This window comes from Notechis scutatus, chromosome 1 (assembly GCF_049901735.1).
Source record: "Notechis scutatus isolate UNSWTSFEM ecotype Mainland chromosome 1, rNotScu1.2, whole genome shotgun sequence".
In the NCBI taxonomy this organism is placed as follows: Eukaryota; Metazoa; Chordata; class Lepidosauria; order Squamata; family Elapidae; genus Notechis; species Notechis scutatus.
The window spans coordinates 1,517,751-1,578,698 of NC_142009.1; the positions used below are offsets into that span (position 1 = coordinate 1,517,751).

At 47.8% G+C, this 60,948-nt stretch overlaps 2 protein-coding genes across 2 annotated transcripts in view; one reads left to right on the plus strand and one right to left on the minus strand.

Annotated features, from left to right (window-relative positions):
- The window catches only part of SLC46A1 (solute carrier family 46 member 1), an 8,941-nt gene extending 8,421 nt beyond the window's left edge, over nucleotides 1–520 (minus strand). The window contains exon 1 of the mRNA XM_087955423.1: nucleotides 388–520. Within this exon, the coding sequence (XP_087811549.1) occupies nucleotides 388–390 (3 nt within the window). The 5' untranslated portion in view covers nucleotides 391–520. The remainder of the gene's footprint in view (nucleotides 1–387) is intronic.
- Nucleotides 521–31,029: 30,509 nt separating this feature from the next.
- On the plus strand, nucleotides 31,030–54,443 carry SLC13A2 (solute carrier family 13 member 2). The gene is given in 13 exon segments (XM_087955434.1): nucleotides 31,030–31,268; nucleotides 42,399–42,527; nucleotides 43,603–43,739; nucleotides 46,205–46,413; nucleotides 47,607–47,776; nucleotides 47,778–47,809; nucleotides 49,407–49,529; nucleotides 49,951–50,172; nucleotides 51,430–51,527; nucleotides 52,306–52,427; nucleotides 52,761–52,922; nucleotides 53,360–53,497; nucleotides 53,867–54,443. Coding segments are annotated over 13 exon segments (1,767 nt in total). The 5' UTR covers nucleotides 31,030–31,175; the 3' UTR covers nucleotides 53,999–54,443.
- Nucleotides 54,444–60,948: the final 6,505 nt, after the last annotated feature.

Sequence of the window (60,948 nt, forward strand, 5' to 3'; positions counted from 1 at the left end):
TTCGGGTTAAGGAGCTGAAAGGGAAAGTGTTCGTGTAGACGAGCAAAGCTGCCAAGCGAGTGTCTGCCCGTTGGATCCGGATCCTGTGGTTTCCCGCCTCCTGGACCCCAGGCTGCAGGACTAAAAGGCTGTTTGGCAGCAGAAGACATGCTGACAGCGTTGGAAGGGACCTCGGAGGTCTTCTAGTCCAGCCCCCTGCTCAAGCAGGAGACCCTAGGCCATCTCAGACAAGTGCCCAAGGCCAGACACCCACCCTTACCACCACTTGAGACTGTCAAGAAGAGATTGGACTCCCACCTGTCAGAAGTGGGTCTCCTGCTTGGGCAGGGGGTTGGGCTAGATGACCTCCAAGGTCCCTTCCAACTCTGATGATCTGTGATCTGTTACCATTCCAGACAGGTGGCTGTCCAGTCTCTTCTTGAAAACCTCCCGTGATGGAGCCCCCGCAGCGTCTGGAGGCCGGCTGTTCTTCCATTCATCCACTGCCAGGAAGGGTTTCCTCCCTTCCAGGTTGAATCTGTCCTTGATTGGCTTCCATGCAGCGTTTCTAGTCCTGCCTTCAGGTGCTTTGGAGAATACAGTAGATGGAAAATATACCCCCCCACTCTTTGTGGCCTCCTTATCCCTTAGGTAAGAGAGTTGGGAGGGAGGGGTATCTCCCTCTGCGCCCCCCACAAGAGAGAGGGAGCGCAGGTTGGGTGCATTCCCACAAGGCGTCTGGTTGGCCACAGCTGCTGCTGGCACTCACTGCCCCAAGCAGACGCTAGAGTGCGTGCAAGGTGCGTGCAAGGTGTGTGCTCAGCCGCCCCCTTCTGCTCCCAGGCTCCACCAAGGAAGCACCGGGGTTTCTGGAGACAGCTGGAAGTCCAAGTCTCTCTTGGCCCCAAAGTCCTGGCCGCCTGCCATGGCCTGCCAAGGGGTGGACTGGCACAATGGCTCATTCCCCGCCCGAAATGGCTCCGCCTGGGGTCCTGCCTGGGGATGCATCTCTGAGGGGACGGGACGGCTTCCCTGCAGACATTGTGCAGCTCAAATGCTGGAGGTTTTCAAGAAAAGGTATTGATTTAAAGCCAGAAATATTTTGGTTAGGTATTTTGCCGGAAAAAAAATACAATAAAGGGAATGTATATTTAATTTTACATGTTTTGACAGCAGCGAGAATTGTATTTGCACAACGTTGGAAAAACGAGGGAACTCCAGGTGAAAATATAATGAAAAAAATATTAGAGTATGAGGAAATGGATAGGTCCACATTAAAGATAAAGGATAAAGAAGTCACAGAATATTTTTTAACCTGGGATTTGTTTTATCAATGGTTAGATTATAAAAGTAGAAGTTAGAAGTGGGAAGGATATTATTATGTATAAGTAAAAAATATAGTGATGATTTATATGTAAAATGACCCAGACAATACACTGTTTATTGTATACTTGTGCATGTTAAAGAACAATGTATAAATGTATTTTTTTTTTGAAAAAGAAAAGACTGTGAAACCAGTCTGGGGGTTGAAGCCCACAAGTCATAAAGTGGCCGAGGTTGGAGCCCCCTGAAGCCCTGGGCTACAAGGTCCTTTCCTGACAACCTGGAGGCCGCCAGACCTGGATTGGAGGTTGAAGCTGAACCAGGGCAAAGTGGAGTGACTGCTGACCCACTGCGAGCATTGCCTCTTGAGAAAGCAGCCGTCATGGGTTCAATGCCCTCCTGGATGCGATCCTCTCGCTCACGGGGAAACCGAAGGGCTCGAGTGCCAATTGTGGCCTTAACTGGGGCAGAGGGACGATGGCAGGCTTAGTCATGCCCTCGCCTTTACCCTAGACTAGACTCCTGTAAAATGTTCTACATGGAGCTGCCCTTGAAGACTACCACAATTATTGCAGAAACCAGCTCCCTGAACTTAAAACACCCCAATCCTACATGGGCGGCCTACAGGCCCACAATTCATAGTCCTGGTTTTGACTTCTAATAATCTACATTAAATAATTCCTCATTTCCGTGATGTGAGGAAATCCCCAGAAACTTGACTTGCTGGCCGGATCCGCCAGCTCTCGAGCCAGTTGGCTGTGGTTTCTGCCCAAGGAGCCCTGGCTGGCACCGGGCCTCAGTTGAGGCTGGACTCGGCCTCTCCCCCTCCCCTCACGTGGGCAATGAACCCAGCCGGTGCTGTTTACAACAGTAATTGTGGCTCGTAAAAACAAATTGTCTCTGGTTGCCGTTATCAGTTCTGAAGAAAAAGTGGAAGGCTGAGCGAAGGCTGGTTTCCTTGAGATGGTTGGCCCGGTGCCCGTCCTCAGACTCTGATGCCAGGTGCTGATGCCACAGGAAATGGGATGCAGCTTCCTGGTGGTGTGAAATCACAGCACAATCAGGAATCAGAAGGGACCTTGGAGGTCTTCTAGTCCAGCCCCCTGCTCAAAAGCAGGAGACTCTGCACCATTTCAGGTAAATGACTGTCTAGTCCAGGGGTGTCCAACCTTGGCAACTTTAAGCCTGGAGGACTTCAACTCCCAGAATTCCCCAGCCAGCTTTGCTGGCTGGGGAATTCTGGGAGTTGAAGTCCTCCAGGCTTAAAGTTGCCAAGGTTGGATACCCCTGGTCTAGTCTCTTCTAAAAACCTCCAGAATGGATTATATTGAGAAATAAAAGATTATTGACTTTGGAGGGACATTGTTTGTAACTGGGCTGGCATGCCTTCTTGTGGTTTGGGAAAAATAAAATACATGGTTACTTTCAGAGGCACTATATTAGGAGTGCATTATTGTTAGCGTGGGAGAAAATTAGAGAGCAGCACTATTTGAGGATACCAGTCTGGCTCTCGACAATGGAAGCACTGGTTCACCCAAATGTTCTTAACATAGAAAATATTGTTAGATACAAAGATATATAAAACGAGAAGGGGGAACTCAAAAATAAACAAGAATTGAGTGATCGGGGGATTGATTTGACACAGTATGCACAGCTGCAGCAGGGGTGGGATTCTATCGGTTCGCACCAGTTCTATAGAACCGGTTGTTAACATCACCGGTAGTTCTTAGAACCGGTAAAACTGGTTCTGGCTCGCCCCGCCCCTCTGCGCCGCTCCTACAGACCAAAAACTGGTTTTTTTTTACTGTGCGTGCGCAGCAATCCTTGCCTCATTCTCTCCCGCCCGCCCCGCCTCGCCTCTACTTATAGCGCATGTGCGCTACCTACAAAATTTTTCCCGCCTGGCACCATCGCTCACAACAGCAGCAGCAGCAGCACCAGCCAGCCAGCCGGCTAGCTAGCCAGCCAGCCATCGCTGCCTGCCTTCTGCCGCCCTGCTGGGGCAAGTCGCAACCCCCGCTGCCACTGCCGCTAACCGCCCTCGCCCGGCCGGCCTGCCTACCCCGGCCTCCGAAGACGCAGATCGATAAGAATGACCCTGTCACCTACCTGCTGCTGCCAGCCCCGGTCGAGTGCTGACTCCCGGGACGCCCACCGCCCTCGCCAACGCTCCCTGCCTCACCCACCGCCATCTTCCCTCAGCCTTCCTTGTTGCTGCCTTGCCTTCCCACCACCGATTGGTGAGTGAGGAGGCAAAGTAGCAAGCCCCGCCACCGCCGGTCCCCTACCTGCTCCTGCCGCCACCGCCGCCACCAGCCCCAGTCGAGTGCCGACTCCTGGGCTGGCTGTTCTCGCCACAGCAAGCTTGAGGACTGAGGAGGATCCCAGCGTAGCTGGCCAGCCAAGTTGCTGCCTCATTTTTGGAAGAACTGAATCATACATTGAAGGGAATCTTCCTGACTGCTCGTCACTGCAGCAGTACAATAATTTTAGGAAAAAATATGATGGACTGGACGTTTCCCAGAAAAAAAATAAGTTACAAGTATTGCAGAAGATTTGAAATTTCGAGCAAAGAAAAAAGTGTCCACGGAGCTAAGGAGTGGAAGAATTACCAAATTGAACCATCAGGAAGGAGTAAAGAAATCCAACAAGCTTCCCTCAGAAAGAAATTGAAGGAACATTTCTAAGGCTCACAACATCTGTACAGAGAAGTTGAAGCAATGTGAGCAGGATCTGATAAGCAAAGGACTGGAGAAGATGACTGAGAAATATCTGGGTAGTACATGTAGAGTGTTTACTACAGTGTATAGTCTGGCACAAACATGCAGACCATTTTCATATATAGAAGATCTGATTGAATTACAAATAACAAATGGATTAGATTTGGGAACAGGGTTGCATTCATGTAAAACTGCAATTGCAATAGTAGACTTCATTGCAAAAGACATCAGAAAACATTTATTTAGTAAAATTATTGAGAAAACTTGCGAAATCTGTTTGATAATTAATGAAGCCTCAACAATATCTTTCAAACCAGGTCTTAAACTGTACTTAAAAGTTGAGGGTCCAGCTTTCTCATCAACAATTTTCCTTGAACTAGTAGAATTAGATAAACAAGATGCAGAGATGATATGTTGTTCGGTTATAGAAAGTTTGAATAAAGTTGAGTTTAATAGAAACTATCTGGAGAAACATTTAATTGGATTTTGGTCTGATGGAGCCAGAGTTATGCTTGGGAGAAAATCTACGGTAAGCACTAGGATAGCCAAAGAGTTTCCAAAGATTATAATATGGCACTGTTTAAACCACCGTCTGCAACTTGTTTTAGATGATTCTATTAGGGAAATAAAGCAAATCAATCATTTTCAAATTTTTATTGATAAAATATATTCTATTTTCCATCAATTGAATAAGAACCTAATTTGAACTTAACAAAATATCCGAACAACTTGAGATTGAAATTATAAAAATTGGTAGTTTTGGGACCAAGATGAGCTGCCTGTAGTTTAAGATCAACCCTAGCTGTGTGGTGGGCTTATCCAGTGCTATATCAGTTTTTCTGTTCAAATCAAAAATACTCCGGTATGGCTGCCCGTCTTGAAAACTCATATTTTGTCATTGATTTGGCCTTGATGATTGATGTGCTAACTGAAATATCTCTCCTTTCTAATGCATTGCAAGCAAGAAACATAGACATTATAAAGGCTGAAAAACTTGTGATAAGATCAATTAGATAATTTGAAATGCTTATAGTGGAAAAGGGTGCATATGGAAATAAGGTTGATGAATTAATTACTTCAGAAACCTTTAAAAATATAAAGTTTATACAAAATCATCTATTTGTGGGACTTCCTCATGAAAAACTTATACAAAGCATTGTAACTAATTTGAAGAAAAGATTGATGGATTGCGAACATTTAAAAACAGGCTGCCAATTTAAACACATTGATCAATTAAAATTTTTAAATTATTTGGAGCCAGATTATTGGAACATTGAAGAAGTGGGGGTTCCATGGAGAGCAGCTGAAGGACAATTGGTTGCATTTGGTGAAATTTTCAATTATGAAATCAATATTAATGATTATCGTGATTTCATAGAAAATGTACTAAAAGATTCTAAAAATTAAAACTATTGCAGTCAGTTCAGCAGAGGCGGAAAGGGGCATCTCGCAGAGGAACATAATATGTTCAGAAGGCAGAAGTCGCCTTGCAGTTTCCAATATTACAAACCTCCTGACCATCAGTCTAATTGGCTTACCTGTGCAAGAATGGGACCCTGTTCCTATAGTAAAGACGTGGTTACGGGCACATCATCACACAGCTGATGATGCTTGTGTTAAACACAAGAAAACTGTAACTCGGGACGCTAATAGAAAAGCAATTTGGGAGTACTTTAAGTTTTTTTTTTTTTTGTAAAGTTTTATTATGTAATAGTTTTTGATTAATATTTTAAAATGTTGTAACAATATAGTTTTGTGTTCCTTTTTATTATTTAAACATTAAAGACATGACATAATAAACTACCTTTTGGTAGTTTTGGTATATCTTTTTTAATACTTAGTCATTAGGGCAAAGAAGTGATGTTGAGTTGGCCTCGCCCAGCCCTCTGCAGCCTTCCCCGTAGCTCCCCAAGCCTCGCCCTGCACTCCTCATAGCTCCTCGTAGCTGCCCGGGACTCGCCCAGCCCTCCTCGTAGCTCCTTATAGCTGCCCAAGCCGCCCCTTGCCCTCCTTGTAGCTCTTCGCAGTTGACCGAGCCTCGCCCAGCCCTCCTCATAGCTCCTCGTAGCTGCCCAAGCCTCGCCTTGCCCTCTCCAGGGTTCCCCAGGCCTTGGAAACTGGTAAAAAACACTTGCTAAGCAACTGGCCACTAAGCGAGGACCTGGCCATTAAGCGAGGACCACTTAAATTTGTGTTGCTATCCACATGGCTATGCCCACCCCAGTCACATGACCACATAGCCACGCCCACCCCAACCACATGATCCCCCTAGCCACGCCCAGTCAGCAAGCCACTCCCACCTGTCACATGACCACCAAGCCACACTCACAAATTAGGCCACGGCCACAGAACTGGTTGTTAAGAAATTTGAATCCCACCCCTGAACTGCAGATACATTCTAGATATGAGAAAGATGCAAAACTATATGGGTTTTTTTTATAAAAGTTTTTTATTTTTATCACAACAACAAAAACAAACATAAAATCTTCTTTCTGTTCCACAGTGTGTCAGTTGAGTATATACCTGTATTTCTTTGTGCACAAAATAATATCATACATATTTAACTTGTATATATTTATAATTGTTCTTATCAATATTTTATATTACATATGTTACTTATTCTATTATCCTTAACTTTTAAGTCCTTAACTTTCAATAATATATTTCAAGTTCATTTTCTTACTCTATCTAACTCATCTATTTATCAGTAACAATTTGTTATACTATACTTATATAATTCAGTTCTTTACTCTTCTACCCAACCATTCATAAAATAGATTCCAAATTTTATAATAGTCTTTTTCTTCTTGTTCTCTAATCGCCATTGTTAATCTACTCATTTCTGCACGTTCCATTATTTTCTTAATTATTTCCTCTTCTGTCGGGATTTTTTCATTTCTCCAATTTTGTGCAAATACAATCCTAGCTGCTGTTAAAATATTAACAATCAAATACTTTATTTCTTTATTATAACCCTGAGGCAAAATTCCCAATAAAAATGTCTCTGGTTTTAAGTCTATAGGTTGTTTTATCATCTTCTCCAGCCACATGTGTATTTTAGCTGAATACTTTTTAGTCTCTGTGCATGTCCACCACGTGTGGTAACATGATCCTGGTAACTTCTGGCATTTTCAACACTTCGCTGACTTATCTTCAAACATCTTAGCAATTCTCATTGGGGATAGATGCCACCTGTAAAACATCTTATACAAATTCTCTTTATAGGCCATTGACATAGTTAATTTATAATTTCTAGACCCTAATATCTGCCATTTATCAAGATCTATTCCATATCCAAAATTTTTCCCCCACACAATCATTGTTTCTTTTACTTGTTCATCCTCTAACTTTACTCCTAATAGATAACCATATCAAAACTATATGGTTTTTATACAGAATTACTGAATTAGATAAAATATTAACAGCGGTGGAAGAAAAATTGATTAAAAACGTATAGTTATTTACTATACATCAGATTGGAAGAAGAACAAGTAAAGGAAACTGATAGCATGGAGAAAACATTTTGGTTACACAATTGAATTAGATAAATGGCAAAAATTGTGGGACAGGAATTACAAATTAACAATATCAACTGCATATAAAGAAAATTTATATAAGATGTTTTATAGATGGCACCTTGCGCCAGCGTGTTTGGCAAGGATGTTTAAAGATAAATCGGCTAAATGTTGGAAGTGCCACCAGATATATTATCATATATACCAATATGATAGACCAATACTCGAATAATACTAGAATAATAATAATAATAATAATACTAGAATAATACTAGACCAATACTCGAATACAGTTCATCAGTCTGGAACCCTCATTACGTATCTGATATTAGCACAATTGAGAAAGTCCAGAAATATTTCACAAGAAGAGTTCTCCACTCTTCTACTCGTTGTAGAATACCTTATGCCACCAGACTTGAAATTTCTAGAACTAGAAAACCTTGAACTACGCCGTCTTCGGTCGGACTTAAGCATGGTATATAAAATCATACATTGCAATGTCCTACCTGTCAATGAATACTTCAGCTTCAACCATAACAACACAAGAGCACACAATAGATACAAACTCAAAGTAAACCGCACCAAACTTGATTGCAGGAAATACGACTTCAGCAATAGAGTGGTCAATGTCTGGAATACTCTACCCGACTCTATAGTCTCTTCCCCAAACCCCAAAAACTTTAACCTTAGACTGTCTACTATTGACCTCACCCCTTTCCTAAGAGGTCTGTAGGGGGCGTGCATAAGCGCACCATCGTGCCTACCGTCCCTGTCCTATTGTTTCTCTTATTCTTTTATTTTTCTTATATGTACCCATTTCATGTATTCACAACTATGTATACACTTATACTTATTATCTTGTAAACAATTGGCAAATAAAATAAAATAAAATAAAATAAAAATAAATAAATGTGGTGGACCTGTTCAAAAGCAAAAAAAAAAGTGGACCAAAATACAAACAGGTTTGGTTTAGGAATGAGAGCTGCCCCCTTAAGGGAATGCTTCATGGGAAATGTAGTTCATGTCACGTGGTCACATCCGCACTCCTGATTGGCCATTGGGTTAATCTCTGGTTGGGCAGGGGGAGAGTTTCGTCAGTCTTATCTGGACCCCAGCGTGGGGGGAGTTTCCTTTTGCTCTCAAGCCGTGGTGGGATAAAGACCACGTCTCCTTTCACACCATTAAAGGCAAATATTGGACGTTGGATGAATCTCTGCATAAACTGGGAGTTGTGGTACGAGGATACCTAATGAACAATACAGGGACTTGTGTGGAAGCCTTTGTGGTTCTGGAAGCATTCAGGAGCCTGGGGCAGGAAAGTGAAAAGACGAGTCCGATTTCCTCTTAAATCCATGAAAAGGAGCTTGATTCTGGCTTCCTCTTACCCAAGAATAAAGCTGAGTGGAATCCTTCTCTCTCTCTCTTCAACCCCTGAATCCTTTCTTTCTTTCTCTCTCTCTCTGAGCAAGAAAGTTATAAAGCCCATTTGAATTACCGGGAGGGGCCAGAAAACCCCCCATTTGCAAGAGGCAAGCAAGAAAGATAGTGGCATATCCTCTCCGTCTCTCTCTGCATCTGTTTGTGTGCTGGTTCTGTGACTGTGTTTGCAAACAAGAGGCTGATTCGAGTAAGGAAGCTGTATTATCTCCTGGCTCTTGAGTTACTAAAACGAAGAGTCGGTTCCTCTTTATTCATCTGGAAGAAGGAATCCGGCCCATGGAGGAAGCAGGCAACAAAAGGGGGCCCACCCTCGCCTTGAGTTTTATGGCAGAGATCTCCATGGAAACGAGTCGTAAAGGCCTTTAGCCACGGTTGCATGTAAAAACCAGCCCCCCCTAAAGAGGAATCCACATCTGTGAGGCTGCAGCAACTCAGTGCTCAGAAGGAAGGAAACCAAACCCAGCCTGTTGTTTTAACTTTGTTTGCAGACTCTGGAGAGGCATTCCCCTTTGCTGGAATTCACAGGCAATCTCAAGTCTAAGGATGCCAGCCTATATTCCTCCACAAGGGGAAATCGCCTGACCACAGTTTGCTCTAAACTTTAGTTTAAATCGCAGCATCCTTTGGTGACTACTCTTCAAAGCATAATTGCCTGCGATCAAGCTACCTGTTGCAGCACCCTCTGGGGGCTGATTAGCAAACTACAAGCCTGTATATCTTTTCTAGCGCTTGCAACGCACCCTAGTGGCCCAACAAGTGTATTTCATCAGCATCTTCTACAGCAGGGGTGTCCAACCTTGGCAACTTTAAGACTTGTGGACTTCAACTCCCAGAATTCCTGGCTGAGGAATTCTGGGAGTTGAAGTCCACAAGTCTTAAAGTTGCCAAGGTTGGACACCCCTGTTCTACAGCTTGCAACGCACCCTAGTGGCTAAAAGGTGAATTTCACTGAAAACTGCTAAATTTTCCAAAAATTCACCTTTTGCCAATTTAAAGCGTGGCATCTTCTTCAGCCATGGTAGATGCCTCTGCAGATGTCTCCAACATGCCAGAAGTGTCGAACCCTCCACCCAACCTTGACACAACGACAGAACTCTGTGTCCAAAGCCCAGAATCAGATGTCCGAAATCCGGAAGGGACAAGGGCACCTCAGAAATCCTGTGCCTTGAGGCAGCAAAGAAAGCCTACTGAGGCCATGCAGTCGCACCTGAAGGATGAGGGGGCCACGTGCTCTCAACGCCATGAAGATTTAGGGGGGCGGTTGCTGCCCCTCTACGACACGTCTGAAGAGAAGCTCCCCCTCGAGCGCATTCACTCGCTGGAGGATGAGATGGAGGGGCCTTTTGGACAATGCAAAAGGAGGAAAAGCTGCCTCGTCTCCATCCAGTCGACGCTGGGAGAATCGAGCCTCCAAGAACACACTCAATGCCTACTGGCGTCAAACAAAGAGTGCGAGGAGTGCTGTCCTAGTGGCAGAGATGCTCTCCGCACTGTGGTCCAGGAGGAGGACACAGCAAGGGAGAAGGCCACGCCCGAAGAGACCCATCGTTCAAATTTGGTACACCAAAATGAACATGGTCGGCCTGCCCAGCAGCGAGAAGCACAACTGTTGTATGGGAACACAACCTCCTCAGGAAGTACTTCGAAGAAGACTATGAGCCGCCTCTGACATACGACCCTGACCGTGTTGACGAGGATCCAAGGGGAGACCCCGATTGTGCCCATAACGATGCCAAACACCTCACCGTACCAACGCACCCTGCCGACAATCCCTAGGCAGCCGCAGTAGATGATCCAACATCCAGGACAGAGTGGGCACTAGAAAGGGGAAAGCTGGACTTGGCAGATAGTGGCATGTATACATTTTCTGACAAGCCAGGCAAAGAATATCAACTACGGAAGCATATCTTCACAAGCAAACTTCAGGCCGCAAGGCTGCAGCCAGCCAAAGTGCTCGTCCATTTGATAGCATGGCTGGGACCACAGTCTGCAGAAGTAGTAACGGACACCTACTCAAGCCGATTAGGAGACCCAGGCACCACTTTTGAGTTAGCCTGGGAGACACTCGACAAGGAGTACGGTAGACTCGTTCTTGGATCCTGTCCACAAGTTCCCTGACATCCGTCTCAGCGAACCTCGCCAGCTAAGGGGATTCTCTTCCATCCTTCACCTGCTGCGGGCAGCACAAGAGGATCCCAACTTGCTGGGACTTTCTTGTCTTAACACGTTCACAATGCAAAGCACAATTGTTCAAAAACTACCACCGCCACTAACTGAACAATGGATCGACTTATCCGAGGCCTTCAGGACCAAAGACCGAAGCAAAGAACCCCACTTTGCCTTTCTCGAAGAATTTGTGGCCCACCAAGTGAAGTTGTACAACAAACCTCAAAACCTCACCGTAAGAGAAAACTGGATGCCAAGTGACCAAAAAGGCCAACCGCAACTCTACGCCGTCCAAGGGTCTGGGGCAAACTGCAAAGGAAGAAACCCTCACGTCCATATGCATAAAAGGGAGGTGGCTTCCTTGCCCACGAAGAATAAAGTTAAGCAACTGTCAAAGAAAACTCAGCGCAAACTTCTGAAAGCAAAGAAAGATCCAGTTTGTCCATTCCACAAGTCCTCGCACAGGCTGAACAGGTGCAGAGAGTTCGGAAAGGAAGGCCTTGATTGGGGGGGTACAACGCCTGCTACAAGTGTTGCGAGTCTATGGAGCACATGGCCAAAGACTGCATAGCTGAGGTGCGATGCTGCCTATGCAAAAGCCACAAGCACCCAGGCGCCCTGCATCCAGACTCTGAGCCGCCGCAGCACACAGGCCCCAGCCCTCCCTCGACCAAGGAGCCACAACGGGCTACCAAAGCGCACCTGGGGGTGGCAGCGCGTGTCGACGGCAGGGCAGAATGTGGCCACTCCCCTCCCCATCGCTCGTGGAATCAGATCTATTTAGCCAACATCTACCCCGATGGACGCCCAGAGGAAGCTGCGAAGATGTGTGTCATGGTGCCTAATCAGAGCGATCGCTCGCTGGCCAGGTCCACATTCTTCGACCTCTTTGATGTCCAAAAGGAAGAAGTGAACTTCACGATATCAACGTGCACCGGATCACGAAGCCCAGTGGGGAGGAAAGCTACTGGACTCTGTATAGAGTCATTAGATGGGACCTCCCGGTTCTCACCGCCGCCCCTATTAGAATGGGATGGGATACCAGACGACCGCAGCAGGATTGCCATACCAGAGGTAGCAAGCAACATGCCTCACCTGAAGCACCTGGCTCATCCCTTTCCCGCTCTAGATCTGGAAGCAGAGATTCTCCTCTGGCTGGGAATAGGTGCCCCTGACGCTTCAGCTGGCGTTGAAGTAGTCAGAGGCCCAAGAGGCTCCCCACTTGCCCTCCGAACAGACCTGGGACGGGCAATCGTAGGCATAGTCTGTGGCGATCCGCTGCAGACCCTGACCCAGGTGGATGCCTTCGTGATATCCATTCAAGAATGGCAGAGCGTCCCACCTGACACCAGGCCAAGGACGCGCCTCGCTTTCGACAACGCCTTCAACAATCCGCCCCGTCTTAGGAGCGACAGTGTTCCAGACCAGCAAAGAAGACAACGACTTGGCCCTGTCGGTAGAGGATTCCTGGGGCTCATGAACTGAACCTCAAAGAAGGGAACCTGGTCTTGTTAAAGGAGAAGGATGCGCGTTGGAACTCGTGGCCCGTGGGACTCGTGCACCAGGTCTGACCCAGCTCTGGTGGACTAGTCCACCAAGTCAAGGTCCAGATCCTGAGGCCACAAGACTCTTGCCATGACTCTTGCAGACTTTCACTAAGAAATGCTACCCCAGATCGGTCACCGACCTGGTGTTGCTGCAGAGAAAGGCTGAACTTGAAGATTGAACCTCTAGTTTTGCACACTTTGCGTCTACCTCATTGTTGCGTTGTTTGATGTTATGTTACTGTTTATTTTAGTTAATAGTTAGTTGATAGTGGAGTTTATAATTCCAGGCGGGGAGTGTAGTGTGCTGGTTAGACAGTACATAGTTGGTTTAGGAATGAGAGCTGCCCCCTTAAGGGAATGCTTCATGGGAAATGTAGTTCATGTCACATGGTCACATCCGCACTCCTGATTGGCCATTGGGTTAATCTCTGGTTGGGCAGGGGGAGAGTTTCGGCATTCTTGTCTGGACCCCAGCATGGGGGGAGTTTCCTTTTGCTCTCAAGCCATGGTGGGATAAAGACCGTCTCCTTTCACATTATTATATTATATATTATATCATATTAAAGGCAAATATTGGACGTTGGATGAATCTCTGCATAAACTGGGAGTTGTGATATGAAGATACCTAATGAACAATACAGGGACTTGTGTGGAAGCCTTTGTGGTGTTTACAAAGCTGTTCTGGAAGCATTCAGGAGCCTGGGGCAGGAAAAACGTATTGATTTAAAAGCAGAAATATTTATTTACTGGGGATCCTACTCTAAGAATATAGTAAGGAAAATGCATATTTAGCTATTCATATATTGACTGCAGCCAGAACTGTAAATTTGCACAAAATTGGAAGAGTGAAGAAATACCTACAGATGAGAATGTGATTAGGAAAATACTAGAAGGTGCAGAAATGAATAGATTAACATTGGTAATTAAAGAGAAAGAGCAAACCTAATATTATATGGTATGGGACCTATTCTATATGGTTAAATAATAAAAATTGAAGTTAGAAATAGGGAAACAAAATAAAGATGATGTGATAAAAGAGATAAGCTAATCTGATGACTAATACATTGAATACTACTATTTTAGTATTGGATAATCAATTAGTATAATGAATAGATGGACATTATTATGTTAAATATTGCAGAATCAATATGTAATGGAGAATGCTGTAATTTTGATTATTGATTAACAAAGATGTTTGTACCCAGACAACACACCGTTTAACTGAAGATGGAATGATTGTATTTTTTTTTAAATGTCAAAAAAAATATGGAAAAAAAAAAACCTCCGGTGATGGAGCACCCACAACTTCTGGTGGCCAGTGGTTCCACTGGTTAATTGTTCTGTCAGAAGTTTATCCCCAATTTCAAGTTGTTTCTCTCCTTGATTAATTTCCATCCATTGTCCTGCCCTCTGGTGCTCTGGAGAATAGCTTGAGCCCCAAATCTTCTTTGGGGCAGCCCCTCAACTACTGGAAGGCTGCTCTCCCGTCTCCCCTCGTCCTTCTTTCCTCTAGACTGGCCAAACCCAAATCCTGCAGCTGTTCTTCAGCCTCCAGGCCTTTACTCCTGTTAGTTGCTCTTCTCCGCACTTTTTCCAAAGTCTCAACATCCTTTTTTTGTAATGCAGGGACCAAAACCAGATGCAGAATATTCCAGCTGTGGCCTTACTGAGCCTTTTAAAAGTGGCACTAACAACTTCGTGTGATTTTGATTCTGTGCCCCTGTTTATACAGCCCAGGATCGTATTCGCTTCTTTGGCTGCTGCCGCACACAGCTGCCTCGGGTTTAGGCGATTGTCCACTGGGACTGCAAGGCCCGGAGCCAGGTATCTACCTATTCTATTCTTACACCTGGTCGTAAGTGGAGGACTCCCTCTGGACTAGGAAGCGGAAGCCGCACCCGGGAAGCAAACGGCGTTTAGAGATGCCGAGAGCAGCCAAACCTTCCTGTCGCCACCCCAATTAAAGTGACTCGTTACGGGGGGGGGCTGTCTCCCAGCACCCCCAGAGGGTTTGGGAAGGCTGGGTGAAGGACAGCCTTCCTTGGGACCCCCCAGCAGAGGTGGGGTTCAGCCGGTTCCGACCAGTTCTGGAGAACCGTTAGCGGAATTTTTGAGTAGTTGGGAGAACCGGCCAATCCCACCTCTGACTGCCCCCCCCAATCTCTTCTCCGCCTCCCATCGAGTCCCAGCTGATCGGCTGGGTCTCCTTTGGCTGCCCTGCCCAGGAGAACGGAGCTGGAAAGCAGGCTAGTGGGGTGGGGAGGGAAGAGGGATTTTGCAATATACCCTTCCCCTGCCACACCCACCAAGCCACCCCCACAGAACTGGTACTACATTTTTTGGAATCCCACCACTGCCCCCAGGCCAGCCTGGACTCAGCCCTGCCCCCCTCGAGGAGGATGCCAGATGCTTCTGGAGGGCCCAGCAGAGCCCGAAGCGGCTCCTTCCCGGCTTCTCCTGCCAGCTGGACTTCTGACCGCCCCCGCCCGACAAAGTCCATCCATGCTCCTTCCTCTTTAGCTGCCAGCGATAAGGGGCTCCGAGCCAGGCCTGCCTTTCCCAAGAGGCCATTCCGGGCCGAAAGCTCTCCGCCCTGAGGGCACCATTGGACTCTCACTCCCCCATGACAGAAGGCGCTCCTGGCCGTGGCCCATGGGCAGGAGAATCCCTGGGACAACACACAAGGAACATCCAGTTCTCCCAACCCTGCCCTGCCCTGCCCTGCCCTGCCCACAAGGGGAGGCCACCTGGCTACCCTCGCTGGGGGTGGGGGACGGAGGGAGGCCCACAGGATACCTGGGGTCCACCTGGGGTTATGGGGCCCTCGGTGGAAGAGGATCAGCAGGCAAGGGGGAGGGGAGGGGAGGGGGCACCTTTGGGCCGAACCTCCTGGAGAAGAAATTATCTGGGGGCAGAAGGAAAGCAGATGATCCAGCTGAGTAGAAGCCATCTTCCTTGGGGCTCTCTGAGCTGGGTGGCTTTCTTGCAGACGTTTCATTACCACACTGGGTAACATCATCAGTGCTAGAAGGGAGGAGGAGGAGGAGGAGGACTGTGGGGTCCTTGGTGCTCTCTGAGCTGGGTGGTTTCCTCGTAAACTAGGTCACATCATCCATGATGCAGCTCCGGAAAGGAGGGATTGGCACCCTGGGAAATCCGCAGCTGGCCTTCTTTGGAAGGTGCCCCCTCCCCCTGCTTCCCCCCCCCCCAGCTCCTTCCTCTCTGCTCCTGGCCTGCCTCTCCCCCCTTTGCCCCCTCCCCTGAGCATGGCCAGTTGCCAATTCATTTTATTGTGTCTTTTAGTGCCCAATTTCCCTTTCTATATCTTTGCGTTTTCTTGGTGCTGTTGCTTAAGTGACAGGCTGGCTCCTTGACAAGGTATTACCAAGGTGTGGTGGGAAACATGCCAACACCATAAATCATGCTAGTCTATGGGCCATAAAAGGCGGAGCTTTAATAGCTTCTCAGGAGAATGAATTAAAAAGTGCAATCAGGGTTGGCTAATAAGACGATTGCTAAATGGATTCACTTGGGCTTGGATGACCCCAAAAAGGCCCAGAGATGGAGGGGGGGTCCCACCTGGAGGGCCATCGGGCTGTGGGGGTGGCAATTCTCTGATCACAGCTGGAAGGGTCGGCTGATACTTCGGAGCAGGAGTGGACAACCTTAAGACCGGTGGACTTCAGCTCTATCATTGTCCATTTCACTCATCTTTAAATAAATTTGCATTTCATATTTCAGTTCATTAATTCAATATCAATATCATTTCATCCACACGTAGGTTTTCAATTCGTTATCCCCTATTATTTCCATTTTCAGCTTACCACCAATTTGTTTTTACATTATTATTATCCTTAATTTTCTCTAAGCCGATATATAATAAACAATCTAAAAAGAGTAAGAGTAAAATAAAGTCAATATATTTAGGATCCACGTGGTATTTTTCATTCCCCTACTTTAATCATAATAAAATACTCTCATTGTACACTTCTTTTTTTTAAAACAAACTTTATTGATTACAAAACCATAATATCAAACAAACACAACACACAGAAGAAGAAGAAAAAAGAAATAGAAAAAAAGAAAATGATTAAAAACTAACAATTCTACTATTGACAGTCTATGGTTCCTTGTTTGTTATCAATATTGGTGATACATTTACAAATATATCTTATTGCGAATATATAATTACTACCTCTTTTACATTTTACGTTGTTTACTGATATATTTTCTATTTTTGTTCTATCCAGTCATACCAGCATTCCCAGCTTCTATAATATTCTGATGTTTCTTTGTCCTTAAGTGCTAAGGTTAACTTGTCCATCTCTGCACAGGCGGTTATCTTCTGTATAACCATCTCCTCTGTTGGGATATCTGCTTGTTTCCAACACTGTGCAAAGGTTATTCTGGCTGCAGTAAGAATATGCAGTATTATATATTTGACATTTTTAGGAATTTGTCTATTAAATATCCCCAATAGGAAGAATTCTGGTTTTAATTCAATTTGCTCCACCGTTATTTCCTCTAACCATTTTTTTATTCTGTGCCAGTATCTTTGGGCTTCAGTGCAGGACCACCACGTGTGAAAGAACGTTCCCTGTTTCTTTTTACATTTCCAGCAATTCGGATTCATGTTAGGAGACATTTTCACTATTCTCGAGGGTGAAAGATGCCATATATAAAACATTTTATAGGCATTTTCTTTATACGCTGCTGATCTTGTAATTTTATTATTCCTTGTCCAAACCTTTTCCCATTCTAATAATGTAATGCTACGTCCTATGTTTCTGCTCCAAGCCATCATGTTGCCTTTGACTACTTCCTCTTCTAATTCTATCTCTAATAAATAATTATAAAATTTAGTTATTTTTTTATCTGGACCTAATAAAATTTTATCTAATTGTTGTGCCTTAGTATAAATTCCAAAAATTTTCTTGTCCTGGCTATATCTGTTTTGAATTTGCAAGTAAGCCCACCGGTCTACTTGTAGCCCCTGTTCTTGGAGATCTTGCCATGATTTTAAAGTTCCTTGCGCATCAAGAAGGTCTTTGTATTTTATCATTTTATTAAGATCTAGATTATTTGGATGTATCATCACCTCCATCATTGAGATCCAGATTGGTATTTTTAAATAATGTTTTTTTTAATTTTGTTCCAATTAGCCAATAAGGAATCTCTAATTATATGTCTGTAGAAATACTTCTGCTTAATTTTCCCAATGTCCCATAAAAATGCATGCCATCCCCTCTGTAAATCATGGCCTTCTAAAAATAAGATCCTTTTATTTACCCACTCTTTCAACCAGAATAAGGAGGCTGCACTATAGTATAATTCCCAATTTGGAAGTGCCATATGTCCCCTGCTCTTCAAATCTTGCATTGCCTTTAGGTTTATCCTCGGTTTTTTCCCTTGCCAGATAAATTTGGTAATTATCTTGTTAAGTTCCACAAAGTAATTTTTATGTATTTTTATTGTTTGGAATGAGTAAATAAATTTGGTCAGAATATTCATTTTTATAGTGGCAATCCTCCCTAATAAGGAAATTTGCAATTTAACCCATATCTCTAAATCTTTTTTATCTTGCTGTAATAATTTATTATAATTATTTTCCATTAGAGTTTTGCATTGAGCCATCAACCAAATTCCTAAGTGTTTAACTTTTTTTACTATTTGTAATCCCATTATCCTTTCCAATTTTAGTTTTTGTTTTTCTGTTAAATTTTTAGTTATTAATTTCATTTTTCCCCTATTAATTTTAAGTCCTACAACTTCCCCAAATTGATCTAACTCTTTCAGTAATTCTTTACCTGTTTCAATTGGTTCCTCTATGAAAAATACCATATCATCCGCAAATGACTGGAGTTTATATTCTTTTTTTTTAATTTTTAGTCCTTTTATTCCTAGATTCTGTCTAATTCGTGTAAGCAATGTTTCCAAAGATAATATGAAGAGCAGGGGGGATAATGCCTGACTCCTTTCTCTATTTTTATTGAGCACGTGTACTCCCCATTAATTATAATATTCGCCTTTTGTGAATCATAAATTGTAGTCACGATGTTTTTAAATTTAGTGCCTAGATTCATATTGTAAATTTGTTGAATTAGGAATTGCCAATTTAGATTGTCAAAGGCCTTCTGTGCATCCAAGAATACAAGGGCTATTTTTTTTCTGGATGGGCTTCGTAGTATTCCAAAACATTTAATACTATCCTTAAATTATTCCTAATTTGTCTATTAGGAAGAAATCCGTTTGGATCTTTATGTATTTATTCATTCAATATTTTTTTCAATCTATTTGCTATAATTGTAGTAAATATTTTATAATCAATATTTAATAGGGAAATTGGTCTATAATTTTGTATATGTCGTAAATCGGAATCTTCTTTCGGAATCAACGATATCAACGTCTCCTTCCAGGTCCTGGGGTTTTATTGTTCTTTTGGTTTTCTATTGCTGCTTTTAACTCGGGCCACGTAATATCTCTCCTTTATCTCCTCCTCGATTATTTTATCTTTAGTAGTACCCAAATAGTTTCTTATCATATCCTCGTTTACCTCCTTCTTTTTATAAAGATCTTCAAAAAAATTACATGCAATTTCTTTTTTCTGTTCTATTCCTTGTTGGGCATCCCCGTTTTCATCTATTAGTTGGTAGATCAATCTTTTTTGTTTTTCTTTTTTAAGTTTATAGGCCAACCACCTTCCTGGTTTATTGGTCTGTTCAAAGAATATCTGTCTAGCTGTATTCAGCTTTGAAACCATTCTTTCTTGTTCGATTAAATTTAATTTATGTTTAGTTGTTATCATCTGATTTTTCAATTTACAATTTTTGGGGGGTGTTTTGCAGATGAATTTCTAATTCTTTGATTCTTTGTTCTAATTTATTTTGTTGGGCATATTTTTCTTTATTTCTTTTAGCAGTGTATGATATCGTTATGCCTCTTATTACTGCCTTCATTGTATCCCAAATATTCTGTTTTGTAGTTGCCTCATTATTATTTTCTTTTAAAAAATAGTCTAATTCCTCATCAAGTTTATTCATAAATTCTTTCTCTTTAATCAAATGTGTATTTAAGGTCCACCTTTTCCTTGGTTTCTTCCTGCCTTTCCACACTATCTGAATCAGGTTGTGATCTGCCCATTCGTTTGGTAAAATTTAAATCTCTTTTAATTCATTTACTAATTCACCATTCATCCACACCATATCGATTCGTGTCCATGATTGGTGAGGGTTGGAGTAAAATCTAAATTGCTTTTTCTCAGGGTTTAATTTCCTCCACATGTCTATCAAATTTAGTTCAATCATCATTTCTTCACATGTTTTTGGTAGTTCTCTTTTTTTCTTCTCCCCCCCCCCCCACTACTATGATCTTTCTGGTGGTCCACAATAGCATTGAAATCCCGCAAGATACAAATATTCCTTTTATCTAATTCCACTAATTTCCCATGTAATTGTTTAAAAAAATTCCTTTTGGTTATCGTTAGGGGCATTAGATTACCACTAGTAGAATTGGAATTGATTTGATCCAAATTTGTAACACCAGAATTCTTCCATTGGGGTCTATCCAAATTAGCTCTGCTTTCATGTCGTCCTTCGCATATACTGCTACCCCTTTCTTTTTCCTAAAATCTGCTGGCGACGTATACAAATTCCCTAGCTTGGAGCATTCTAAATATTTTTCTTCTTCCTTCCTTATATGAGTTTCCTGTAAACATATTATATCTGCATTTTGTTTAATTAATTTGGTCAATATTCTTTTCCTTTTTATCCTAGAGTTTAGGCCATTTATGTTAATTGATAGTATTTTCTTTTCTTCATCCATCACCTAATTGACTCTTGCTTTTTGTCTTGTAGTTACTCCTGTCTCTCTTTGTGGCTGATTGTGCATCTTTGGTTCTTCTCTCTCTTGATGTTGTTTAATTTTCGAATTCCTACAATTCCCATCTCTATTTTTTTGGTAGTCTTGGTCATCTTGCGAATTCATTTCTAACTCGTCTCTACTACTTGATTCTTCATGGCCTATCAATCGTTCTTAGAATTCTTGGGCTTTTTCCATGGAGTCTACTTTAATTTTTCTTTCTTCCCAAGTGATTAGCATTCCCTCTGGGATTAGCCATCTAAATATGATATCTTCTTGGTTTAATTGGTTCACCAAGAATTTATAATCTCGCCTCTGCTCTCTCACTCTTCTTGGGATTTGTTTAAGCACCAAAACTTCTTTCCCTTTGTATGTAATTGTTTCTTCTCTAGAAATTTTGTATATAATATCTCGAACTTTCCTTCTGGCAAATCTCACATGGACCTCTTTTGGATGTTTATGTCGTCTTGCGTAATTTGTGCTCACTCTGTATACTTCGTCTAACTCTTTCAGAATATCGTCCTTATCTTTTCCCAATAGGTCTGCTAATATTCCTGCCATCACTTGTTCCAAATCCTCTTCTTTAGATTCCGTTATATTTTGGAATCTTAGATACGCTGCGGCCTTATCCATTTCCAAATATACTAAGGAGTCATCCATTTCTTTACTCACATTTCTTAATTGCTCACCAACCATTTCCAGCTTCTTTTCCGTTTGTTCCGTTCTTTTCTCAACCTCCTTTATTGTTGATTCATTCCTTTCTAGTGCTTGCTGTATTGTTTCAATTTTTTGATCCAACTTTAGGATGTCTAGTTTCATTTCTGCCTTTAAGTTTCCCATCTCTTCTTTTAGTTCATTTGTGTCAGCTCTTGATTCGATATGATTTTTTACCACTATTTTCTGAAGCTTCAGCATAGACTCTTGTAAAGTAAGAAGGGTCGATTGAATGTTGGCATTCGTGATGATAGGTTGTTTTTCTCCAGGTAGAGTTTCTTCAATTGTCTTTTGTGCCATCACTGAGGTTGATGGAATTGAAGTTGATTGTATTGAAGAGGTCTTCTTTCCAGTTTTAAGCGTTGTATTAGTGACGGAGGTCATTTCTTGTAAAATTTGCTTTTGTTTTTGTATTATATTAAATATGTTGTCCCAAATTAACATTCACTATTAAGAAGTATCAATTATAAATGGCCACTATGCTAATTAATATGATACATTACAGGATTAACCTCTCTTATCAATATATATATATTTTCCAGAATACTTTTACAGCTAATTTCTAAATCAAATATCTGGATTTGTAAATCTTAATAATATATCAAATTCCTCTATTTAAATTTATATTGACCTGTATATCTATAAATGCTATAGAATCCCAAATCTCAAAATAGTGTTATGAAATAATATTTCAAATACTTACAAATCTAAATAAAGATATATCAACCTTACTGTACAATAATTAATTAGTTAATCTATAATAACCACAATTAATCACAATTAATTATTTAATTCAATCTAATTAACGCCTATAATCAAATATCTATACCTAAATAATTAATTATCACCTCCCTTTTTTTGTGTGTGTTATAACCAAATATAAACTACAATATTACTAATGTATCAATTAAATATATATAAATTACATTTACCACATTCAAAAATCAGTTAAGTTGGTGTCAAGAAATAATTGTTGCAATCCACAAATTTAAAAGCTTAAAGTGTCTTAATATAATTGTTCAGTTCTTCGAGATTCCTTCACCGAGCGCACCGGAAGCACAGAGTTGCTGAATAATGTCTCTGATTTCACTGTCTTACCACACTTTCTGCTGTAGTCGTTTCTCCTTTCGTTTGAAAGTTTAACAACTCAATTTTTAGATTCAAATAGTCTCTTTCTTTAATAAATCTTCTCCACTTACTACAGCTCCAGTCCAATAATCCAAAAAGGAGACCAGTAAATTATTCAGTTTCGTTCGTGGAATATTTAAAGTTGTAATTTAATTCCTTACTTCAAGTCTCCCCCCATCTCAAGTTCATCCTTCCAATTTTCCCCAAAGTCCACAGTTCAAATCCTTCAAAGTTCCCTTAAATTATTATTCTTTCTTTCTTCTTTTTTTTCCCTCTCCCCCAATTATTATCAGTCTCTAAGATCCCTCCGATTCTCTTATCTTCTCTGTCCGATCGCTCGCGTCCTTACCCTCTTCCATCTCACGAGCCCTTTCGCTTTTGCCGCCACTCGTATCTGCTTTGGCCGCTGTTTTCGGGCTTCGCTCCGACTAAGATACTCCAATATTCAACACTCAATCAGGATCGCAAATTTTTTCACTCGCACTCTTCGTTCACCACAGTCTGTCACTCACTCGCTTCCTCTTGTATGCAACGATCAAGGCTTTAGGACCGCCATTGCTGACAGTCTCTTGTTGTCGGTCTCCACAGGGTTTCTCTACATCGAATCGCCTTTTCCACACCACGACTTGAGTCTCCCCACACTGGCACACTTCTCTACAAGATGCATGCACCCCTAAGGGTCACTCCAACAGCAAGAGGAGATAGCATGAAACCCAGAGTGAGCTTCAGCACCTCCGTTCGCCCATATCTCGTCACCGGAAGTCTCTCATCTTTTCTCATTGTACACTTCTAATATCCATTAAATAATCAACTGTATATTTTAAAATGTATATATTTTAAAGTATCCCCCCAGTAAATTGCTAAAATAACTTCTTAATATGTCTCATTTTATCTTCACTTTACTTATAATCATTAATAATCATATTTTTTCTTCCTTTCTCCTTTGCCAAAGTTTATCTATATATTTAAATTTTTCCATTCCCCTGTTTTTGATCCTCCAAAGAAAGAGTTTATAACAACAGCCCAGATAAATATGAAGAACAAGGACCATTGCCAAAGGATATAAAAGGATTTAAAAGAGAGACATTGACACCAGAGACAACAAATAAAAGAGATTCGCGGGTACTTACATGTATGGCTTTGTTCGGGTATTTTCCCACATCATTATAGTTGTGCTTTTAAAGTTTATTTATTTATTTTATTTATTTATTTGATTTGCCAATTGTTTACAAGATAATAAGTATAAGCGTATACATAGTTGTGAATACATGAAATGGGTACATATAAGAAAAATAAAAGAATAAGAGAAACAATAGGACAGGGATAATAAGTTGTAGCAACGTTTCGGCAGAATCTCATCTGCCATCATCAGGCTTCTGTATTGTGTTCGTCTGGTGAAGCCTGATGATGGCAGATGAGATTCTGCCAGGCAACGTTTCGATGAAGTCTCATTCATCATCTTCAGGCTTGTGTCTTCCGCTCTGTGCTTCTCAGAGTAATGTGAGCTTGCAGCTGCTTCTTCCTTTTAACTGCTAGTGGGGGTGTGACTTGATTGGGTGGGGGCTTGGCTGTGCTCTGATTGGGTGGGGGTGTGTTCTCATTGGTTGGGGGGTTGGCTGTGTTCTGATTGGTTGGGGGGTTGGCTGTGTTCTGATTGGCTGGAGGTGTGTTCTGTTCAGGTGGGGGCTTGGTTGTGCTGGCTGAGGAATTCTGGGAGCTGAAGTCCCCAAGTCTTAAAGGGGCCAAGATGGGAGAGCCCTGCTCCAAAGCACCTAAAGGCAGGACAAGAAGCAGCTTTTAATTTTGAACAGTCACTAAATGGATAGCCGTAAATCGAGGACTAACTGTATTTGGATAAGATTCAGGCTTTCAATGACTTTCAGGTGTGATTCCCATCTTTTGAGTCCTTCGTCTCGGAAGAGCCTTGTGTTAAGTATGGTCGGTGGGTCCCATAGAGAGGCGAGGCTCGAGTAGTGAACAACAGCTCTTTATTTAGCAACAGATTCTGAGACAAGAGAAACCCCAGCCGCGGCTGCTCTTTTTATAGAGTTAGCCGCAGCTAGGCAGCCAATGACAGGTTTTTGAGCTTGCCGCGCTTGGTTTTACCCAATCGCGGCAAACTCTATACGAACCAATCCAAAGTGTTTACGGCGACCAATCACGGCCCGGCTTAACCGGACCAATAGGAATGCAGGTCTTCGAACCTGCTAGTATGGAACATCTTGAGGCCAGGAGAAAACCCTGAGCCCCCCCCCAGAGACTCCTTCCAGGCTGACCCAGGGGATCCCCTGTCGGGTATGGCTGCAGAGCCATCCCCCACTGCTCCCTTTTAGCGACCCCTCCCTGCCGCCCGTGTGCAAAGCCTCCACCACATTTCCCTGCACTTCTCATCTAGGCACCTTGTCAAAAAAAAAAAATAGCAGAAAATGTCATCCGGCCCAACCAGTTTTTAGCAAGGCATTGAATGCGGGTTTCTAGCAATTAGCTTGCTCCTTTCTCGGTGCTGGCTAACCGACTCCTGGAAGGCCTTTCCGGGCGTTTTCCCAGGTGAGGCCCAGCTCACCACTCACACAACGCAGAAAGACTTCCTAGTTTCAAAATGTCCTGTGAGCAAAGCACCCGGAAGTCAAGTGGGTAAACGATATGAAAAGAAGGACCAGGGGAGACAGGATGGCAGCCTTCCAGTATTTGAGGGGCTGCCCCAGAGAGGAGGAGGAGGGGGCCAAGCTGTTTCCTAAAGCACTCGAAGGCCAGGCAAGGCCTAATAATGGGTGGAAACTGATCCAGGAGAGATTCAGCCTGGAAATAAGGAGGAATTTACTGACAGGGAAAACAATCAACCAACGGAACAGAAGTTGCCTTCGGAAGTTGTGCAAATCAGCAGCCAAGGCAGCCCCCACAACAGAGCAAAATCTAGACTTGGACAAAGCCATGCAGCCCGCGGCCCTTTGAGCCACCGGAAGCTTCCTGGCTGAATCCTGCCATCCTGCTCCTTGATCCAAATAATGGCTTCGCTATCTGCGTAGGCCCTTTGGGGGGAATCTATGGCATCCCTCCTTTGAGGCATCTCCAAAGAAGGTGACCCTCGGCCGCAGTGCTGACCAAGAGCATCTCCAGTCCTTCTCCAGCCCCTCTCCTCCACCCTCAGGGAGCCGAGCTGGAGCTGGCTGTGCCCGGGTGGGGGTGGGGTGGGGGGTGTCCTATGACTCTCCCCTCCTGGCTGGGGAAGAAAACTTGTTCTTGCATGGGCAGCCTCTCAGCTGGCACCCAGGCTAGGGTAGAACATAGAACTCAGAATCCTAGGGCTGGAAGGGACCTTGGAGGTCTTCTAGTCCAACCCCCTGCTCAAACAGGAGACCCTAGACCAGGGATCCCCAAACTTGGCAACTTTAAGACTTGTGGACTTCTGGAGGCTTCGATCCGTGCTCGCCGCTGGAGCGCCCGGAGCCGGCCGGTTTCGGGGCTAAGCCACCCCGTAGATGTGGTGAAGAAGGGGGAGACTGCCTACAGGGTCGAGGAGAGCCGCATCTCTCCTCCCCAGCTGGCCATTACTCCCTTTCCCGAAGGCGGTTGCAGTGGTGGTCAGAAATGGCCACCACAAAGAAGAACTCGACTGGAAAAGAATGTGCAGGAGGAAGATAAGAAGAGAAAGTTTTGGTTGATCGGATCAAACAGCAAAAACAACAAATAAGGGACCCTGGAATTTAAACTATTAAAAAATAATAATAACACTGTTCCCAAAGAAGTTTTCTAAGCAGCGAAGGAGAGAGAAAAGGGAAAGGATTTTTTTCCCCTCCTCTTCCTATACTGACAGCTAAGAGACTTAAGCAAGGAATTGGGAAAAAAATCCACTTTGACATCAATAGGCATTTAATGCTGAAAATAAAAAGTCAAAGGGATAATAAAGATTTCTGGATAATTAAAAGCTTTTGAAAACAGGAAAGGAGAGAAAAAGAATAAAAGGGCAGGATCTGGAAGGGAGGAGACTGCCTGGAATTAAAAAGAACTTACAGTAAAATCTCAACAAGACTTTCAAAAGATACATCTTAATTGAAACATCGCTACAAAATAGTAAAACCCTAGGAAGAGAAAGTGAAAAAAGAAATAAGAAGATATAACTCGGGACTATCTGGATTGCTTGATGATTTCTGGATTCTTGGTTATTGTTTTGAATGACTAAAATCAATCGGGTGGTTGTTTAAAGCTGTTTAAAGTGGCCCCACTTTTAGAAGAATTGAAAATGGAACTTAAAAAGTACAAAGAAGATGCACAAGAAGGGAGAGGTTCTTTTGGCTTCGTATTTCAGTTCTTGGAAATGGAGATTTGGAATTATGAGAAACAATAAGAAATGCCTGCAGAACAAGAAGATTGCGACAAAGAAGAAGCCATCTTTAATGAACAAGTAATCTTAGATTGGGGAAAAAAAGGAAAGGGGGGAAAGAGAATGGAAAGTTTAAGATTGGGAAAAACAACTCCAAAAAATAAATAAAAAAATAGAGTGAAAAATAAGTATAAAATCGGAAAGCAACAGAAGAGGGAAATGCAGAAGAGAGAATTAGAAGTAGAGAGACAAGGGGGTAAAAAGGGGAGGGAGAAGATGAGAGGGAAGAAAGAAAGGAAAAGAAGTTATAAAGCAGGGATCCCCAACCTTTTCGACGCCGCGGCCCGGTTCCAGCGTCAGCTGGGCGCCGCCCGGTTCCGGCGTCAGCTGGGCGCCGCCATCTTTTTGACGAAAAATCACTTCCGGTGACGTCACGAAGTGATTTTTCGTCAAAAAGAGGGCGCTAGCGCTCTGGTGAGCTTTTTCGGGTAGAAATGGCTTTCTACCCGGAAAAGCTCACCGAAGCGCTGGCGCCGCCATCTTTTTGACGAAAAATTGCTTTTTTTACCAAAAAAGATGGCGGCGCCCAGCAACCAGCGGCCCGGTAAGGCTTGTTCCGCGGCCCGGTACCGGTCCGCGGACCGGTGGTTGGGGACCCCTGTTATAAAGGACAGAAGCAAAATATAGAGAAACAGGGCCTATTTAGAGATAATGAGTGAAAACTTAATGGAAAAAGGGATTCTGCAAAGGTACATAAGATAGTATGGTTATATTAGAAACAGAAATAGTTTTAGAAAATAGGAAACAATGTATGATTAAAATGTCTGATAAAATAGCTATCGTAATTCAGTGGAATGCTTGTCAATAAATAAATGTAACAAAAGGTATATTTAATGATTTATAAAACATATGTGAAGAGAAATAAGGGAAAAAATAATTATGGAGATTATATGTGTTTTTAAGGAAGTATGATATTTAATTCAAAAGAAGTGTTAAAGATGTTAATATTTTAATAATTATTAATGATAGAACTGAACTGGAATGGAATGAGGGTTTATAATTACATATATTTACAATCTTTCTTTTTCTTTTTTAAAGAATATAGTGTGTATTATAAGAATGTGCCAAGCAGAATTCGATTGGAAGTTATGTATTATGTGTTATATTGAATGTCATAACCTTAAGGTATATATTGAAGTTTAAATAAGAGTTGAATGGATGTAATTAAAAGATATAAAGGTGTCATACTCCAATTAGTAACTACAGGAGAAAATTTGTTTAACGAGAAAAAATAATATGAAATTGAAACAGAACAGACAAAAGTATAAATATAATGATTTGAACTGAGATGAGATAATCAAAATAAAATTGAGAAAATTAAAAGAGGGGAAAAACTATATAGAAAGTGTAAAATAGTATAAGATATGGAATAGAACGCAAAAAGGAGCATGAAATTGAGTTTTGTGTCTGTATAAAAAAATTCAACCCGGGACCATGCTATTTTCAAAAAAGATGTTTTACTTGTATTTTGTGTGTGTGAAAACCCAAATAAAACGTTATTAAGACTTGTAGACTTCTACTCCCAGCTATGCTGCCAAGTTTGGAGACCCCTGCCCTAGACCATTCAAGTGGCTGTTCAGTCTCTTCTTAAAAGCCTCCCGTGATGAAACACCCACAACTTCTGGTGGCAGGCTGTTCCACTGGTTAATTGTCCCCCCTGTTAGGAAGTTCCTCCTTAATTCCAGGTTGAATCTCTCCTTGGTCAGTTTCCATCCATTATTCCTTGTCTGGCCTTTGGGAGCTTTGGAGGAGAGGTGGAACCCCCCCTCCTCTCTGGGGCAGCCCCTCAAATATTGGAAGGCTGCCATCCCATCCCCCGGGTCCTTCTCTTTGTTAGACTAGGCGGGGCAGAGATGGGGCACAGGGGGCGGCTCCCCTGGAAGCAAAGCCTTTTCCTGCCAATTCTGGCCGTTTCAGGGTTTGCCGCGATGTGTCCTTCCCAGCCGGTGAAGAGCCTTTTCCCACCTGGCTGCTCCAGGACCTGAATATTCCTGCCAAGAAGAAGACAGAAGGGCGACTTCACCGCGTTTTATGGTTCAATATTGGAAGGGCGGATTTCTTGTTTATGCCTTTATGGCCTTCAGTAATGGGTGAGCTTTGCACATTCCCCTAACGAGCAGCAGCAGCAGCCAAGACCCGGGATCCCTGACCAAGATGCAAGGATCCCCTGGGTGGGATCTGGTCTCGTCTCCCCCTCCCCTCCCCCCACAAAGCCACAAAGCCAGGATTAGAGTTGGGTCTTCTGCACCAGGGCCTGGCCCACCTCTTCCAGGAACAAGGCTGCTATTAAAGGCCCAGGAACTTCCCACAGGGGGGTTGGCAGGTTGTGCATGTGTGTCTGTGTGTGTGTGTGTGAGGAAGGGAGGGTTGCAGGTGATCCTTACTCTGACTTCCAAGAACAAGGAGGAGCAAGGAACGCAGAGTTTCAACATTCCTGACAAGGACAGTTTGCTCTTCCTTTCTCAGCTGTTCTCCTGGGCAATGAATTATACCACCCTGCCCTTCTGCTGGCACAGCCGGCGGCATCACCTCCCTCTTTCTCTGCCCTCTTAGCTGTCCCACAACTCACTGGCCTGCGGAGTGTTGCCCATTGGTGTAAACAGGGACAAGCAGAAGTTTCCTTTTAACAGAATAACGGAGTTGGAAGGGACCTTGGAGGTCCTCTAGTCCAGGAGTCTCCAACCTTTTGGACCTCAGGGACCACCAAACTCATCATTTTAAATCCCACGGACCAGAGACCCTGGGAAAATCCCCCCAAAAAAGTCTGCAGGAAAATTCTCCACCCTGTTTTCCTACCGATTGATCGCTCTATTTGGGATCGCAGGATTCCAGCTCCTTTCTCAGGGGGTGGGGGAGGGAGAGAGACTTTTGGCTTCATGCAAGGAAAGCAGCAGAAGCCGCAGAAGTCTTTCTTTCTCTCCCCCAAACTCCGCCAATAATGAGCCTTTGCCAGCGCAGCCTCTTGGAGCAGGAGGCCTTGCAGGGTCCCAAAGACTCATTTCTGGCGGAGTTTGGGGGAGAGAGAGAAGGACTTTGGCCGCTTTCCTTGCGTGCAGCCAAAAGCAGAAGAAGAAAGAAGCAGAAAGGAGCAGCCCAATGGCCAGGCCAGGCGCGTGGGGCAAGTTCCCCCCCTCCGCCCTTTCCCCCCTTCCCTCACTACCTCGTGTTGTCCGCAACGCAAGTGTTGCAAGCCTTGTGTTCCCGCACAGCCTGGATCAATTGCTTTGGGGGGGACATTTCTCTGCGGACCAGCAAAATTTTCTCTTGGACCACCAATGGTCTCTGGCCCACTGGTTGGTGACCACTGTTCTAGTCCAAGCCCTTAAACCATTTCAGACCTAGGGCTGTCCAGCCTCTTCTTAAAAGCCTCCAGTGACGGAACCCCCACAATTTCCAGAGGCAAGCAGTTCCATTGGTCAGTCGTTCTCACAGTCAGGAAATTTCTCCTTGGTTCATCCCTTCTTTCTTGTCCTGCCTTCGGAGAATAGGTGGGAAACCCCCCCCCCCTTCTCTGTGGGAACAGAATGGGGTGACTCACTGGCCACAGCCAATTCGCCATGGCTAACTCACCCTAACGATTTTCTTTCATGGTCCAAAACAATTTTAAAAATTATTTTAATTGTTGTCATTCACATTTTATTTTGCCCCTCCTTTTGCATCTTTTCTGTCACTATTCTGTTTTTCATTTCTTTGAGATTCAGCAACTTTTGTCCCGTGGCCACTTGGCCCGCGTGGGGCTGCCCTTGGGGAGCTGGCCGCGGCCAATTCTTTCATCTTCAGCCGATCCCACACACAAATAAACCCCCCATCGACGACGGCGACGACGCCTTGACGCTTTTCCGCGGGAGAAACCACCTCCGTCAGGACGGGACTTCGCGAGGCGCGAAGGGCTCACTTCCCCAGATTGCATCTCCACGGCTGCAGCCGAGAGCAGCGGTGCGTCAAGACAAGAGAGCCGGCTCGCGTGTCGGGACCCACGTCTAAAGAAGAGACCCTGTCCCGGGTTCACCCGAGTTCGCTGGAAGAGGCTGCAAGGGGGGTGGGTGGGTGGGGGATGCAACCTGGTGAGCCAGAGAGGTTGGCTCCTGAGTCATTTGAATGCCAGGGAGGAGGGGAGGAAGCAGCGAGCGAGCGGGGAGGTACCCGGGATTAACACCGCAGCTGCCAGACACCGGAGCGACTTCCTTCTGGGCCGAGAGGTTTCAAAAGACGCGTCCCGTCTCCTTTAACCCCTCCCCGCCTTGGGCTCCTGCCTCACCTAGTTATGGAAAGAGGAGCAACTGCAGAGCCGAGCCAAGGGGCCAAGGTCAGCCCCGCGCGCACCAGCGCCTTTATATAACCCGGGGAAGCGCCTGGCTTTCCTCTGGCACCCGGGCTGGCTGGCTGGCTGGGCAACCTCTCCATCATGTGGCGGGCGATTCTGGCATACAGGAACTACCTCATCGGCGTCCTGACGCCCCTGGTCTTCCTCCCTCTGCCCCTGGTCCTCCCTTACAAGGTAGGTGGCTTCCTCCCTTCCAAAGAGTTAAAAGGCTTTATTTTATTTTATTTTATTTGAAACGACAATCTTCTTTCGTGCGTCCGGGTTTTCTTGGAGCAGAAAAGTGCAACATGGTTTTGGGGGTTGTTTTTATGGGCAGGGGGGTCTCCCAAGTGCAACGGAAGAGGAGTGAAAGGACAGGCGGATCAATGAGCCGCAGTTTCCTCGAGGTTTCTAGTTTTATGTTTGTTTGTTTAATTTAGTTATTCCGTTTATATCCGCCCAGCACCCCAGTGTAAACCAGGCTGCTTCTGTCGCGCTGTCCGAGGCCGTAGAGGCAAGCTGGTTGACACGGGTGTTGGAAAGTGGCTTTTGAAGGCAGATTTTGGGTTCATTGTTCGCTATTCTTTAAACCGCAATCAAGGCGACAATTTGGGAACTTTCTGGGCATCTGGTGGCGGTGCCCGCGAAAGAGAACCCGGTGCCAGCCAGAACAAACACGACCCATAAACGCGGCGAAGTTTGCCAAAACACGGAGACCGAACGTGCGTTCGAGCCGCCTCGACCCCGGGCGCCAATGTTTACGTTTCAGTTCCCCGCCAGTAGATAGTCGGCAGGTGCCGTCCCCTCCAAACGTTGCAGGGAGTAGTAATTGTCGTCGGAATCAATAACTTCGGAGACACAAATCGCGTCGTGAGAACAAGCACCGCAAAACCACAGAGAGACAAAACCAGAAGACTAAACCCGAAGGTAAATACATTTTCAAAAGAAGATAATCCGTGGTGCTGCAGAAAAAACAAACTGGCAAGCCGAGCCAGGCGGCAAGGCGAAGGGATCCGCAGGGCTGGAGCCGCTGCCGAAAAGGCCCTGCGCTCCTGGCTCCAGGTGGACTTCGGGGGGTCCCCGACTGGCAAAGCAACGGAGGCAGGGAGGATCCTGAGGTTGGCAGCGGCTGCTGGCTGACGGGGGACCCCTGGACCGTTGCAGCTGTTTCAATTCCATCAAGAGAAGCTTTGCAGCTCAGGGTTGAATTGGTGGGGCTTACTTGCAGATTAAGAGTTGGAAGGGACCTTGCAGGTCATCTAGTCCAACCCCCCACCCACCCAAGCAGGAGACCCTACACCATTTCTGACAGATGGGAGTCCAGTTTCTTCTTGAAAGCTTCCAGGGATGAAGCTCCCACAACTTCTGAAGGCAACTTCTGTTCCATCGGTGGATTGTTCTCCCTGTCAGAAAGTTTCTCCAAGTTGAATCTCTCCTTGATCACTTTCCATCCATTATTCCTTGTCTGGCCGACAGTCATTTTAGAAAATAGCTTGACCCCTTCCTCCTCCTCTCTGGGGCAGCCCCTCCAATATTGGACGTCTGCTCTCCTCTCTCCCCTGGTCTTTCTCTTCCCTAGACTAGCCAGGCCCCGTTCCTGCAACCGTCCGTCTTACGTTTGAGCCTCCAGTCCCGTCATCATCCTGGTTGCTCTTCTCTGCACCCTCTGAGCTTGGTGGGTTTCATTACCCAACATTATCCGGGCTAGTAAGGAATCGTGAATTGAGGGCAATCTCCTCTTCTAGCACTGATAACGTTCCCTAGCTGGATAATGAAACGTCTGCAAGAAAATAACCAAGCTCAAGCAGTATCAAGGAGCGCCCCCCAGTCTGACAAGAGGGAAGGGCACCTGCAGCAGAACAAGGTGTGACCCAGATGGTGTGTATCTCCCTAAAGCAGGGGTCTCCAACCTTGGCAACTTTAAGCCTGGAGGACTTCAACTCCCAGAATTCCCCAGCCAGCTTTGCTGGCTGGGGAATTCTGGGAGTTGAAGTCCTCCAGGCTTAAAGTTGCCAAGGTTGGACACCCCTGCCCTAAAGCTCCACTTTTAAGCCTCACTTTGTGACTGCTGGAGGAGAATGACACACACTTTCCTTGGGGGGTGGGGGGAGGCGCTGACCTGTCTTTAAAGCTGCCCAGGTACGAATTGCTTATCCTTGGTGACTCCTCCTCCACACACAGGCTCCTCGGTGACTTTTGCAAACCCCGTTTCTCTATGTGCTCCTTGGTGTAAATATGTAGTTGCAGAGGTCTCCAAACTTGGCCACTTTAAGACTTACGGACTTCAACTCCCAGAATCCCAAACTGGCTGGAGAATTCTGGGAGTGGAGGCCCACAAGTCTTAAAGGGGCCAAGTTTGGGGACCCCTGATTGAGTGTTTAAAAGCAGCTTCCAGGGTTTTCTGCCTTGAAGTGGGGCTGAGGGGCCAGGTGCGCCTGGTGTGGCAAGGCAAGGAGCAGAACGTGGAGCATGTCCACCAGGTGGGAATTCAGCACCCATAATCCCCAGCTGGCAAGCTTGGGAACTACAGTTCAGAATCTGGGAAGGGGGCAGGCCCAATAAGTGGGTTTTAATTCATAGATATGTCAACATATTGGCATTATTACTTGCCATTTTTCTGCTTTTCTGTGAAATCTAATGTTTTCTTCTTCTTCCTTTTCCTCTCTCCTCCTCTTTCTTCTTCTTCCCTTCCTTCCACATCTTCATTTTCCTCCTCTTCCTCTTTTGATGGTTTCATTTTTGCCAGACATCTCCTTAAAGGAGAAACGTATAAATAAAATACAAAATCAAAAGCCCACTCCAAGAAAAGGCACAGCCAACATTTTTAAAACCGTGATGAACTTGGAGCATAGAGAGTTATTGCAGAACCAGAGGGGATTCTAATCTAACCCCTGCATAGAACGATCTCTGCTGCGTGTTGATTACAGGTTAGAGGATATTTAGAAATGATATTTATATATTGATTGACATGGAGATATATTGACTTGGAAGATTGCTTTCCTTTCAACCAGGAGTACAGATAATCCTGATTTCCTGTTACCACTAACTCTTCAGAAGGCGAAGATTGGAGGGGAATGGACTTTACACAGGGCATCTAGTAATGGGGGTGGACGTCAATTCCACACTGCTGTCCACCCTCTTTAAAGTTGCCAACAGAATCCTTGCTTGGTGACTCCCCAGTTTTAAACATCTCCAGCTAAGGAGAGTCCCTCAGGACTCTGGCACCCACGTCCACTAGTGAAAGTGGGTGTTTGGACATCAACCCCTGTTTGAAGATTTCTTCTGGGTGTCCATTTCCTGCTCATTTAACCCCAGAGCTTCAGGTCTGACCTTCTGGGGCAATTGGGCCTCTACCTTCTAGTCCAGTGGTCACCAACTGGTAGTCTTTGGACCACGGGTGGTCCGTGAGAAAAATTTGGTGGTCTGCAGAAAAATTATTATATCGCAGTAAATACTATCTTTTTTTTTTTAAAAAAAATGCATATTAGTGGTCTGCAGGATTTAAAAGTATAAATTTGGTGGTCCCTGAGGTCCAAAAGATTGGCGACCCCATCTTCTTCTGGACTAGATGACCTCCAAGGTCCCTTCCCACTTGTCTTTTATTCTCTTATTCTATGTTGTGCCGTTATTTGTTGTATTCTGTGCTATTCTGTTGCTCTGTTTTTGTTTTATTCCGTTGCTCTGGTTTTGTCTCCTTTCATTGCAAAAGTTCAGTCAATCACAGCGGTTCTTAAGTTGGTAAAGCGGTCGTTAAGTGAATCTGGCTTTCCCATTGACTTTGCTTGTCAGAGGCGGATCACATTCTGATTTCCGGTACTGTCATAAATATGAAGCCGTTGCCAAGTATTTGAACTTTGATCATGTGACCATGGGGAGGCTGCCAATGTCTTGAGTGTGAAAAATAGTCGTAAGTCCCTTTTTTCAGTGCCGCTGCAACTTCAAAAGTTCACTCAACCAAGTGTTGTAAGTCCAAGGACTCTCTGCGCTTTTATCTTAATGAGACCCGTTCTCTCTGTGGCTTGCCTTTTAACTGACTTTTATAGTCAATTAAATCTGAAATAGATTCAGGAATTTGTTTTCTGAAGATCACTAAGCCCTCAAATCCTCCCCTGAGGTGCTTGAAGACTTGCCAAAGAGCCTCTTGCATCTTCCCATCGAAGGGAAGAGGTTTCATTTTCATAAACACCCAAGAAATTTCCCCTAACAAACCTCGACCGGCCGCCTGTGTCATTCACACCTGACAGCGATTGTTTACCGCTGGGATGAGACAACACCAGGAAACCATTGGGCCATTCCAGGCACGACAAGGAAGGCAAAGAAGGCAAATGGCCTGGGTGAATCAGTGTTATGGAATCATTGGTTGGAAGAGGCACCTTGGAGGTCCTCTAGTCCAGCCCTTTGCCCAGAGCAGGGATCTGCAGCCCAGCCCAGACTCGTGACTTCAGGAGGGAGGCTGGCCCGCAGCTTCATTGTTCCCACAGTCAGGGAATCCCACCTTGATTCAAGCCTGGTGCTTCTTTTTTCTGCCCATGGAGAGGTCCTGTGGGGTCTCTAACCTTGAATTCTGGGGGGTCGAAGTCCTCCAGGCTTAAAGGGGCCAAGTTGGAGACCCTGGAGAATCCAGGCACACTCTCTGCTCTGGAGAGCCAGAAAAAGGAGAAACTTCTCAACAGGGAGGACAATTAACCAGTGGAACTGCTTGCCACCAGACGTTGTGGGGGCTCCGTCCCTGGAGGCTCTTCAGAGGAGACTGGACCGTCGCTTGTCTGGAACGCTAGAGGGGTTGGACTAGAAGACCTCCGAGGCCCCTTCCAGCTCTGTTGCTCTGTATTCTGCTATTCAGTCGCCTCCTGCATTTTGCACAGGTTGGCTCATTGCCCCTTTCCGGGCACTCCAGAAATAATTAACTGCAGAGCAGGAGCCAAGAACCTTTCAGCCTGGCTTCCCATGCAAACACGCTTCTTACATAAACTGCTACATCCATGAAGGATCTGTGGATCGGTCGGCCGCCGTTTAAGCGCCACCCGGTGTCAGGCGCAAATCACCAGGTGCCTCGGTGGAGCTCCAAGCAGGGCAGAGCGTAGTTTTGCCACTTGTACACAACACTCTAGTCCAGGGGCCTCCAACCTGGGCCCCTTGAAGACTGGTGGACTTCAACTCCCAGAAGTCCTCAGCCGGCTTTGCTCAGAATTCCCCAGCTTTGGTTCACAGCTTTGCTGGCTGAGGAATTCTGGGGGTTGAAGTCCACCAGTCTTCAAGGGGCCAAGGTTGGAGGCCCCTGCTCTCGTTAACTACAGGCGGTTAACTACAGGGTGCTGCACCCGTCCTAAGTCCATGCCAGTTGCCAAGCCTCTGAATTTTGATCAAGTGATCCTGGGGAATGCTGTAACGCAGAGGTCTTCAACCTTGCACTTGAAGACTTGTGGACTTCAACTCCCAGAATTCCTCAGCCAGCTTTGCTGGCTGAGGAATTCTGGGAGTTGAAGTCCACAAGTCTTCAAGTTGCCAAGGTTGGAGACCCCTGCTGTAACGGACATAAAAGAGTGAAAACCAGTCTTAAGTCCCCCCTTTTTTTCAGGGTGTGTGTAACTTTGGATGGTCACTAAATGAATGTTGATAAGTTGAGGACTACCTGCAATGACCAAAGCCGGATTGGTGCTGAATCGGGGCCCATGGCATCCCAAGGGGGCTGAGTTTGGCTCCCTGGTGGCCACTCCATTGACTCCAAGCTGATGACACGCTTAACCCCGCCTTGCTCTGCTGCTTTGCCCAGTTCTGCCCCTCAGCCCCTCCGGACCGATCAGGAGAACGGAGGAACAGAACCGCAGAGTTGGAAGAGACCATGGAGGTCATCTAATCCAGCCCCCCTGCCCAGGCAGGAGACCCCCGTACCATTTCAGACAAGTGGGTGCCTGCAGTTTCGACTGCGGTGGCTCCCCTAATCACGCTGGCAAGGAAGGTCGTGAGAACGGGGACCAAGGCTTGCTTAACGATTGCCTTGCTCTGCCCCTCCGTCCCCCTCCCACAATCCTTGTCCTCCTGGGAGAAGCCGGTCTGGCCCAGAGCGGAAACCAGGACTTCCAGCTCCTGGTGCTGGGGACCCCTGCAGGCCTTCCAAGAAGCAAAGTCCGGGGGTGGCGGGAGGAGATTAGGCTGCCTCCAGCCCTGCTTTGCGGCTGTCAATCTTTAAGCCAGGCTGGGCGGGGGGAGGGGGGGTTGCCCTGTCAGATCCAGCAGGAACCCCAGGCTGGCAGGAGGAGGAGGAGGAGGAGGAGAGCCAGGAGGGGCAAAGTGCAGGCCTTGGCCGAGTTCAGGCTCTTTCTTTCTTTCTTTCTTTCTTTCTTTCTTTCTTTCTTTCTTTCTTTCTTTCTTTCTTTCTTTCTTTCTTTCTTCCTTCCTTCCTTCCTTCCTTCCTTCCTTCCTTCCTTCCTTCCTTCCTTCCTTTCTTTCTTTCTTTCTTTCTTCCTTCCTTCCTTCTTTCTTCCTTCCTTCCTTCTTCCTTCTTTCTTCCTTCTTCCTTCCTTCCTTCCTTCCTTCCTTCCTTCCTTCCTTTCTTTCTTTCTTTCTTTCTTCTTTCCTCCTCCTTCTTTCTTCTCTTTCTCCTCTCCTCCTCCCTCCTCCTCCTCCTCCTTCCTCCTCTCCTCCTCTCCTCCTCCTCCTCCTCCCTGGCTCAGGGATTCTTTGACTTGAAGTCCACACAATGTCGTAATGTTGCCCTAGCCCCCCCCACCCCTGACCTAGCAGACTGCGGGGCCTCCTTCCGATGCTAAATTTGTCTGAACAGGAAGTTTTCCTTTGTCCCGGGACTCGAAGACCTTTTATAAACCTCAAACAACTCCTACTAATCCCTGCACATATTTGCAAATATCCTAAAAGCATCCGTGGAACACAAACGATGCTTGTATGCACATGGGGAGCTGCTGCACCCGAGACAAATTCCTTGTGTGTCCAATCAGGCTTGGCCAATAAAGAATTCTCTTCTGTCCGGCCTCTTTCTTTCCCTAGTGTGTGTGACTTGTCAGTGTGTGAGAGAGAGAGAGAAAGGGGGTGGGGGTGGGGGAGAGAGAGAGAGAGAGAGAGATAAAGGGCTGAAGGGCCAGGAACAAAGGCTTCCAAAATGCAACCTCTCCCTGATTGCTGCCCCTCTCAATAACAGATCAATACCCATCAGATCAGGGCTACCTAGACAGCCAATTATTGGAGTTTCTCCTTTCTTTCTTTCTTTCTTTCTTTCTTTCTTTCTTTCTTTCTTTCTCTTCTTTCTTTCTATTTCTTTCTATTTCTTTCTTTCTTTCTTTCTTTCTTTCTTTCTTTCTTTCTTTCTTTCTTTCTTTCTTTCTTTCTTTCTTTCTTTCTTTCTTTCTTTCTTTCTTTCTTTCTTTCTTTCTTTCTTTCTTTCTTTCTTTCTTCCTTTCCTTCCTTTCCTTCCTTTCCTTTCCTTTCCTTTCTTCTTTCTTTCCCACACTTTAATTCAGTTCCTGATCTTTCTTGATCCATGTGCAAATGTTCAAAATGTTTGCATGGAAAGGTGCATAGGCTTCTCACAGATTTCTTGTAATGATATGTAAATGATATGTGGCTTTGCGGCTTCATTCATGCATTTTGAAACAAGCCTGATGGATTTATTTATTTTTAAATTTCCCTGGAGGAGGAAATGGAGGGATACTTACTCGACCTTCTACAGGTGAAGAATCAACATGCAGGTAGTCCTTGACTTACAGCCATTCATTTAGTGACTGGAGTTACACTGGTACTGAAAAAGAGGGACTTATGACCCTTTTGCACACTTAGTGACCGTTGCAGCATCCCCAGGGTCACCTGATCAAAATCCAGGCGCTCAGCAACTGACTCGTCTTTATGACAGCCGCAGAGTCCTGGGGGGGTTATGCGATCCCCTTTTGCGACCTTCTAGCAAGCAAAAATCAGATTCACTTAACAACCACGTGGCCCACTTAACAACTGCAGTGATTCACTTAACAACAGTGGCAAGAAAGGTCGTAAAATGGGGGCAAGACTCACTTAACAACTGTCTCGCTTGCCAACAGAAATGCTGGGCTCAATTGTGGTCATAAATCCAGGACTGCCTATGTAGCCGAATTCAGGTTCATGTCTTATTGATAGATTTATTATTTGTTATACAGATTTGCAGAGCCAGCCAACTCAGAGGTGACTCCGGGCAGCTGAGCCAAATTTTAAAAAACCCACCATATCATAAAAACCCGTAACTGTGGCTCCCTCCCTCCCTCCCTCCCTCCCTTCTCCTGTGGGCCAGGGGACACTGCCCTGGGGGAGAGGCGGTCCTTCACACAGGCCCTGTCCCCGTGGATTAGGTGGGGGGGGGGAGGCAAAGCAGCTGCAGGCAAAGGAACCCCTGCGTCCTGGGACACCTTTCTCCAAACCTGTTCAAGGCTCCGTTTCCAGCCAGGAGGCGGAAGGAGGAAGCCTGGCCAGGAGACGCTTTGCCTGCCCTCCTCCCTCCCGCTGGGACAGGCCCTCCCGAGGCAGTCACGGGGCAGAGCTGCGGTTACCTGCCTAATTACAGGCCTGGGTTGCCCAAGTTGCCAAGGTGGAAGCAGCAGCCCAGGTGCTCCACCAGAACAAACACACCCAAGGTCTGAGCATCGGTTCTTTGCATGCAGGGAAGCGGGTGCTTTTGAAACCAGAGCAATTGCGTGCAGGCACACACAAGCCCGCACAGGTGCGGCCTTGCTCGGAGTCAGGAGGAGCAGAGGATTACCACGAAGAGAATCTGGCCGGTGGACTCCGCCGATTGTCTCTCTCCAAAGCTCTCCAACCTGGGCCAGTTTACGACTTGTGGACTTCAACTCCCAGAATTCCTGAGCTGACATGACTGGAGGAAGAGGGATTCTGGGAGTGCCTTAAAGCGGTCAAGTTTGGAGAGCCCTGCTCCGTCCTGGGGGCTGCTTAGGGCTGGGTCAGAAGGCCAAGGGGGCAGCCCAGGCGACCTTCTTCAACCATCCCCCGTGGACAGCACCCTGGGCTGCTGCTTCTACCGTACCTGCAGCTCTGGGGTTCCCCACCCGTGAAACTCAGAACAGAATAACAGAGTGGGAAGGGACCTTGGAGGTCTTCTAGTCCAGCCCCCTGCTCAAGCAGGAGACCCTAGACCATTTCAGACAAAGGGTTGCCCAGCCTCTTCTTAAAACCCTCCAGTGATGAAGCCACCCACAACTTCTAGAGCAGGGGTGTCCAACCTTGGCAACTTTAAGAGTTGTGGACTTCAACTCCCAGAGTTTCTCAGCCATCTGAGGAACTCTGGGAGTTGAAGTCCACAAGTCTTAAAGTTGCCAAGGTTGGACACCCCTGTTCTAGAGGATGGAACGTCTGTTCCATTGCTCCGTTGTCTTCACTGTCAGGAAATGTCTTCCTATTTTTATTTCTCCTTGCTGAGTTTCCCCTCCGTTGCTTCTTCTCCTGCCTTCAGGGGCTCTTTGGAGAATAGGCTGACCCCCCCCCACTTCTCTGGGGCAGCCCCTCAGATCCTGGAACGATGCTATCGTGTCACCCACCGTAGATCTTCTTTGCATCAGGCTGGGCACGCCCGTTTCCTGCAATTGTGCATCCCATGTTTCGCCCTCCAGCCCCTCCGTCTCCTTTGTGGCTCTTCTCTGCACTCTTCCCAGAACCTCAACCGCTCTTTTGTATCGGGGCGAGCCAAACTGGACGCTAGGCCTGGTCCAAGGGCCATTCTGGCTCGGACCAGGGGCTGTTCTGAGCACCCCGCTTTGCCCAGAGGGGCAACCAAGGCTGCTGCTGCTGCCGCCCAAGGAGGGTCAGTCGGCCTAGGAAGACCAAGGGGTCCTCCTGGGAGGGAGCAATAGCAACGGCCCTTAGACTTTATATCCCGCTTCACAGAGCTTTCCAGCCCTCTCTAAGCGGTTTACAGAGTCAGCCTGTTGTCCCCAACAATTTTTGGCTCCTCCTTTGACCCACCTCGGAAGGACGGAAGGCTGGGTCAACCTGGAGCCTGGTGGGACTCGAACTGCCAAATTGCAGGCAGCCGGCAGTCAGCAGAAGCAGCCGGCAGTACTGCACTCTGACCACTGCACCACCGAGGCTCGTCAAGATGATGATGACCTTGGCTTCAGGGAGGGTGCGGCCGGTGGGCACCTCCTCCTCCTGGGTCTCTTGGGTGATGTAACTTCCTTGCAAAATGTGGGTTTTCCTGGCACCCTCCCATCAAGGACCTGGCCTGGTTCCGTCCCGCTTCGCTTCCTGAGATCACGCAAGGCGCTGCTGCCCAGCTTGGTCTTCTGGGAACGGTCCCAGCGGGAAGGCCCGGAGCCGAGTTTCACCAGCATGGGAATTCCCAGCTCTTCCCGTCTCAACCCTCCAAGTTCTTGCAACGGCCTTGCTCTCTGGGGAGTTGCTGGGGTTGACGCCCTCAACTGGGGCAGCCCAGGTGATGCAACCCTCCCTGCGTCTTCCTGGTTTCTCAACGCTGGGAGTTGGGCCCACCAAACATCTGAAGGGCATCCGTTTGGGGTTGGGTGCTGTTAAGTTCGGAGGTTCGGGCTCATAAAGACGAGAGACTTCACTTCAGTACCAACAGCTCTTTATTTATCGGCAGGAACAAGTCAAGTCAATAGCAGCCGCGGCGGCTCTTTTATAGAGCTTGCCGCGGCTTGGCGGCCAATGACGCTGCTTCAAGTCTCCCGCGCTTGGTTTCAACCAATCGCGGCAGATTCTTAGCGAGCCAATTATAACTGCCCAGGCTGTCCAATCAGGTAGCGGTTGAAACAGACCAATGGGAATGCAGGTTTTCAAGTCTGCGAGTATGGAACAGGTGCCTCTTCAGTCCGTGTTTCTCAGCCGTGGCAACTGAAGAGGGGAGGGCTTCCACTCCCAGAATCCCCCAGCCAGCCAGCATGTCTTAAGATGGGTGGAGTTCAACCCGCTGCCTGGGGAACTCTGGGAGTTGAAGTCCATAGAGGTCAAAGTTGCTGCCCTTAAGAAATACTTAACACCCAGGAGGAGCGGAATGAACGAGCAGCGCAGGAGCTCCGTCTCCAGCCCAGAAATGTGATTAAGCGGCAGAAGCGGCCTTGGTGGGCAGCAGCCGAGTCTCATCAGGTGCCCGGCAGGGGCTGCACTCATACGGCACAAGTGAAATCCCAATTTCCTGTTACAGTTTGTGGCTCTTTTGGTGTTTGCAAAAAGTCTGGTGCTGCCTCCCCCCACCCCTTACAGATTGTGTTGAAAGAGCTGGAGAGCAGGGGCCCTCCCAGGATGGCAGCCCTGCCCACTTGCTGCGCTCAGGGCCCAAACCTTCTCCTTGACCAGCTTCTCCTCTTCTTCCCCCAGGAAGCCCAATGCGGCTACACCATCATCGTGATGGCCATCTTCTGGTGCACGGAAGCCCTGCCCCTGGCGGTGACCGCTCTCTTCCCCGTCCTCTTCTTCCCCCTCATGGGCATCATGGACTCCTCCACGGTACGCCAAGCAGGGGAGTCGGGAGGGCCCAGCTGGGCAGGGAAGAGGGAAGGGTGCTGGGTTCGAGAGCATCTTCCAATATTTGTGGGGCTGTGGGGGAGAAGATGGCGTCCACCTGTTCCCCAAAGCACATGACGGACAAGAAGCAACGGATGGAAAGCGATCAAGGAGAGAAGCAACTTGGAACTAGGGCGAAATGTCCTGGCAGGAAGGACAATTAGCCAGGGGAACTGCTTGCCACCAGGAGCTGTGCGTGCTCCATCACGGGAGGTTTTCAAGAAGAGACCGGGCGGCCATTTCTCAGGGATGGTAACAGATCACAGATACTCAGAGTTGGAAGGGACCTTGCAGGTCATCTAGCCCAACCCCCTGCCCAAGCAGGAGACCCTACACCATTTCCGACAGGTGGGAGTCCAATCTCTTCTTGAAAGTCTCAAGTGATGGTACAGGACAAGGGTGTCTAATCTTGGGAACTTTAAGTTTTGTGGGATTCAATTCCCAGAATGGGTTTTATCGATGGGTAGAGATAAGAGGTAGAAATTAGATGAAGAAAGAGTTTATGTTTAAATTAAACATGGTTTATAACTATAAGTATGCTAATATAACCAGTAGGATTACAAATAAGCTAAGATTATTATAAATATGGTTAGAATCATTTTGTTGTACTATTACTTTTGTTATCAGTATATGTATGTATGTATGTATGTATGTATGTATGTATGTATGTATGTATGTATGTATGGCATTCAGCTTTGTTCGGGTATTTTCCCACGTCATTGTAGTTGTGCTTTTAAAGTTGTAGCAACGTTTCGGCAGAATCTCATCTGCCATCATCAGGCTTCTGTATTGTGTCCGTCTGTGAGTCAGACTTTTACAGTTGTGTAAAACTGTAAAAGTCTGACTCACAGACGGACACAATACAGCCTGGACAATACACTGTATTCAAAATATTTGTATATAAATTAAAAAAAAAAAACCTTGACCTAAAAGATTTCCTGCTGGAGCAGAGGGCTGGACTAGAAGATCTCCGAGGCCCCTTCAAACTCCCTCATCCTGTTGTCTTGCTCGCCTGCAGGTGTGCATGGAATACCTGAAGGACACCAACATGCTCTTCATCGGGGGCCTCCTGGTGGCCATCGCGGTTGAGCACTGGAACCTCCACCGGCGCATCGCCCTGCAGGTCCTCCTCATCATCGGCGTCCGGCCGGCCTTGTAAGTGCTTCAGGAGAGGGCCCAGGCCTGGGGCCTTCCCCTCCTCCCCTTGGGCCCCTTGGGGACGCTTGGGGGAGGGCTCTGGTGGGTGGGCTTCCTGCCTGCTGGACCTTAGAGTTGTCCCAGAGAAGGCCTGCACACCCCCGAGGTGTCCTCGGGGTCACCTGCATCCCTGCCCAGTGGGGCAATCAGTCAGAACAGAGCTGGAAGGGACCCCGGAGGTCTTCTAGTCCAGCCCCCTGCTCAAGGAGGGGACCCTCTACTAGGGGTGTCCGACATTAGAACTTGAAAGCTAGTGGGCTGAAAGTCCCAGAATTCTGAGAGTTGAAATCCACAAGTCTTAAAAGTTCTAAACTATTGACAAAGTCTGCACTGCTATCACTATTAACCTTCTCATCCCTCCTTATCGCCCATCCCCTCCCACTTGGGACTGTAGGACTGTAACTTGGTTGCTTGTATCCTTACGATTTATACGGACTGTATCTTGGTATGCTTTGATGGCTTATTGTACCCTGTGACTGTCATTAAGCGTTGAACCTGATGATTCTTGACTCTTGACGAATGTTTTTCTTTTGTGTACACTGAGGGCATTTGCACCAAGACAAATTCCTTGTGTGCCCAATCACACTTGGCCAATAATTCTTTCTTTCTTCCTTCTTTCCTCTCTTTCTTTCCGTCTTTTTCTTTCTTTCCTTCCTTCCCTCCCTTCTCCCTTCTCCCTCCCTCCCCCTCCCTCCCTTTCCTTTCTTTCTTTCTTTCTTTCTTTCTTTCTTTCCTTCTTTCTTTCTTTCTTCCTCCCTTTCTTTCCTTTCTTTCTTTCTTTCTTTCTTTCTTTCTTTCTTTCTTTCTTTCTTTCTTTCTTTCTTTCTTTCTTTCTTTCTTTCTTTCTTTCCTTTCCTTTCCTTTCTTTTCTTTCTTTCCTTCCTTCCTTTCTCCTTTCCCTTTCTTTCTTTCTTTCTTTCTTTCTTTCTTTCTCTTTTCTTTCTTTCTTTCTTTCTTTTCTTTCTTTCTTTCTTTCTTTCTTTCTTCCTTTTCCTTCCTTCCTTCCTTCCTTCCTCCTTCCTCCCCTCCCCTCTTCCTCCTTCCTTTTCTTTTTCTTCCTTCTCCTCCCTTCTTCTTTCTTTCTTCCTCCCTCCTTTCCTTCCTATCTATCTATCTATCTATCTATCTATCTATCTATCTATCTATCTATCTATCTATCTATTCATCTATCTATCCACCATCATCTATCTATCTATCTATCTATCTATCTATCTATCTATCTATCTATCTATCTAATTATTAAGTGTTGTACCAGAAGTTTCTTGACGAAAGTATCTTTTCTTTTATGGACACTGAGAGCATTTGCACCAAGACAAATTCCTTGTGCGTCCAATCACACTTGGCCAATAAAAGAATTCAATTCAGTTCAGTTCTAATGTTGGAGACCCTTACCTCTCCCATTCTGCACAAGTGGCAGTCCAGCCTCTTCTTCAAAGCCTCCAGCGTTGGAGCAGCCACAACTTCTAGTGGCCAGCTGTTCCACTGTTTGATCTTCCTTCCTGTCGGGAAGTTTCTCCATAGTTCCAAGTTGCTCCTCTCCTTGAGGAGTTTCCATCCGTTGGACGTCTACGGAGATCCTCAGTCCTCCAGGTCATGGATGTCCCAAAGGTGGTTCTGCAAGAGGTTCTCCAGAAGGTCCAGTTGCCTCCTGCAAAAGCCCCTTTGGGATTTCCACCCGTCGCTTCTTGTCCTGCCTTCAGGGGCTCATTGGAGAATAGGGGGAGCCCCTCTTCTTTGGGGCAGCCCCCCAAATATTGGAATGTTGCTGTCAGGTTCGTCCCCTGGTCCTTCTTTGCAGTAAACCAGTCCAGGGGTCTCCCACCGTGGCCACTTTAAGACTGGTGGACTTCAATTCTCAGAGTCCCTCTGGGAGTTGAGGTCCCCAAGTGTGAAAGTGGCCAAGGTGGGAGACCCCTGGACTAGACATCCCCAGTTCCTGCAACGGTTCATCGTATGTTTTTGCCTCCAGTCCCCTAATTCTCCATGCCAATTCACCATTAGTTGTCAGTCCTGACCCTTGGTGTGGGGCCAGGAAGTGCCCTGGGCTGTTCACCCAAGCAGCGTGTTAAGGTAATGAAGATTTAACAGCTGACCAGCTGCTGGAAGGCTGTAAGCCATGGTGACGAACTGAGGATGAGTCAGCAGGGTACTGCCGCTTTAAGAAGCTGTCTATATAAGGGAGGCCATGTGAGGGTCTCTCTCTCTCTCTCTCTCTCTCTCTCTCCTCGTGTTCTACCTCCATTGTAGTTCTCCATGTAAAGTTGGAGATTGATTGCTTGCCTGGTATTTGCCTAACATGTGTGTGTCTGTATATAGCTGTCTTGTATATAAACCATTGTTAAAAGACGAAGCCTCTGTGTGTTGTGTTGTGCTCCTGGGTTGTGTCTCACCTGGGCAGACTCTCCCTCCTCTCCCTCCTCCAGGCTCCTGATGGGCTTCATGGGTGTCACGGCCTTCCTCTCCATGTGGATCAGCAACACGGCCACCACAGCCATGATGGTGCCCATCGCCCAGGCCGTCCTGCAGCAGCTGCAGAAGTCGGAGCTGGAGCAGACCGCTGCGGAGCAGGGGGCCACCCAGAATGGGACCATCAACCGGGCCTTTGAGATGCAGGAGGCCCCCCCGCAGCAAGGTAGGCCTCCCGCTGGCACTCCAGGCTTCCTCCCGGCTTGCAGGGGATCCCAGAGGAACGCCGGGCCAAGACGGGCAGGTCTTGGTTTGGCTGAGGCCTCCTGACACTTAGATTAACAGAGTTGGAAGGGGCCTTGGAGGTCATCTAGTCCAACCCCCTGTCCAAGCAGGAGACCCTACACCATTTCTGACTGAGGGTAGTCCAGTCTCTTCTTGAAAGCCTCCAGGGATGAAGCTCCCACAACTTCTGAAGGCAACTTCTGTTCCATCAGTTGATTGCTCTCACTGATGGAAAATTCCTCCTTATTTCCAGGTTGAATCTCTCCTTGATCAGTTTCCACCCATTGTTCTTTGTCTGGCCTTTGGGTGCCTTGGAGAATAGCTTGACCCCCTTCCTCCTCTCTGAGGCAGCCCCTCAAATATTGGAAGACCGCTATCCTGTCTCCCCTGGTCCTTCTCTTCCCTGGACTAGCCAGGCCTGGTTCCTGCAACCGTTCTTTGTTTTAGCCTCCAATCCCCTCATCCTCCTGGTTGCTCTTCTCTGCCCTTTTTTTCTAGAGTCTCAAAATATTTTTTATAGTGTGGTGGCCAAAACTGGACGCAGGACTCCAGGTGTGGTCTTACTAAGGGTAGACAGACAGACAGACAGACATGTTATAGATCAGAGGTGGGATTCAGCAGGTTCTGACCAGTTCTGGAGAACCGGTAGTGGAAATTTTGAGTAGTTCAAAGAACTGGCAAATACCACCTCTAACTGGAGATTCTGCAGTATCGTTTCCCTAAAGATAGATAGAGACAGACAGAGAAGAGAGAGAGAGAGAGACAGACAGACAGAGAGAGAGAGAGAGAGAGAGAGAGAGAGAGACTACACTAGACTAGCCAGGCCCAGTTCCTGCAACCGTCCATCGTTTGTTTGAGTCTCCAGTCCGCTAATCATCCTGGTTGCTCTTCTCTGCACTCTTTCTAGAGTCTCAGCATCTTTTTTATAACATGGTGACCAAAACTGGATGCAGGACTTCTAGGTGTGGCCTTACTCAGGCTTTATAGAGTGGTATTAGTACCTCCCTTGATCTCGATTGTCTCCCTCTGTTAATTCCTCATCCAGCCCCTGGATCACAGGGGTGGTCTGCCTCCCACTTGCCCGCTGCCCTCCCGCCCGGCTTGCTGACCCCCACCCCTCTTATGACCCTCCAGCCCAGGTGCAGGTGGTGGTGAAGGAGAAGCTGCCGGAGGAGGCTGAGCAGAAGCTGGACGAAGAGCTGCAGCAGCTGCAGCAGAAGCACCAGACCTTGTGCAAAGGGATGAGCCTGGCCGTCTGCTACGCTGCCAGCATCGGTGGCATCGCCACCCTGACGGGCACCACCCCCCAACCTGGTCATGAAGGGGCAGATGGACGAGTGAGTCTTCCCGGCAGCCCTGCATGGCCAAGCGTCCCTCTCTCGCTCCGGGCATGGCCCCCTCCCCGGGTTTCTGTCCCAGAGGATTAAGGGGTGGGGGGTCCAGAAGGGTCTCCCTCCTACTTTCCCCATGGCTCCTTCCCATGTTCCAGACCAGGAGTCCCCAACCTTGGGCACTTTAAGACTTCCTCCCTCCCCTCCCTCTTGCTCCTTCCTTCCTTCCTTCCTTCCTTCCTTCCTTCCTTCCTTCTCCTTCTTTCCTTCCCTCCTCCCTCTTGCTCCTTCCTTCCTTCCTTTCCTTCCTTCCTTCCTTCTCCTTCTTTCCTTCCCTCCCTCCCTCTTGCTCCTTCCTTCCTTCCTTCCTTCCTTCCTTCCTTCCTTCCTTCCTTCCTTCCTTCCTTCCTTCTTCCTTCCTTCCTTCCTTCCTTCCACAGATTAACAGAGTTGAACTTGTAAATCATCTAGTCCAACCTTCCTTGTAGGTCATCTAGTCAAATCTTTCCTTCCTTCCTTCCTTCCTTCCTTCCTTCCTTCCTTCCTTCCTTCCTTCCTTCCTTCCTTCCTTCCTTCCTTCCTTCCTTCCTTCCTTCCTTCCTTCTTTCCTTCCTTCTCCTTCTTTCCTTCCCTCCCTCCCTCTTGCTCCTTCCTTCCTTCCTTCCTTCCTTCCTTCCTTCCTTCCTTCCTTCCTTCCTTCCTTCCTTCCTTCCTTCCTTCCTTCCTTCCTTCCTTCCTTCCACAGATTAACAGAGTTGGAACTTGTAAATCATCTAGTCCAACCTTCCCTTGTAGGTCATCTAGTCAAATCTTTCCTTCCTTCCTTCCTTCCTTCCTTCCTTCCTTCCTTCCTTCCTTCCTTCCTTCCTTCCTTCCTTCCTTCCTTCCTTCCTTCCTTCCTTCCTTCTTTCCTTCCTTCTCCTTCTTTCCTTCCTCCCTCCCCTTGCTCCTTCCTTCCTTCCTTCCTTCCACTGATTAACAGAGTTGGAACTTGTAGATCATCTAGTCCAACCTTCCCTTGTAGGTCATCTAGTCAAATCTTTCCTTCCTTCCCTCCCTCCCTCCCGCTTGCTCCTTCTTTCCTTCCTCCCCTCCCATTTGCTCCTTCCTCCTTCTCTTCCTTCCCTCCCTCGCTTCTTCCTCCCTCCCTCCCCGAATCATAGAATCCTAGGGTTGAAAGGGGCCTTGGAGGTCTTCTAGTCCAACCCCTTGCTCAAGAAGGAGGCTTTATCCCATTTCAGACCAATTCAGCCACAACTTCTGGAGGAAGGCCCCCCATCTGCCGATTAATTCTTCTTATTGCTAGGAAATTTCTCCCACATTCTAGGTTGCTCCTCTCAGTTCTGCCCCCAAAGGAAGAGGGTCGGCTGAGGATGTCACGTTTCCTGGCGCTGCCCTTGTGCCCCCTGCAGACCAGCCCTCCTTACCCTTGCCCACTTTAAGGCGGGTGGGCTTCAGCGGCCAGAATCCCCTGCCCCCAGCAGGCCACCTGAGGCTGGGAAAGGCGGCTGCCCTGGGCGGGTTCTGGAGGGAAGGGGCTGTGAAGAGAGGGGGGGGGGGCTTCCAGAGGGCCCAATGACGGGGGGCTGTCTCTCCTCACCAGGCTCTTCTGCCGCAACGACAACGTGGTGAATTTTGCCTCCTGGTTCACCTTCGCCTTCCCCGCCATGCTGGTGCTGCTGGTCCTCTCCTGGCTGTGGCTGCTGGTGATGTTCCTGGGCTTGGAGTGAGTCTAGGGCCTCCATCCGGCCTTGGGGAGGAAGCGGGGGGGGGGGCTCACGGAAGAGGCCACTGGGTTCCCCCCTTAATTGGGTTGTGGGGGGCTTGGCCTCCAACCAAGGGGTGCTGGGCAGAGATATTTGGTCACCAGAGACCCTGAGCAGACAGAGTGAGAAGGCAGCTCAGTCTGCCCAGAGCAGGGGTCTCCAACCTTGGCCACTTTAAGCCTGGCGGACTTCAACTCCCAGAATTCCCCCGCCAGCTTTGCCGAGTTGAAGTCCTGCAGGCTGAAAGTGGCCAAGGCTGGAGACCCCTGGTCCAGAGAGACCTCCTGCCAGGTTGACCCTTCCAGGGCAAGGTGCTGGGGAGGGGGGTGGAGAATCCTCTCTGCTGGCTGCCCCCCCATCCTTTCCCCTCTGACCTCACAGCTTCAAGAAGAATTTCGGCTGCGGCACCAGCGAGGCGGAGAAGCGGAAATCCGAGCAGGCCTACAGCATCATCAAGAGCGAGTACCGGGCGTTGGGCAGGATGAAGTTCTCCGAGGCGGCTGTCCTCATCCTCTTCATCGCCCTGGTGGTCCTTTGGTTCACACGGGAGCCTGGCTTCATGCCTGGATGGGCCAACGCACTCTTCAGCCAGAGGGCAAAGAGGTGAGGAGGAGGGTGCAGGTCTTGGAGCTCTGGATAAGCTGCCTTTGGGTCAGTGATGCAACCGGTTCGCCCTGGTTCGCCTGAACTGGTTGCCAAAAATGCTACTGACGATCAGCTGATTGGCTCGGCAGAGCCTCAGCGGGTGTTTGGAAAGCTGCGTGCACACCCAGGAAGTGCACAATCACCCAACTGGTTAGGGAAACTGGTAGAATCCCACCACTGCTGGTGGTCTTGCCCAGAGACCCAAAAATATTGGCTAAAAATAAAAAAATGGTTGCAAGAGATTACTAAAACACAAATAGAAGCAGAACCGGAATTATTTTTATTGGGGATATTTAAGAAAAAATATGGGAGAAATATAAAAGATATAATATTACATATTCTGACGGCAGCTAGAATTGCTTTGGCCCAATGCTGGAAACACCCATCTATAGCTTCCGATTAATTGGTTATTGAAAAAATAATGACGTGCTGAGATGGACAAACTAAAGTTGATGTTAAAAGAGAAAGAGGAGACTGAATACTATAACATTTGGGAACGATGGTATGACCGGATCGAACAAACATAGTTAAAAGGTTGATGAATTAAGGATAAACAATACATAAGTTAAATGTTTATAGTGGCATAAATTGTATATATTTGTAAACAACACACAAAATAGCAGTATAAGAAAATTGCCACAGTTTGTTGAATTAATTGTTGAATTTAAGAGATTTTTACTTTTTACTTGTTTTATTTATTTTTGTTTTTTTTGAAAGCTATAAAAGATCAATAAAGTCTATTTAAAAAAAAAATCCCACCACTGCTTTAGGTCCTCCCCTTGCTTCCCCCCCTACCCGAGCTGGGTTTTTTTTTATAAATATTTTTTTATTTTGACAACAAACAGACAAAACACAAATACAAAACATCTAATAAAACCATCTTTCCATTGTACATTGTGTCGGTTGGTACATATCTCTTGTCCACAATATTAATATTAGTCTTTCCCTTCTAAACTAAAGTTCATATGATGTAAATCAGCTATCCATATTATATTGTTATCACACCATTATTAGTCTTTGATTGTAAGTTCATATTATCCTTTCCAAGCAAATCTCTATTTTTACAATGTCTGCTTCATAATATCCTCCATTTCACAGTAATGAAGCATAACGGAGCTGTGTTTGAGGCAGCCAAAGACCCCTCCCCTTTCAGGCCTCTCCCTCCAACCCGGTCTCAGCCGGGGGGGCTGAGTGACACTGGACTCTGTCTTACAGCCACATCACGGACGCCACCGTGGTCATCCTCATCTCCCTCCTGATGTTCTTAATCCCCTCCGAATTGCCCAGGTGTTCTTCCGGGGCCCAGCAGGAAGGTAAGCAGAGAGGGTCAGGCTGGCAGAGGGAGCAGCCTGGGGGGGGGCCCTCCTGGCAGACCCCTCCTGGGAAGGTTCAAGCGAGGGGTCCGGAGTGCCTCCACTCTGCTGGCAGCTCACTCAGGAGCCCCGAGATCAGAAGGGATCGGGTGGAACCACCTCTTCCTCCTTCCACCTCTGCCCCGATTCTTTTCCGGCCGTGGAGGAGCGTTTCAGGGGTCCAGATTCACTGACCTTGGAGCCAAGGAGGGAGGATTGGGGGTCTCTCCTGCCTTCCCCAGCTGCCCATCTAAAACTTGCCCTAACCAAAAATAAATTGGGGTGACAGAGAGAGGAGAAAACTTCAACAAGGCCATTTGGAGTTTAGGTTTAGGATGATCCCAGGAAGAAGCCACGTGGGGGTCTCCAACCTGGGGCCCCTTTCAGACTGGGGGACTTCAACTCCAGACTCCCCCAGCCACTTTTGCTGTCTGAGGAATCCTGGGAGGTGAAGCCCACCAGGCATAAAGTGGCCCGGGGTGGAGACCCCTGATATCCCCCCCCCCATCCAAAAGAACGAAGAAAAGATGAGGCCACTTCTGGTCAAATCAACCCAGTTTTCTGCCCCTTAGGAAATTGGGAGGCGAAGGGGGGGGACTAGTTTCACCTTGAGAGGAAGACCCTCCCCCTCAAGTTAACAAAGCACCACCAGGTGGGGGGCGTGTCAAGGGGAAACTGGTTTCAAGGAGGTGGGGCGAATGGCCGGAGCCGAGGTGCTTCCTCCCCGCTTCTCTTGCAGGCAGCCCGGGGCAGATCCGCGCGCCCCCCGCCCTCCTGGACTGGACCACCGTCAACCGGCAAATGCCCTGGAACATCGTCATCCTCCTGGGCGGGGGCTTCGCCTTGGCCAAAGGCAGCGAGGTGAGGGCTGCCCCGCCACGGGTTGGGGGGAGCGCTCCCTCCCCTCCGATCGCCGCCGCGGGCCGCCTGCTGGCCATCCGGAGGAGCCCTTTCCCGCCACCAGGGGGCGCCCCCCATCCCCGCAGGGGGCGAGGGTCGGGGTCCCCGCGCGTGGGAAAGTCCGGGCTGCCCGGGGGTGGCATCAGCGGGAGCGGGGGGGGGGCGCTGGCACCGCCTCTGCCCGGAGCGCCTGGCAAGCGCGCAGGGGCGCCTCTGGGGCCCGTTTTGGAGGGGCAGCGCTGGAGGGGGGGACCAACTTCACGGGCTTTTTCCGCTCCTCCGGGGGCTCTTCAGGTCTCCGGCCTGTCCACCTGGCTGGGGAACAAGCTGACGCCGCTGCAGAACATCCCGCACCCGGCCATCACCTTCCTGCTCTGCCTGCTGGTGGCCGTCTTCACCGAGTGCACCAGCAACGTGGCCACCACCACCCTCTTCCTGCCCATCCTGGCATCCATGGTGAGAGCGGGGAGGGGCTGGCACGACCCCCCCTCGCTTGGCCAGAGCCTCCCCGGCTGCCCCCAAGGATTCCCAGGGAGGGAGGGAAGATGAGGGGAACGGAGGAAGGAGGTCACCTGAAAAGAGAGCTCTTCACACTTGGGGACTTGAAGGCTTCAACTCCCAGTGGGGACCCCTGGATTAAAAGGAGGGGGAAGAAGGGAGGGAAGGGAAAAGAAAGGAAAAAGGAAAGGGAGATTAGGAGAAAGGAAGGCTGTCATATGAGGAGAAGGGGGAGGAAGGTGAGGAGAATGTAGGAAGGATGTGAGCATTTGGGAAGGAGGGAGGAAGGAAGGGAAAGGAAAGAGGGAGGGAGAGAAAGAAGGAGAGGGAGGGAGGCTTCCAGGCCGCTCAGGCACCCCCTCCCGCCGTGCTGAGCCCCCTCTGCCCCCCCGCAGGCCCAGGCCATTGAGATGAACCCCCTCTACGTGATGCTGCCCTGCACCCTTGCCGCCTCTCTGGCCTTCATGCTGCCGGTGGCAACGCCGCCCAACGCCATCGTCTTCTCCTACGGCAACCTCCGCGTCATCGACATGGTGAGCCCCGTCCCTTTGTGGGTGGGGGTAGTGAAATTGGGGTTCTTTCCTGGCCCGGCAGAAACAGAGCCCATCGCCCACCCTCAGCAAGGCCCACTTAGCCGGGCTTGGAAGCCAGAAACCTTCCCGGTGCCGCTTCCTCGTCCACGGCCGCAACAGCGCGGAGCCTCCAGTGACAGGCAGCTTCTCTCTGAATGTCAGGCGCCGAAGGGACTTTTCCTGCCCTGCTTGTGGGCTGGAGGAGCTGCCTCCTTTCCATCACCAAACAGCCCCGGGGTAGACCGCCCTTGGATAGGGAGGCTCTACGGGCCCTTCGCTGCCAGGTTCTGAAGCGGCTGGGTTTTTTGGCTTTTGTTTTTGCCCTCCCAGGTCAAAGCCGGGTTTATGCTGAACCTCCTGGGCGTGCTGACCATCATGCTGGCCATAAACACCTGGGGTGGGCCCATGTTCAACCTGCACCAGTTTCCAGCCTGGGCCCACGTCAACGCCACCCAATGCTGACGGGTGGGAAAGAGGGTGACCCGAACTCAGAGCAGCTTGCCCGGCCCTGAGCTGGTTTCTGGGGCATCCGGTGGCCTCGCTCTGGGGGGCACAACGTAGCTCAGACCGGACCGGCCCTTGAGGATGGCCATGGGTCCTCTGGGCGCCTGCCGTGTTGCCAGCCAGCGAGACTTGATTTTCTGCCTAAGCGGCGCTGGAGGCGGCCTGGCACAAGGCTTGGGGGCTGCCACTATGCCCACCACGGGTGGAGCAGCTGCCTCTGTGCCCGCCCCAGACATGCTCCTGCTGGCCGTGCCCCCAACCTCTGGATGCAGCTGCCTGCCCAGCACCCGGCCTGGCGCTTCCCTCTCAGCTGGCCTGCAGAATCTCCCGCCAGGGCCGGCCCCTGGGCTCCCCCCGGACACAAGGAGACCGGAAGTCGGTCAAATAAACCGGTTTTCAGCCACTCCTCCTTCCTGGGTGCTTTGTGGGCATTTTGGGGGCGTTGAAAACACAGGCAGGTCCTCGGCTTAACGACCACAGTGTCCATTGCCAAGCCAGGCCTTTGCTCAGTGCACTCCGCCCCCTTTTCACAACCTTCCTGGCCACCGTTGTTAAGTGAGTCCCTGCAGTTGTTCGGTTAGGAACTCCGTTGTTAAGCAAATCCAGCTTCCCCCGTTGAGTTTGCTTGCCAGAAGGTCGCAAAAAGGGGATCGCATGACCCCAAGGAACTGCGACCGTCGTAAATCTGAGTCAGTTGACAACTGTGTGAAATTCGATTGTGTGACCACAGGATCAAAAGTGTGAACAATGGCCCTAAATCCCTTTCCTCAGTTGTAACTTTGAATGGTCACTAAATGAACCGTTGCAAGTCGAGGACTACGGTAGCCCAGGAGGACACAACGGGCCCTTTCCTTCCCTCTGCTCCGACGGAGGTTGGGGACACGTGCTGGGGAAGGAAATCGCCCCTATTCAGGGAAGAGAATTGCTCTTTGCACCCCCAGATCCCTGCTGATCCCCCCTTCCCCAATGGGGGGCAAAGGGAGTCTTGCTGGCTTCGCTTAGACATGGGGGGGCTGTTCTGCACCCTGGCCCCCCCCATCTGTCACTAGAGCAAACTTGGCCACTTTAAAACTTGTGGACTTCAACTCCCAGAATTCTCAGCTGGAGAATGCTGGGAGTTGAAGTCCACCAGTCTTAAAGTGGCCAAGTTTGGGGACAACCCCCCCCCACCCCTGGCTCTGCACCCCAACTCTGCTGGGCTTGCAGTCCTTCCCACTTTTCTGGTGGAGCTCAGCGAGCGCAAAGTCACCCCGGCAAATAATCCACGGGTAGCCCGACTCTGTGTGATTCATTTAGCCCAGAGGGGGCCGCTTTTAAGACCGCTGGACTCCAACTCCCAGCATTCCCCTGGCTGAGGAATTCTGGGAACTGAAGTCCACGAGCCCAAAGATGCACCCTGCTGATGTCACCGGCTTAGTTGTAGCCCAGAAATAGGCTAAAGCTGGGATCCCCAAACTGGGCCACTTTAAAACTGGTGGGACTTCCAATATTACAAAAGTTGGGAATGTTGGTCCGATTGGATGGAACAAAGATAGATAATATAATAGTAAACAGTGGTGGGGGTTCAAGGATTTTTACTACTGGTTCTGTGGGCGTGGCTTGGTGGGCGTGGCAGGGGAAGGAAACTGTAAAATCTCCAGGCAGAGGTGGGATTGGCCGGTTCTCCGAACTACTCTAAATTTCTGCTTCCGGTTCTCCAGAACTGGTCAGAACCTGCTGAATGCCACCTCTGATAGTAAACATTATTAAACTGTAAAGGAGATTAACCTATATCGGTAGTAACTATTTACTCGCATTAAGATTTAATTGTAAATATGACACCAATAACATAAGGAACCACAAGCTGTCGATAATGGAATTGCCCTTTATTCGTTTGTTTTTGTTTTGTTTTGTTTTTCTATGTTGTGTATGTGTTTGTTCATTTATTTTAATTGTACATTCAATAAAGTTTGCTTTCAAAGACTGGTGGACTTCCAACTCCTGGCACAGGATCTCCTGCTTGAGCAGGGGGTTGGACTAGTTGACCTCCAAGATCCCCATGCTATGCTGGCTGGAGAATTCTGGGAGTGGAAGCCCACCAGTCTTGAAGTGGTCCAGTTTGGGGACCCCTGTGCCAAACCCAACTGAACAGCCGCACAGCCAGCGAACATGGATTCCTTCGGCTGGATCGTGCATCCCAATCCCCCCGGGCAGGTCCAGGCAGCCCTTGTGCGGCATGGGGAGGGGGGAGGGGCTCCCCCCAGGGCACCTTCGGACGCCCTGCTGCCCGTTAGAAGATCCCAAAAGGTTTGGGGGTGCAGGATGAGCCCCAGCATTCAGTTCCTCCAAAGGCCTTCAAAGAACAGAACCCTAGGGGACCTTGAAGGGCATCTAGTCCAGCCCCCTGCCCAAGAAGGAGACTTTATATCTTCCCAGGCAAATGACTGCCTAATCTTTTAAAAACCTCCAGGGATGGAACCCTCACAACCCTCCACTGATTAATTTTTAACTATTCATCAAGCAAGCAATTAATTGTTCTCATGGCCAGAAAATCACTCCTTAGTTCCAGGTTGGATTTATTTCTTCTACCCATTGCCTTTCCTTCCTTCCTTCCTTCCTTCCTTCCTTCCTTCCTTCCTTCCTTCCTTCCTTCCTTCCCTCCTTCCTTCCCTTCCTCTTTCCTCCCTCCCTCCTTCCACTCTCCTTTCCCCTCCCTCCCTCCCTCCCTAAGTCATAGAATCCTAGGGCTGGGACCTTGGAGGTCATCCAGTCCAACCCCCTGCTCAAGGCAGAAGCTCTCCTACCATCCCGGTTAAATGGTCGTCAAGGCTGTTTTAGGAAACGTCAGAGTGATTTCATGATGCTGGGATGGTGAACATGGAAAACTGGGCCTCTCCCTCTGCCAAACCCACTTTCCCCAGGAGGGGGAGCTGCAGAGTTCCCAGGCACCCCATACACAGAACCTACTACGGGTCTGTCGCCCCAACCAGCCCCTCCTTTTCCCCTTGTAAAACAGCAGGATTGGGGGGGGGGGGGTTTAAGTCCATCCCTATTTGGTTCCTCCCCCCCAGTCGTCCTTTCTCCAGGCTGACCAAAAACGCTGAACAAACTGCGGTTCCTGGATTTCACAATTCTCACACCAAGGAAGCGGCGCATCCGTGTCATCACACACACCAGAATAAGAGAGCTGGAAGCAGCAGGTGGCGAATTCAGCCGGTTCTGACCAGTTCTGGAGAACCGGAAGCGGAAATTTTGAGTAGTTTGGAGAACCGGCCAATCCCACCTTTGACTGGAGATTTTACAGTATCCTGCCCCTGCCACGCCCACAGAACCAGTAGTAAAAAAAAATATTGAATCCCATCACTGGTTGGAAGGGACCTTGGAGGTCTTCTAGTCCAATCCCCTGCTTAGGCAGGAAACCCTACACCACTTCAGACAAATGGTGATCCAATCTCTCCTTAAAAACTTCCAGGGTTGGAGCATTTACAACTTCTGGAGCTCAGTGGTTCCACTGGTTGATGGTTCTCCCTGTCAGAAAGTTTCTCCTTATTTCCAGGCTGAATCTCTCCTGGATCAGTTTCCACCCATTATTCCTTGTCTGGCCTTTGGGGGCTTTAGAGAATAGCTTGACCCCCTTCCTCCTCTCTGGGGCAACCCCTCAAATATTGGAAGGCTGCTCTCCTGTCTCCCCTGGTCCTTCTCCTCCCTAGACCAGCCAGGCCCAGTTCCTGCAACCGTTCATTGCATGTTTCAGCCTCCAGTCCCCTCATCCTCCTGGTTGCTCTTCTCTGCACTTTTTCTAGAGCCTCAACATCTGTTTTTCATATCATGGCAGCCCAAACTGGATGCAGGATTCCAGGTGAGGCCTTACCACGGCCTTGCAAAGTGGTATCAACCTTTCACCTGATCTCGATTCTCTTGATGCCACCGAGGGTTGCATTGGCCTTCTTGGCTGCGGCTGCACATGGCTGGCTCCTGTTTAGGGGATCGTCCCCTCGGACTCACAGTTACCCATGAGACCCCGAGACCGAAAGTAGAGTTGGGGCCCAAATTGGCTCTCCGGGAAACCTCTCTCTTTGAGGAAGAAGAGACCAACACGCTTAGTGGCGGCCATTGGGGGGACCCCAAAAGGCTGCGGGGGACGTACATGTTTCCTTCGTCCTGGAAATGCCACCCGACTTCCTCTTCCTCTCCACAACAGGGCAGACCAACGCAGGGCATCTTCCCTCCCTGGGTGGTGCTGGGCACGGAGGGGGCTTCGCTCCTCTGCAGGCAGGAAAGGCAGTCCTTGACTTACAACCATTCATTTAGCGACTGAGCTTAACGATGACGCTGAAGAAACTCACTTATGGCCGGTTTTCACACTTGCGACCATTGGCAGCCGCCCCTGTGGGTCACATGATGGAAATTCAGCTGCTTGGCAACTGGCACGGACTTATGACGGTTTACAGCATCCCCTTTTCCAAGGACAAGCAAAGTCAATGGGGGTGGGGGGGGAGGATTCACTTAATGACCACATGGTTTGCTTAACAACTGCAGCAAGAAAGATTGCAAGAAAAGTGAAGGAAGTCCTCAGCAGAATTGTCAGTGGGGGCACAACTCACCTTAACAACGGCCTGGCCTGGCAATGGAGTCCCTTGTGGTCATAAGCCGAGGACCAGCTGTCCCACTTCAGGGAAGGGAAGCGGTCAGGAGGAAGGAAGGCTCCCCCTGCCGAGAGGCGACGGAGGAGGCCGGAGCCCCTTTGGAGCAGCCTCTGCCAGGCCACGGACGGCAGAGGAGTTGCAGGGGTCTCTCGCCCCCAGCCCCCCACTGCAACAGCCCTGGGCTGCCAGGCCCGATGAGACTTGCAGAGGATTCCAGAAGGTTCCTCGGCCGCAGCACGACTTGCCGTGGGTCACCCAGAGCAGCCTCGGCTTGTGTCTCATCTTCTGGGGCTGAGGACTCCCCCACCCCACCCCCATGCAGAAGACAGGCCCCCATCAATCATTTCTCTCCGGGGAGCAGCTCCCACCCTCCACCCCCCCATCCCAGTCTGGCCCCCTCTCCTCACACCTGGCGCTTCCCTTCCTTTATTTATGGGACTGCGCTCTAATGAAGTTGTTAAATTGGTCCGTATTGCAAAGGGGGCACCAACAGACCGGTGACAACACGTTAGAGCAGGGGTGTCCAACCTTGGCAACTTTAAGACTTGTGGACTTCAACTCCCAGAATTCCTCAGCCAGCTGGCTGAGGAATTCTGGGAATTGAAGTCCACAAGTCTTAAAGTTGCCAAGGTTGGTCACCCCTGCGTTAGAGCCATCAAACTATTAGTTAACATTAGCCAGGAGTGGTAGAGGTGCTTTGGATAATGAGTTGGGTGCATTATAAACTAAATAGATAGTAGATGATATATTTATATATAGATAGATAGACACACAGACAGATGATATAGAATAGAAATAGAACAGAATAATAACTTGATTGTCACTTTGAATGTACAGTAATTGGCATATATTAAAATGAAATTTCATTGCATGCAGCTCTCAAAGGGTCGCCACTTCCAATATACCCTACCTAAACATGACTAAATAAATAAACATGCATATACCCACATATATGACAAGTAACACAGTCTACTTCGGACGTATACATGCACATGGCGAGAAAAATTAATCTTGCGAGTTTCCCAGGCCGATGGACTTGGGAACGAAGCTGTTGCAGAATCTGGAAATCCTGCTAGAAACACTTGGGGAAACCTCCTCCCAGAGGGAGCAGCAGAAAATAGGTCATGAAGGGTGTGTGGGGTCTCTCTCACAAGGCTTGAGCTCTCAGCACAGAGCGCTTATAAGCAGCATCCTGAAGGGAGCTTCCTATGATCTTCTTGGCTGTAATTACCACTCTCTGTAGGGACTTTCTATCTGAGGCACTGCTGCCACCAAGCCAAACAGTGATAGATGATAGATAGGTGATAGATAGGTAGATGTAGATGGATGGATGGATGGATGGATGGATGGATGGATAGATGTAGGTAGATAGATAGAAAGTACACTGATCAAAAAAAATAAAGGGAACACTTAAACAACACAATGTAACTCCAAGTCAATCACGCTTCTGTGAAATCAAACTGTCCACTTATGTAGCAACACTGATTGACAATCCATTTCACATGCTGTTGTGCAAATGGAATAGACAACAGGTGGAAAGCAGAGGCTGTTAGCAAGACATCCCCAATAAAGGAGTGGTTCTGCGGGTGGTGACCACAGTCCACTTCTCAGTTCCTATGCTTTCTGGCTGATGGTTTGGTCACTTTTGAATGCTGGCTGTGCTTTCACTCTAGTGGTAGCATGAGACGGAGTCTACAACCCACACAAGTGGCTCAGGTAGTGCAGCTCATCCAGGATGGCACATCAATGCGAGCTGTGGCAAGAAGGTTTGCTGTGGCTGCCAGCGTAGTGTCCAGAGCATGGAGGCACTACCAGGAGACAGGCCAGTACATCAGGAGACGTGGAGGAGGCCGTAGGAGGGCAACAACCCAGCATCAGGACCGCTACCTCCGCCTTTGTGCAAGGAGGGACAGGAGGAGCACTGCCAGAGCCCTGCAAAATGACCTCTACAAATGTGCATGTGGCTGCTCAAACGGTCAGAAACAGACTCCATGAGGGTGGTATGAGGGCCCGACGTCCACAGGTGGGGGTTGGGCTTACAGCCCAACACCGTGCAGGACGTTTGGCATTTGCCAGAGAACAGCAAGATTGGCAAATTCGCCACTGGCGCCCTGTGCTCTTCACAGATGAAAGCAGGTTCACACTGAGCACATGTGACAGACATGACAGGGTCTGGAGACGCCGTGGAGAACGTTCTGCTGCCTGCAACATCCTCCAGCATGACCAGTTTGGTAGTGGGTCAGTACTGGTGTGGGGTGGCATTTCTTTAGGGGGCCGCACTGC